This window comes from Aulonocara stuartgranti (assembly GCF_965226115.1).
Source record: "Aulonocara stuartgranti genome assembly, chromosome: 7".
NCBI lineage: Eukaryota > Metazoa > Chordata > Actinopteri > Cichliformes > Cichlidae > Aulonocara > Aulonocara stuartgranti.
This window is the reverse complement of record NC_138945.1, coordinates 35,825,474-35,897,562: the sequence shown is the minus strand read 5'-3', so window position 1 is coordinate 35,897,562 and position 72,089 is coordinate 35,825,474. Positions and strand designations below refer to the sequence as shown.

General features: G+C 40.4%; 1 protein-coding gene and 2 long non-coding RNA genes across 3 annotated transcripts in view; 1 reads left to right on the top strand and 2 right to left on the bottom strand.

Annotated features, from left to right (window-relative positions):
• Positions 1-776, bottom strand: part of LOC309710919 — a 5,355-nt gene extending 4,579 nt beyond the window's left edge. The window contains exon 1 of the long non-coding RNA XR_014277830.1: positions 762-776. This is a non-coding gene — a long non-coding RNA (uncharacterized lncRNA). The remainder of the gene's footprint in view (positions 1-761) is intronic.
• Positions 777-21,216: 20,440 nt separating this feature from the next.
• On the bottom strand, positions 21,217-32,568 carry parm1 (prostate androgen-regulated mucin-like protein 1). The gene is made up of 4 exons (XM_082538350.1): positions 32,430-32,568; positions 28,525-29,145; positions 23,584-23,662; positions 21,217-23,184 (listed from the first exon to the last, which is right to left on the bottom strand). The coding sequence occupies exons 1-4, from the start codon at positions 32,461-32,463 to the stop codon at positions 23,094-23,096; spliced, it is 825 nt and encodes a 274-aa protein (XP_082394476.1). The 5' UTR covers positions 32,464-32,568; the 3' UTR covers positions 21,217-23,093.
• Positions 32,569-32,793: 225 nt separating this feature from the next.
• On the top strand, positions 32,794-52,042 carry LOC309709632. The gene is made up of 3 exons (XR_014277558.1): positions 32,794-33,857; positions 35,740-35,846; positions 51,565-52,042. It is a non-coding gene; the product is annotated as an uncharacterized lncRNA (long non-coding RNA).
• Positions 52,043-72,089: the final 20,047 nt, after the last annotated feature.

The window sequence follows — 72,089 nt, the reverse complement described above, 5'->3', positions numbered from 1 at the left end:
TGTATGCCTCCCATTAACAGTGTATATAAAAGATGGAGAAAGCCACTGTGACAGCACTCGGTGGTTTGTGGGTCATGTTTTGAAGCCTTGGCTTGATTATTTTGGTTTCCTTATTTTTTCCTTTGCTTGAACACAACAATCCAGGGTTAGCTCTCTGAGTAACTGAGGACACACTTACTGGAAACTTATATATATATATATTTTTTTTTTTCTTTTTTGTGTCCCGTTTGGATCTTTAGCCATCAGAATTGTTGTCTTAAGGCCAAGACAGATGCCAAGCGGATTTATTTTACCAAGTGGATCATCATGGCCTTGCCATATTGGTCCATTTGATTGACCTTTATTATAATTATGAATTCATTTTATTTTCAGATGCTACAAACGGGACAGACATGACTGGGGGATAGGACAGGGAGAAAGAATGAAAGAAAGAGAGGGAGGGAGAGAAAGAAAACCAAAGGGGAGAAGAGACAGTGAGAAGGGGGGGAAGAAAGAAAGAAAAAAAGAAAAAGAAAAAAAAACACCTGGATCACCTGTATGGAGAAAAAAAACAGAAGAGAAAGCAAACAACAAAGAGCAACATAATAAAAAAAACAGCACCATCACAATAAACTAGCTAGCAGTAGATATCAGTAGATACTAAATAATAAACGATATTGTGCAGCACGCAAGATAGACAGCGCACAATGTGCTTTGAGGCAGCAGCCAAGAAAGGTGTAGTCCGCGTCTGTGAACACCCGTGTGTACACCTGTGTGCATACCTGTGTGGATCAGCATGCTTGTATTCAAAAGGTTTCTCCATGTAACGATCTGCTAGGGAGTGTGGGGAGCCACAGCCCCGTCCACCAGGGTATGAAGCAGGTATGGAGGAGATCCAGGCCCCAGATATCCAGAGGCCCCAGAGTACAAGGACCCGAGGAGGACCACCAAAGGGGGGGGAACCGTGCCACCCTCCTGGGAAGAGCTGAGTAGAACCCCAAAGGAGAGGTCACCCCGCAGCTACGGAGCAGAGGCCAGAGGGGGTTGCAGTGGCGTGCCCGCGGGCTCTGCTGGCAGCCAGCTGTACCCAGAGAGTCTAAGACCCAACCTGACATATAGACACAGACGAACAGGCACACGTGGACACAGACGTGCATTCCCACCCCATATGCACAACCAAATACTCGGCACTCACCCAACGTGTAGACAGACACAAATAGACACTGCACAGACAGTCGCACTCCCCAAACATACTCTATATCCCAGGTCCAGGTACCCCCGCCCTCAGAGGGGCAAGCCGCACCTAGACCCAGGAGGACCCATGTAACCCTTCTCTCTGGGGTGGAGGCAAGCGGACCACCTCCTTATCTGCAGTAGCAGGGAGGCCCCGCATCCCAGACCCCAGTCTGACGGCCAGCACCTCCTCCCAGCCCCCCAGCCCTGACGGCTAACAGAACCGGGGTGAGTGAAGACCTCAAACCTCCCTACGCCCGCTCATATGTAGTGTTGCTGTGTGCTGTTCTAAAGTGCATTTAAAACTCAGGAGAGCATGGTACTAGCTTCCTCTCAGAGAGCAGCACGGCTCTTCCTGAAAACCCTTAGTGTCTAAATGCATTTAAAATTGAGGGTAGGGCACCAGCGCCAGAGGTGGGTTGGAGTACACCGACCCTCCTCTGGATGCTGTAAAACGTGCCCACCCCCAAGGCCCTATATGTATGTGTTATGTGAGAGTGTGAGTAATGTGGATGTCTAGGTTGCCGAATAAAATTGAGGCACTTATATATTTTTTAAAAATTAATTTAACAATTTAAATTTACATTTTTTATTCTTTATTTTTGATATCTTTTTGTCTTTTATTTTAGTAAATTTGTCTTTTTTTGTGGGCATTTGTGTCCAGGCAATGCGCACCATTCACAGATTTTTCACTTATCTGTTGTTTGCTCTATATAATATCTGATTTTCCTTTGGATGTGATTAATCATGAGACTGTTATAGGTGATTTAGGAGGACGCTGCTTAGTGTTTAATTATCTGATGAAGAGCTGGTATGCAAACAACATCACTAGATGTGATAAATAAGTAATATGGATTTCTGCAGAATGCGAAAACATTATTTCATGGAAAAACTGTTTATTAAATTCACACATTGGTTCAATGTTCCCTCTAAGCTGCGCACATGCGCAATTGCGCACTGCTGGCATGGTCTTTGCGCACAGAGAATCAGAAAAAAAAAAATCTAACCTGAATTGAAATTAAAATTAAAACTTTAACAATTCTGTTTTGCAGTGTTAGTGACTGGCTGCTCCCGTATGGGATTAGAACGATGCCACCTTATCCCATAGTCCAGCCAATAATACGATTCACATTCGTATATAGGCAGCTAGTCAACGTCGTTGACAGGCTATGATAGCGTCCTCGTGTGCCGACACCGGTGTTTTAGCTAGCAAAGCGGCGTGGCTGATGTGGAGTGAAACACGTTAATGACAACGTGTACAACCATTGGAGATGTGAGCAGGACAGACGGAACAATAGACAGAAAAACTGTGGACTTTATATCAGTTTTTAAATTGTGTTGATAGGCCACGTAAAACCAGAGTTACGATAAAAATATCTGCAATGTTTGGTTTTCTTCCTGAATACTGTCGTTGTTTATATTTACTGCGGGAAGAAACGGTAAAAACGCTTGAAAGCACTCTCTGCCTATGAGCAAAACCATCCCCCCCCCCTCCTCCCCCCCCCCCCCGCCTTTCCTATTGGTGGAAAAATGTACCATGTCGACCAATCAAAAAATGATATGGCAGCATGGCATTTAGTTGTTTAGGAAGGGGGGACGTTTTAGGAGTGACGGCAGTGCTTTGAGATGTGAGAGATTTGCGACGTTTAGCGCAAACCTTGTGTAGTTAGTGTGTAGTGTAGTCAATAGTTTTGTTGTGTGTGTCAGAACAATGAGGCGACTGCTGAATGTTACAGGTGTTACAGGAGTGATACATCTCCTGTTGTCAGGCCTGCAGGTATCAGGCTGTTGTTCTCCTTTATCTCATAGTGGACAGAAATAATTTTTTGGACTGGCACAAATATTTGTGTGGCATCAAATTTGATGCAGAACAGCTGATTGTTTTGAAAATAGTTTGAAATATTTATTTTTAAAAAACGCCTTGGCTGCATTTTTAGGTAAACAGCTGCAAAAAATGTTGTTGTTTGCATAACTCAGTTACTTTTTTGAAGAAGTAACTATATAATTAATTGCCCAGCATTGGTCATTATATACTGTATTTTGCAGACAGAGAGTTACAGGACTCTCTCCCAGACCACAGACTCATACTCATAATACAAGTCAGAGCTTTATATTAAAAAAGAAAGAAAGTTGTGTTTTCAAAATTGGAGTTCAAGTTATTTTTACTTCCAATAGTGTTAACATACTACACAGGTCATGAACAACATTTTTTTTTAAATTTTCATTGTAAGTGGGCTAAAGCAGTTAATTAAAAGTAGTCTAACATGAATGCTGTAATTTGATTATTTTAATAAACCATGTAACTTGGATGCTGGCGTGACCACAGTGCACACGTCTGCTGTTGCTCACAGTGGTCCAAGGGACCGCTCAGGGAGTTTGTGTGTTCGCTCAGACACATGAAAAATTAGAGGAAACATTGCATTGGTTTCTTTTACGTTTTCATCTGTTCATACTAGAACAGATGCTCCTGTGCTCTTAACATGGACTTGTACTTGCCGTCATTCAGCTGAAACACTGAAAATTTAATTTTGAAGGATTTTTCAGAAGTGGACAAAATGCTATTAAGACTATCATTTGGGTTTGTTATCATTATTAATGACTGGAGGAAATGTTCCAATGTATTAACAACATACAATATTAAAGGCTTGAGAAATGTAAAAGCAGTCTTCATGAAAATTCTGACTGCAGAAAGAGGATTTCAAAACAATGGTGATAGAAGTTTTGACTAATGTTGTGGTAAAGGTTGGACTTAAACTTGACGCAGCGAGAGCAGATGACAAAAGTCAGGTTGACATGGTGAAAAATGACCCAACACAGAGACAGACTGTTGAGCAGTCAGTGGAATGTTACAGTCGAGACAGAGTGGAGCTGTGCTTTGATCACACCTCTATGTGTGTGTGCGTGTGTGTGTGTGTGAAGTAACACTACTGTGTTACTTCATCACCCTTTCCAAATTTCCTCTTCCTGTCTCTTCTCCTTGCAGAAATCATGCAGAGAACTGCAGATGACACATGAACAAGAAGAATTGTGGAAATCTTCACGTCAGACATTTCAGTAATTCTGAAATAGTTCATACCTTATACATAACCTCTTTTACACTTACAGAGCAAATATATAGAAAACAATTAGTGAAACCTCCAACCCAGTGAAAATTGCAACAGACATTGCAGTCTACTTCTTCTTCTAATGTGCTGAAGAAAAAGTTGTCAAAGTGTAACATTCACTGGCTTTGTGTACACAGCAAAACATAATATTGGCATTACTCACCTGTCTGAGTTGTTAAAACACGTTAATCGTGTAATGATGATGATAATAATATTTCTACCTAGTTAGTCAGCTCTTTTGCAAATTAAATTCAGTTTTTTTCTTTTTTTTTTACATTCAGCTATCCAGTTATGTACGCATGAGCAAGTAGTGTTTGCCAGTGTTATTACATTTTTATTCGGTATTAATTAGTTCTAATTCGTTTTCCAGATTAGATTTTTCATGTTTCAGAAAAGTCTAGTTTTGGTTTAGATTTTAGATAACTAAAAGGTTTTTCTTTTTATATCTTATTTTAGCTTTTAGTTTAGTTTTAGATAATCATAATAATAACTGATGTTTAGCCTGTTCAAGAGTAATCTACAACTCCAACAGAATGCATCTGGTTATTTGGTTCAAGGCAGTCCAGATTAGGGATGGGTATCGAAAACCGGTTCTTGTTGAGAACCGGTTCCCACTGTTTCAATTCCTTGGAATTGTTTGCCATTTTTGCAAACGATTCCCTTATCGATTCCAGTCGCCCCGAATGATGTCACCACGTTGCGGAGCGTCATTTACCTGGCAGGAAACATGGCGCCTAAGCGGCTCAAACGCTCAAAAGTTTGGTCATACTTTACGAGAACGGATGAAAACAGGGCAACTTGCAATACTTGAAAAGTAGATATTTCTACTTAGATTAGAAGTAGATTAGATAAATAGATTAGATAAGTAGATTAGATATAGATCTTTCATTTAAGGGAGGAAACACTATGAATATGCAAACGCATTTGCTCACAAAACACGTGATAACCTTAAAATGAATGCCGTGTTTTTAATTCCGCTCCGGACTCGTGAATCTCAACCCAGCAGCAGCGGTAACATTTGCAGGTTCTCTCCCATTAATGCAACAGGTAAATAATCAACTAACAGTGCATATTATGTTAGCGCAATTTGCCTTATTACAAAACCTGCCATTACTGTGCATTTAGGTGACCATGATGAGAGAGACAGACAGAGTCTGGCTCAGATGCTGGCAGTTCTCGCTGCAGTCTACCGTTAGCGTCTTCTTTCAGGCCAGGATAGACGAACGTCACCGAGCCGGGACTAAGTTTGTGGTCAAAGGCTTGCACCCATTTGCCACAGCAGATGCCCCGATTTTCGGTAAGTGAATGTGTTTAATTGTAGGCAGGGACATTACTGGATATTCTTGTGTAATTGCTACAAATAATTTATGTTATACTTTGTTATTGCTACAGAAGAATGTTTATTTTATTATTTTACATTTATAATTTTTTTTCCTGGGGACCCTGTGACACCTCATTGAAGAGCCGTAGGCTGGATCTCTTAAGATCTCACTGTTGGGTTTGTAAGGCCATGTTACTCCTAAATTTCTATCTTGTTCAAAGAGAAGATATAAAACAAAGTTCTAAGCTCGTCGACCTTAGTGTTCTCCTTTTTTAAAAAGAATCGATAAAGAATCGAATCGTTAAACAGAATCGAAAATGGAATCGGAATCGTGAAAATCTTATCAACACCCATCCCTAGTCCAGATTACTCCATTCAGAAGCTAAAGAACTGGCTGCAGTGAGGCCGAGTGGTTAACCAGACCACACAGTTTATAAAAGGTGGATTTGCAGTTATGTGACAAACAGTTTTCACATGATTCTATGTGGTTGGGTGAAACTCTTGTACAGCCCAGGATTCAGTAGCTTGCAGAACCACTTTTACCAGCAACAACTTGAAATAATTGTTTTCTGTATGACTTTATCAGTCTGTCACATCACCGTTCACTGAGGATTATAGGGATTTGTTTATGAACACCTATGTTATGGTTTCGCCACAGGTGTTGCGATGGACTGTGATTGATGCAACATCTTTTTGTTCTTCTTCTTTTCTGTTTCAGCTGTTCTGTTGTAAATTTGTCCGGTTGCATAAACTCAGTCCACCTTTAGCTGTTGGACGGATGGTCTCACATTTGACTCTGTATACAGAAGAGTTCATAGCTGAGTGAATGACTGTAAGGTGCTCAGGTCCTGTGGCTGTAAAACAAGCTCAAATCCTCAAGCGTGATCCCCATACTTAACTGTAGGTATAAAGATCAATTCTTTAAGGTGTGGGAACCATACTTGAACTATGTGGAACCTGATGTTTCTAATATTATGTTACAAGGATTCTCTTGAGTGTTTAAACTGTAATGGAACTGAGCTGTTTTTTTTTGTTTGTTTGTTTTTTGTTTTTTTTTTGTGTTTAGTTATCAGTTTGTTGTTTGTTTTATGTTTGTTTTATGTTTGTTTATTTTTTTGGTTTTGAATTGTACACTGTATTATGTTATGTAATTATGTACTATTTGTGAAAATAAAAAGTTAAAAGGGGAAAAAAAAACAAAAAAAAAACTGTAGGTATGAGGTATTTGTGTTGAAGCACACAAAAAATGAGACTTCTTAACAGAGGTGTGGACTCGAGTCACATGACTTGGACTCGAGTCAGACTCGAGTCATTAATTTTATGACTTTAGACTTGACTTGAAGAAATGTTCTAAGACTTGTGACTTGACTTGGACTTTTACACCAATGACCTGGGACTTGAATTGGACTTGAACCGGTTTACTTGAAAAGACTTGATATTTTACCCCAAATATAAAATTTAACATGCATATTATATAGAGATTGAAAATGTGACGTCATTCACGGGTAGAACCGCAAAGGATTCTGGGAACTCGTGGCAAGAGGTACTAGCGCACGCAGGCTTTCAATTGAAATCAGTTATACAGTGATAAAAAGAAACACAAAAATGTCAAGAAGCTGTTGTATTATTAACTGCAATAGCCGGTCGCATGACAGCCACGGGAAGCCGACGGGTAAAGAGATCGGTTGTTATCAGATTACGTCGTTGAAGAGAAATTGTTCGAGCCATGTTTCCGAAGTAACAAAGAGGCGACTGGATTGCAGCCATTCAAAGATCAAATATAACGTCCCAGAACACCAGCTCACAGGTTAGTCTGCTCCAAGCATTTCCACGAAGGTCAGTCTGCTGTTGTAGTTAATGCGTCATTTTCATAACATAATTGGTGATATAGGTTACAAGCAAGTCTGGCGCTGAACAGAAATTGTCGCGCTATGCTCCTTTGTTTATTGTGCATAAATAGTGAATTGTCCTGACACAATATTGCGTTTCACTTCTGTTATCATGGTACATTGACAAAAACATATACTTTTATTCACAGGATAAAACAGATTTTTTGTATCACTAATTGCCCAGTACGATTACAGCATACAATATTATTGTCACTGCTACATTTCTGTAATGCGTACCAGAAATTATTTCCACTGCTAATTAATTACCGTTGAGCTCAAAGGTCCTATTAATAAACGGTTAACGTATGTGTATTTATGAAGACACTTTGTGAGACTGGTAAACTTATGATACGTACGATGGTCTTTCGTTCTACACGGTGCATTTCAAGGTCCTGTACCCATCCGTCGGTAAACTGTACCTGGGCTTGTTGCAGTGACCGGAAGTTACTAAACTTCATGAGTGTGTGCACTCACTCCAAGAACCGTATAATTGTAAATATGCATATAAATATGCTACGATGAGATAGCTGACTTCATCTAACTAGCAAATGTTTTCCAGGCTACGTTGGTGATGCAGTTTTTTTTTAATGTGTATGATATTTTTGTCATGCGATTTTAAAGCCGGTCCTACAAGCGCATCCAAGAATAGCATGCAGCTTATCTCAGAACTGTCGGTGAAAATTATTCTTGGAGCTAGGTTTAATTGAGCTGCATTTTAAAGAGGTGCAATTTCACAATTTGTGTATATTTTCTAAGTTCACTATTTTGTCATGTGTTGAGAAAACCACAGATTTAAAAATTACATGGTCTAATATTTACATTTAGCATAACTGCAACATGCTTTTTTCGTTTTTTTTTAAAGACTCGAAAGGACTTGAAATTCAAAATTTCAGACTTGTGACTTTACTCGGACTTTTACACCAGTGACTTGAGACTCGACTCTGACTTGCCTGACATTACTTGAGACTTGACTTGAGACTTGAGGATAAAGACTTGAGACTTACTTGAGACTTGCAAAACAATGACTTGGTCCCACCTCTGCTTCTTACAGATAAAATGAGAGAAACTGCAGTTTTTGGTATTTCTGTTTAAACCATAGCTGTGGCAAGAAAACATTAAACTTCTCTTCACTTTGTCTTTTAGCTTGTGTAACTACTAAAGGAATATTCAAAATCATAAAATTTTACTTTGTAACTTTTGCTTGCTCAGCCCATGTAAGCATTTTGTGACATTTTACAATGTTAAAGGGTCTTAGGGCTTAAAGTAAGAGTCATTATCCTTGTCATGAAATGATGCATGAATTCATACCTGTTTAAATGTTACCACATAGACACAAGCCAGTTAGGAAACCACTAACTAATGGGTGTTATGTGGTCTTTTAGAGCTTATTCATTTTGACTTCCTGACATCAATACAGTTAAATTATTTATCAGGGCATAATCATTACCACAGATAGACAGACACTGGGTACCTTCAGAGTCATGAGACACTAACCAACTACCTAAATACTCACTCATGGACAAATTTAGTGTATTTGTCTGAGTCAGGCAGAGAAAATAACACATTCACATCCTTCTTCTGGCCAATGATTAGGTACCAGAAGCTCTCAATAAAGTTTTGTAATTAGACACTTTTGGGGGTGGGGGTGGGGGAGTAAACAGCTTTCCTATATTAGTAAAGTTAAGCATTTCTTTATTTAAACTGTAAAAGTATTCGCTGAAAAAAACTCCACAAAGACTGTCTCTGCTTTCATAAATGGAGTTTTTACTTGGTCAGTATGTAAAGTAAAATGAAGGTAGTGTTGTGGCCTTTTGTTGTTGTTGCTCATATTCTCCTTGCTCAAGGTCGGTGTTAAACAATTTCCAATATTACATGAAATCCTGTATGAGGTACAGAAAACCTGGTGACAAAATTTCGCAATGAGAAATTTGCTGAGCAAAAGTCTTGAGTCACTCCACTCTTCTCTATATTTTGCTACCGAGGAGCCAGACTTTTGTCTTATTTTTAAAGTGGTCTTGAGCAATATTCCTCCAGCTTTTCTAATGATTTTTCAAAGATTATCTTTAAATCTTTTCTGCTTTTTTCTTGTTGAACCACTTAACACAGACCTACGAATCATTCAAGCATAAAAAGGACACCTTATTCAAGGGTCTTGTTGTTGTGTCTACACAGAAGAAACAACTTCACCAAGAGATACTCTGAAGTTGTATCTTTAGGCACTTTACTAGCACTGTGACATGAAAGCAGACAAGCCAGTTTCTTAACAAAAACATTTCTGCTCTGAACTGGAACAAAAAACCCTTTTTTTTTTTCTTTTTTTTTTTTAGAGTAGACAGGGTAGACAATAGACAATAGCTCCTCAGTTCACAGTAGCATTGCTCTGCTAACATGCTAACAGCACATTTGAGTTACTCACCCCCTCCCTCCTGTGCTGAATCATAGCATGAACGAATCACTCAGGACTCACTCACCCCCTCCCTCCTTGCTCACAGCTTCTTCTTCTTCTTCTTGGTTGGCAACCAATGTTAAGGAGCATCACCGCCCCCTGGCTCACAGCTCAGTGGACATTTAGATGAGAAAATATACATTTGACACATTTGAGGAAAATACTAATAAAATAAAAATAAATAAAATAAATGTTTCCTTTAGAAATATTGCTCTATAAAAATAGTTGTTTTTCTTTTTCAATCATTCATCTTAGCAGTAGGATTTACACGGAAAGAGAAACAAATTAAGTTTGAGTGAAAATGTACATTTTTTGCACTCTCTGGTCAACTGACTCAGTGACTGAAATGACTCAGAAATCTGATTCACTTTGGTGAGTGACTCATTCAAACTTGATTCAGTAAAAAGAATCGAATTTACCATCACTAGTGTGCAGATTGTAACAGAGGAGGTCTCTATTGTAGCAGCTGTAGTGACATTCGATATGTATTCATGTACAGAGTCTTATTATATTCCCTTTGTTGTTTTGGAAAAACATTAGAAAAATTATTTTCTTTCATATTTCTCTTTTTTGTAACGCAAATGTGCTTGCACCTACTATTTTTCACTGTCTGTTGTTAACTCGAGCAAACATAAGTAGTCATTATTAAATACAATGATGCCACTTTGGAAGCCCCGAGTGGTGGGAAAGGGGCGAGACATCCTCAGAGATGTATCACGCCCTGTTCATGTTGCATCTATGTTATCACCATCAGGACAGAAGTACAAGATTGTAAGCACTTTCACAAATGTCTTGCACATGGTTATTTTTTTTATGCCTTGTAGTTTAACTCTGTTGAACACATCCAGGTGAGATATGATATTGATGTCAATTGCAAATAGTTGTAGTCCAGTGCTTTCTGCGGGACAACAAGCAATACAATGATATAATATTATTCTAGGTTTCTGCGTTTTCCCAAGACCCCAATTTTTATTCCTGAAAAATGTATAGTGTAGCCTTTGCACAATTTTGTCTTAAAGCATGTTGAATGTAGAAGCAACAGTTTAGAGTATTGATTCTGACAATTGCTTTATGGTATTTGTTGATGATCGAACTTTATTTAAAATGAATAAAATCAATGTTTGATTGAAAATTCTACTACCAATATCCAGCAGTAATGCATCTATGACAAATTATGACACGTAGAATCTCGTGTTTTAACTTTGCTTATTTCCAAGGTTGTTTTTTCATCTTTACAAACAGTTTAAAATAAAATAGATGTAATAGTCCATGTCAGTCTGGGTTGTAAGATGTGAATAGAAATGCCATTACAAATCCTTTAGTTGGCTGATAACAGGGTACAAATCTGGGTCATAGATCCCTACTGATCGTAGTCTATTATTGTTTATTTTTACAACATAAATAAAAAGGTTTCCTGGGAAACTGTGCTTTATTGTTATAGATAGAACTGTCGTTTTGAAAACAAGTGGTAAGGAGTTGCTCTGTCCATCTATTAAACATTAAACACCAGAATGCCAGCCCAACCTTTACAGCAAATGGGAGTGTGCTTTTCTCATGATATTGTGACTAAAAAAGCATAATGATTCACAGATAATTAGTTTCGTTCAGTCATCACGCTGGAAGGCATTTTAGCAACACAGTCAAGATCCGGCTCGCCAAACAGGACAATGGAAAATCACAAGCATTCCATAAGAGAATGTCATTGTTTACATTATGGAGGGAAAACTGTGGGAAACTGGAAGAAAGGGCTCTGCTGTCTGGATTTTATTCATGTGTTTGGGACCAGGGTGCTCATTCTCCCCACCTCACCTCTCAAACACAAATTCTTGTGACTAACACTCACTGGCCTGGCTGAAGGTTCAGCTAACAGGTTAAACAGGTGGAGGGCTAAATGGAGCGACTCCAACCCGAGGCCCTGTGCCACTATGTTAGGTATACTGTGGTACTACCTGCTTGCTTAGAACTGCCTTATTTCTTCATGGCATAGACTCAACAAGGTACTGGACCATTCCTCAGAGGTTTTAGCATCGACACAATTGCTGCAATTTTGTCAGCTGTACATCCAAATCTGTTCCACCACATCCCAAAGGTGCTCTTTTGTGACTGTGGAGGCCATTTAAGTCCAGTGAACTCACTGTCATGTTTCAGGAAACCGCTTTGAGATGAATTGAGCTTTCATGTTTCTTGCATCAAATTGTGACCCTACCATCCAAACATTACAGGAGAAATCAAGACTCGTAAAACCAGGCATTGTTTTTCCTTTTTTCTTGTCCAGTTTTGGTGAGACCGTGTGAACTTGACCCTAGGTTCGTGTACTCAGTGACAGAAGTGACACCTGGTGTGGTCTTCTGCTACTGCTTTTCTGCATACCTTAGCTGGAGGTTGTGTCTCCACTGCAGATCATCTTCAAGTCATCGGATGCACTCAACCGCTGTTGAAAAGGACCAGTGTGGCCATCCAGTCTTCTCCAGATTATCAGTTTACTCAGTGTGGTATATATGGCAGTCCAGCTAAATTTTTTTACTGTCCATTAACAAATCTTCTCCTTGTTTCCAGTTTTTACCCAGCCCACCTTGGATTTAGTCTCATGTGCACCCACCCACCTCAGACGCCACTAATCTCCTGTCACCTTGGCTCACCATTCACCTGTGGTTCACCTGCTGTTTTCTGGAACTGCCCCTCGTTCGCCTGCTTGCGCACCCACTGTCAAGGTCCTCTTAAATCAAGGTCTCTTCCACTACCTCCTCCCCTGCCGGTGTATCAATAATTGATAATAAGCTAGTGATCAAGTTGCACTGTGGGCAAAGTTGTAAGGCTTCACAAGGAAAAATAATACTTGGATTACAACAGATGATATATCACATTCTGCTCTGATCTGTTCTGATCCTTTTTGCTTAAGTCCTCTGAAATTTTGGACATTGTTTAATTGCTTTTGCACCTTTTAATACGCCAAAAAACAAAGCAAGTGATATGTGAGCCAGCTGAAGCTTCCAGGTTCTATTGTGCACATGGGTTTAAGTCATAGTTTAGGCCATGATTATAATTTATGAATCCATGAACCTACTCGGGTCCAAGTTACATACATTTTGTCATCAGATCACGAGTGCAAGAGTTTGACATTCGGTTACCTGCTTGTCCACAGACTCTTACAAAATGATCCCCAGGCGGTGAACCTGAAGCAGACTTCAAATGAGTATAGCAGGACTCTTTCCTCGACCATAGTGACTCCAGATGTCATGTTACAGCAGGGTATAATTAGCACTTTGCTGGGACATGGTTAATGTGAGCTTAATGCAGCACAGGTGAACTTGTGACCTTCTATTAGATGAAATACTAATCAAGACTTTCAGGTAAGGACCACCTAGGATTGGGGGCCAAATGATCATACTGCTCATGATGTAAGGTGAAAACATTTTCAATTCTTTGAACATTTTTTGTTAAAAAGACAATATTCTTGGGATTGGGTGTGAAGGATAGCCTGTCATTATCTGTCAAACTGTGGATTCAAAAGGAATTGTTTGTACAAAATTCCAATAGTACAGAGAAGTTCTTGTATATACATATCTGTAAGAAACAGTCACGTCCTCCTGTGCAGCTATGCGTTTGATCACCAAATTATAATTTCATCTATTGTAGGCACCACAATGGCTAGAGCTGGCTGTCAGTTCAGATTAAGGAATGATTTAAGGGAAATATTAAACATGTCAGTGTCAGCACCACCCTTCTGTTTGGACCAATAAGCTGGATGTTTGATGTGAGAGTCATTGCTTTACCTGATCAGCACTCACTTGTTTGGATGTGTTGTTTTAGAAGACTGCAAAACAGAAGGTCTTGAATCTAACTAGAACTTGGAGGATGAAGAAACTATGCAGTCGGGACTTGTTGATAAAATTAAAAAACGAGGGAAACGTGTATGAAATATGTCGTAATGGAATGTTCTCATTAAGTGTCATTAGTGGTTTGATGGTTTTTGAACCTGATGTTCTTCTGATCTGTCAGTCTATGTGTGTGATTACTTTAATACTTTATAACACCTTAAAAGATCAACCAAGACATAAAATGTAATGCCTGAGAGGAGCTGTTAAACACAGCAGTGGATGTCTGGTCATAAGAATAAATAAACCTTGCTGGCTCATTCAAGCAGGTTTCCATGACAATCCAAACCTTCTCCTGATTATTTAACTGCTCAGTCCACGAAACTTTCAGTATCTTAAAATAAGGAAATCCCCATTAAAAATGTAACCGGATGTTGTTGTTTTTTTGTTTGTTTTTTTCAAATAAATGCATATATATATTTATGAGGTGTAAATTATTTGACTGCAATATGATGAAACACATTAGAGATAATGCTGAGATTTTATCAGAAATGCAATTTATTAAAAAAAAAATCCCCCCTGAAAATTCACACATCAGGATCATATCTACGGCTTTAAAAAAATCTTGAGCCTGAGAAGGGCAGTTCAGCTCGACACACAGAACAATTGTGAGACTTATCTTCTCATCAGGTCCCTGTGCTGAGCTGCCATCTTTGACTGGAAGCCTCTTACATTTGATTCTGAAAATCTTGGAGTTATTTTTTGAAAACAGTTATTTTGTAGAACAACCACTGGACTTAAATCTTTAAACTGAGACCCTGATATGATTCAGAAATGCTCCCTGGACCTGACTGGCTCCTCTTTAACTTTTGTATTTCCTTAGCCATGAAGACGTCTGTACACCATTGGGCATTACTTGAACTGGCTCCTACAGTTTGAACTGATATGGGTCGAGACCACAGCGGTTCTTTACTGACGTTTGTTTTAGGTGATTGTGGTGTCCAACAGTCCTCAAGTTTAAGAGCTTAAGCACAGTCATAATCTTTCAGAGTGCGGCTGTACTTCAACATGTTTAGAATGATTACATGATTTTTAAGGAAAGAAGCTGCTGCTGCTGCTGATGATGATGATGATGATGATGATGATGATGATGATGATTATTATTATTATTATTATTATTATTATTATTATTAGTTATTTTCTACTCAATGCTGGTAGTTCATTTTTAACCGTTTATTGCAATCTCTTAAATAGTATTTAAAGCATTGCTTTAATTTAAGTAATCATTTCAGCTTGACAAATTACTCTCTGCATGTTTTACATGCCCCTAGTGTAACAGAATGTCCTAATCTTTCGTGTATACTTTAAAACAGGAAATGTTAGGCCTGCTTATAAAGAAAGATATTTAGCAGTTTTCAATCTGTTCCACTCCATCCTTTGTTTTTTCCATTTTACAAAATCTTATGACTACTGACATCTAGTGGTAATAAAAAAAAATTCATGTGCAACTATTATTTGTGACTAGAACTCCAAGAGTTTTGGCTCTGACTTAGATTAGAGTCACCATTTGCACTATAATCGTAATAGAAAACAGACCCAATGTTTGTTTTCCTACCTGATATTCAACTCACCTGATGGTTTTATATGATGTTATCATGAGCTATAACCCATTATTAATTCAAAAACACTTACACTATTCTAATTTACCCTAAGATACTGTGCAGGACCCTCATGCTCCCAGGCCTCTGGGAGAGGCCCACAGGGACAAGAGGGGAATTAAAATATATGTATATATATGTATATATGTACCAACACACGCGCACGCACACACGTACAATCTACATTCAAAGACAAACAAGTAAGCTCATCTCATACAGATGTCACTGAAATTCGATATTAGAAGAAAAGAATATTAAAAATCACCTTATATATTGCAGAGTATTTGTTTGTGTATATGGGGGTAGGAATGCACGTTTGTGTCTGCGTTCGTCTGTGTCTATATGTCAGCTTGGGTCTTAGACTCCACCTCTCTGGGAACATCTCAGGCTCTCTGAGGTATGGAGGCCTATCTCCCCTCACCACACTCCCTGCCAGTGGCTGATGCCCTCAGATGCCCTGTGGCCCAGCTGAGCCCCTTCTGGGGGCTGGGGTGCCCTCAGGCCTCTGGCCTCTGGGCCTGAGGCCCGGTCCTCTCTGGCACAGCTGGCTGCCGGCAGAGCCCGCAGGCACGTCACTGCAACCCCCTCTGGCCTCTGCTCCGTGGCTGCTGGGTGACCTCTCGTCTGGGGCTCTCCTCAGCTCTTCCCAGGAGGGTGGCACGGTTGCTCCACCTGGTGGTCCTCCTTGGGTCCTCGTATTCTGGGGCCTCTGGATGTCTGGGGCCTGGATCTCCTGCTTCATGCCCTGGTGGACAGGGCTATGGCTCCCCACACTCCCTAGCAGATTGTTACATGGAGAAACCTTTTGAATACAAGCGTGCTGATCCACACAGGTGTGCACACAGGTGTACACACGGGTGTTCACAGACACAAACTACACCTTTCTTGGCTGCTACCTCAAAGCACATTGTGCGCTCTCGATCTTGCGTACTGCACAATAACATGTAATATTTAGTATCTACTGTTAGCTAGTTTATTGTGATGGTGTTGTATTTATTATGTTGCTCTTTCTTGTTTGTTTTCTCTTCTGTTTTTACTTATCTCCATACAGGTGATCCAGGTGTTGTGTTTGTTTTTCCTTTTATTTTTCTTCCCCCCTTTCTCACCATCTCTTCTCCCCTCTATTTTTCTCTCTCTCTCTCCCTCTCTTTCTTTCATTCTTTCTCCCTGTCCTATCCCCCAGTCATGTCTGCCCCGTCTGTAACAACCGAAAATCAAATAAATTATAATTTAAAAAAAAAAATCACCACCTTATAAAAGGACACTTAAATTAAAAATACTACATCAACATCCATACTATTCCCACACTTTCCATATAATAACTCAGTTACATTATTTCTTTTATATTATCAATTGCATTACAGCTTCATGTCCTGCACTTTACTCCCAACATCCCGTTAAAAGAATATGAGTATGCATTTTTACATTCACGTAACATACTCTCTGTCCAACAGATGCCATTGTTATACATTATGTGGTGCCACATTACAAATGTTTAAACTGAAATTAATGAGCCACGAGTCCATAAATTAGTGTCACTAAGGTAAACAGTGGACTTCATGACCAAGGGAACTCATAAATATCTGCAACAAATTTTATGGGAATACATGAAATTGTTAACATGTGGCAGACCACCAACAAATATTTCATGACTTTCCATTCACTAGTTACGCTGACAAACACATCACCACACGGCTCACTGTAGTATGTGTGACTGATGTCGCAGTTTAAGAGGTGAAGATGTGAAATGCGTGTCATATGCTCAGTGAGGCATCTGCGTTGAAGTGACATATTATTTTTTTAAACTAAAATTTATACAAGTAATCCCATTGAGACTCTAGATGAAGAACAAAAACCTCACAGTATCTCATGAAGAAATATTTTATAAGATAAGATAAGATGACCTTTATTAGTCTACTGTCTACTGTGCAGGGAAAGGTTTTTTTTTTTAATATATATATTGTTTTATTACAATATCCTTCTAGTGTATTGTTGAATTTCTGGGTTCCAATTTGGACAAAATGCAGCACTATAAATGTACCAATAATGAAGCTTATGTATAAGTTCATTGAGGAAGATCAGCAGTCACACATCTCTCTGCTCCACAGTTCTTTAGTGGCTAATCTAAGTTTTACTTCACTTTCACTTTCCCACGCAGTCAAGCTTATTGCTGACATCACTGCTCTAGTCCAATCATCTTTCTGCCCACCTTCTTCAGGCCAATCAACCTCAACTCTGCGTACTCAAAATCTCACCGCTCATCTGTCATTCTCCCTTGTGCAACCCACCTCTCCCCCATCTCCGCCTCTTCCTTTTTACTCAGGCTCCATTCAAGCCTCCATCTTCTTCTCCACCACCAGCGTCTAGATGTCTCCAAGGGGATCCTGCCCTAATCCCTGTCACTGCTGGGACTGTGATGCGCGATTGGGGTCTAATCTCCAAAGAGTCCTGTATATCAATAAATCGTGCTCAATTCCTTTTAATGATCTCTCCTTATTGAACACCCTTATTCACATTAAGTGAAACGAGCTGAAGTAAAAAAAAGGTACTGAAATAAGATAAAACTACATAAATAAATAAAGTATTTGGTCATTTTCCAATGTCCATTCGAATTATTTCTTACATTTGCTTTTGTTAGCATATTGTGCAAATCTCTGACAGTTTTTTGTTTCTATTTCCTTTTCTGCATAAAATAGCATGATTTATGCCCGTGCATAATTTCCATCCCAACTTGCATAATACTGCAGTGTTCCTTCAAGTGCCACCATGTGGGAGTTTAGAAGACTCATTCAACTGCTGATTAGTTTGGCATGTTATTTTGGAACATATACATATACAACATGTTGTGTATTTTGATATTCAGCTGCCTGCTTTGTATGGTGTTGGCTTTAACCACAGCTGTGACGTTCAGAGAATTTTACTTACATTACTTTGAGGTCAAACAGTTCTGTGTTACACACTGTTGTCCTGTGAGGGGGTGGAACAAACCACCTCTATTAAGTGAATATAGTAGTTAAAAACAATATTAAGTGAATATAGTAGTTAAAAACAAAATTGTTTACATTAACTTAGTTATTCAACTGGATAAATGTGTATTTTGCAGGCTTTATAAGCTGAAATTCAGAGGGCACAGAGCATTCTCAGTTTGCACGTTCGACAGTCACTTACATTGTCCAGTTTTAAAACTAATCTTTTTAATTATGGGCTATTTTTGGGGTGTTTTTTTTTTTTTACTGTTTTTATTGATTATGTGTATAGTTTTATGTACAGCCTAGTAGGAGTGATTTTTTTAAGTACTTTACAAATAAAGATGATATTGATATTATTTGAGTTAGAGACCTTCTGGTTGTGTTTTATTTGATATTTCTAGTAATTCTGTCATGGTCCTGGGCTTTGCCCCAGTGCTTTGTGTTGAATATTTTGACTTCTTCTAAACCCTTTGTTTGTCTGTATTCATTGCTGTGTAACCCTCAGCTTTACGATTCCTTGCTCTGCTCTGACCAGGCTCTGTGCTTATTTTTGTCCTCTCTGTAAGTTGCCAGTACTTCAAGTTAAAGTGCTTTCACATCCTGTCTCCTCCTGCACTTTGGAAGTTGGAAGTTAAAACTATTGAAACCAGATGCCGTGACGCATCAGTGGGCAAAAGTGTCCCAGTTTGGTCAAAAATGAAAGCTCCTCCTGTTTTTCCTCTTAAATGAAACAAAGTTCAAAGTCCAAAACATTCCTACGGTGGTACGTGACAATACTATGAAAAAAGAAAAAAGAAATGATTATGTTTTCTTTTCTTTTCTCAAGTGATTTTTTTTATGAAAACACTAACAATTTAAGGGGCAATAAAATCGGTTTTCATAGAAAAACACAGATTCGCTGCATAGCTTTGTAAATGGAGTTTAGTCAAAACATATGAACTTTTAACATCAAACCAAAGCCAGATTAGAAAAATCCCCAAAGGTATTTTCCACTTCTGCTTTTTTAAATGTCGACAGTTAACCAAATGTTGTAGGTTAAACCTGGGTGTTAATCATTGTCTGGCTCTAGTTTGTCCTGGATAACTGAAATAAACTGATTTACACACAAACAGGTTGTCTTTGTGAGGTTTTCATTTGCCTTTGCAAATGGGGTCAAACAACTATAGGGCACATGTGCACTCATGGCCACATATTATAGTCAGGACATTCCATGCAAAAGATAACTTGCGCACTACATTTGAGTATATCTTGTGTTAAAAGATTATATGGAGACGAAACGTGATAATACGGTTACTTCCATTCAGCAAAGTCAGCTTTACACAGAGAATCTTAAAATCATACAAAGTTAAAACTTTGCACGATTTGCTCCTTTTCTAGCATCACCACAGTTTCGTTTATATGAATGAAACACATTTTTATACACCCACCTGTTTTTCAGACACCAAACTGAGCTCATGGTCCTGAAGTTAAAACTGCTGAAACCAGATGCAGTGAAGCTTCAGTGGGCAAAAGTGCTCCAGTTAGGTCGAAAATGAAACCTCCTCCTGTTTTTCCTCTTAAATGAAACTAAAGTTCAAACCGTGGTTTTCTGTTCTTAGTTGTTAGCGCATCTCTTATGAGTGAGTGGGCGAATGCAGCTTTTTGGTGGTTTTGAAGTTAAAATGTACTGTTTTTCTCAAAAATGATGCCTGCAGGTTCATGTTCCTCATGCTTTTCATTCTGGATTTGGTCCTTTTAAGGACTCAAGTATGTCAGAAATAATAAACAGGTTTTTCTATTCAAAGCTCAATATTGTTACAGGATTTTTTAAATTCCGATCTTTAAATTTCGCCCATTTAATTCTTATTTGTCAAACTTTGTAATGCAGAATTTAATAGGAAGGAAAGACGTAATCTCTGTTTCATCCATAGCCTCCCTGTTATTGTTCATTTTGCAGTTTATCAGCCTGTGGTTTCCAAACTGTTGCAATGAAGCGTGAGAGAGCAAAGGGTTATTTCCTGTTGTCAGAGCCTGGCACTTTCTATGTTTGATGAAAGCGGTAAATGAACCTAAACCATCTTAATATCCAGGACAAATCAACAGCTCAGTATTTGCTGTGTACTGACACTGAACTGCTCAAATTACATGTCTGAATGATTAGTGTGAGTGATACGCTGTGGCTCATATTCAAATGGTAAGTTTAAGTCGTTGTAGTTCTTACTTCTTATCCAGATGTTTCTGATTTCTAATGTAAATAATGGTAATTATAAAGGACACACACATATACACACTGCCTGGAGTATTTAGAGCCTGATAATAACAGTGCAGCACAGGACTCTGCTCCCTCTATTATTACTGCTGCTGCCCGGCAATGATGACAGAGAGGTGGTATAATAAAATACATTTCAAATGCTGTACTTCAGTTTTTTTCTTTTTCCTCTATCTTTACAATATAAAATATCTATATAAGCTTTACTTTCATATACTTTCTAGAACCTCATACATAAATATATCACTTCAAAATATAAATATCCATTTATGATAATACACACATGATCAGGTTGGTGTTGTTATGATCACAACAATGGAGGAGGATGATAATAATAATGATGATTAAAGTTAAAATTATTATTCATTTGAATTCATTTTTCTTTATCACACACATATGTAGCCAATCCAGTTACAAATCACACATCACACACATTCAACTAACCTGTCTTTTGTTTATTTTGCATACACTGTTTTCCCTTCTCTCGTCCTGTTCTATTATTAGTTTCACATTTAAAGAAAAAACGTTAAAAAAATACTTCATGTACTCAAGAATTCCATTTTATGTTGCTTTATTTATTGGGTTGGGAAGAAATATTCCTTCATCTGCAACTACTTGTAACTTTGCAGCTTTAGATTAGAATTGTTTAAAGTAAAATCGGAATGATTTCCCTGCAAAATGCTCCATTACTCGAATTTGTGAATCACAGGCCTTCTTTCCACCAGATTTCCTCCAGTCTTTCCTCTAGACAGCCCTGTACAGCATTTCGGGAAAATGGGTGTCATGTAGCAAAGGAAACAGAATAGTCGCAAGTACTCTATTTTGAGCGAAGAGGCAATCTCTGGGGCTAAAAAATGCGGTCAGTGCTGTGATGCCCAAAACTGCATTTCCTTTAGTGGCCATTTGAATCAATCCCCACAGACTCCTCTCTTAAAATAACTAGATTTACAGCAGAAATAAACATTTATAATGGACAGAATTTGACCTTTTCAGAGCTTCTGTGGAAATTATTAAAGAAGAAGATGGACTAACGAAATGACACAGACAAGCTGTGTGTGGGTGTGGGAGGAGGATTTCATGGGAAACCATGAGAGAAAGAGGAAGCATGGAAGCAGTTTGGATGGGATGGCAGTGATGGCAGGACTATTATTAAAGCTTCCACTAATAAATGCTCTGCAGTCTGCTGGGCAAAGAGATGAAGACATCACACCGAATGTCAGCATTTGTGTGCGTGTGCTACACATGCTGTGTTGTCGTGCCATTTTATTGGTTTCAGATAATTACTGCCATCATGCTTTTGTGTTTAGATAGCTGCAGTACTTCTTCTGTATACTCCACAGCTGAAAAGTCTGAAGCATTAAAGTGCGCTGGGTTTAGCTTCTACATTTTCCACAACATCACTCAGATTGCTGTTGCCATAATGGTGATAACACTGACTTTAATCACCTTTATTCACCAATTTATTCACAAACACACATCTATCGAGCTCATTAAAATATACAAACAGTCAAAACAGCAGCCTGGCTGACGACAGAAATATCCCAGAAATATGAAAACAAACCACATCTCAACACAGAATCTAGTAATTAAAATGTCACTCAAATATGGCAGATGCAGCTGATCAGGTTTGAGAGAGAGGTAACACCTTATTATGTGTTTTACTGAGGGCACACAAGATGTTTAATACAAAAAATGCATCTTTTAGCTTTTTGAATACAATTAAAGAATTAAACCTTGTACCCTCCTTTCAAAGGCTGGTCACTCTCTTCCTTTACATCATTCAGTTTGACACTTTTACACACACAATAAGAAAAACTAATAAAGCTAAAACATTTTATCTAAATGACTATATTTACTTCACTTAACATGGACACCTGGAGTTGTTAAAACGTGTCTCCATCTTAGATTTGCGATATATCTCACTTTTCTATAAATCAAAATTATTATGAAAATTGTATAATGATCAAAAGCTTTTCTCATCACTTCATTGGCACATTGGAAAGGTTTCTCTGCTGGCTCTTTATTATTTGCTACCGTCCGTGTTTTTTCAGTGTCTCTTGTAATGTTACACTGGAGCTGATCTTCACTGAGAAAAGTCATAACACCTGTACAAACACACTAGATAACCTGTGACTTTCCACTCTTAGAAATGTGATCATATATGAGAGTTCATGAAGCTAAAGCTCTTTGAAAAGGTACCTGAGAAAATGCTAGTAGCTGCTATTATTTGAAATAAATACTTTTTTGTCACATTGGAAATACAATAGCAGTTCGAGAAATTCAGTGCATTCGAGCAGTGGCGTGACTGGCTCGATGTCTAGCTAACACTTGAAAAATCTGACCATCGTGAAGTCATCATTCACATACTGTTAGCACATTCTGATCAGACTGGCTCTGCCTGCAGGACTTTGGATTTCTCTGGGATCAGAGGTCAAGCATCATAGGGGTCATACATTGGGTTGTTGAAGTTTCCTGTCATGCCGTAATCTTGGCTGTCCAGGAGACGGCCGTAGTTTGTCCGTCTGAAACAGAAAATACAAAGACGAAACGGAGTGAGAGAAGCAGTGTTCCAAACACTTCAGTGAGGGGTTGACCTTTCTCACTCTTACAGTGATCAGGAATTTCTAAGGGCAGTTATTTTGCTACTTAATGTGACCTGAATCTAATGACTGAGTTCATTTCTCAACCACAGACACACTTCTAGGTTAGCTTTACTATTTAGATCTGGAAGCCATCTTTTATACCATCAATGGAAAAAAAAATAATTTTAGAGCACGACTGACAAAGGATCAATCCCCTGGGAACTATCCTTTTGGTGACACATATGGGGGCTGCTTGGAGAAATGAAATCATCTGACTGGTACAATCAAATTTGGCTATGAACTATGAGCATTCAGCTTCTATAACACAAGTTGACTCACCTGATCTTGTAGTAGTAGAGCCCTCCCAACACAACGAGAACCAATACAATGAATAAAGAAACGATGGCTGCAATACTTCCTGGAGAAAAGAACAAAGAAATAGACAATAAGTCTAAGGGTTCCTCTTATAGTCTGTGGTTTGAGTCCAGGAGTTTGACTTGCCTTCAGGTTTTTATTGTTTCCTGTTTGGTTTCACTTGGGTTTGTCATTTCCTGTTTTGATCATTCTTGTTATTGAGTCTCTTTTTTTCTTTTTTTAATGGTGTTTAACTGTTTGTTTGTTTGTTCTATTTTGTGTTTCTTATTTTATTATCTTAGTACACTCCTGACTCCTGTTTCTAGTTGTGCCTCCATCTGTCTCACTCTGTCCTTAAGCCTCAACCCATTTGTGTTTCCTTGAAATTCTTTTTTGTTCGTCTCTTTCCGTCATTTCCTGTTTTACTTTGAAGGTTAGTTTCTTTAATGTTCTGTGTTAGTTTTTCTTCCTGTCGGCCCTTCCCTGATGTGCATTCACTTTTTGTCACCTGTATCTCTTTCCTCACCTGTTTGTCACTCCCAGTCAATTCTGTGTATAAATAGTCCTGTCTTCCCTTTGTTGAAGTGCATGTGTACTTTAGTGTGTGTTCCTTTGTGAAGTTTGTGGCGGATTTGGGTCCAACACTGTAATCCACAAAGGTCAGTTTCATAAGTCCTCATGTTTTTAAATCAGTACATGTGACATTATGGTTTTTGGTTGTTTTTTATTTTATTTTGTAAAACATGCTTTTAAATTAAACTGAAGTAGACTAACTGTTATTTAAAGGCTGCATGAAAATTCTCTGCAGGTTAGTGGAGGATAAACCGGTTAGTTTGCTCTACTGTGATGGGTTTAAAGTAAAGAACAGTGTGTGACCCAATTAAACCCCTGATTATACACATTTGCCTGTTTAGAGGCAAAGTCACCCTCTACAATGTAGGCAACAGAATATATAGATTTTTTTTTTCCTTCTTTTTCTTTAGATTCAAATTGAGTATAGTTAGAATTTTAAAAAGTTAGACTAAATTTTGTTTTCTCATCTACTGATATTATTTATTCATTATGTTAAATCTAGCTGAAGGTTCAGTTAGCATTGCACAAAAATAAAAATAAAAAACGCTTTTTACTTTCTTGCTTGGAGTAAATTCCAGAGCCTGTACTTTTTTACTTTTACCTGAGAAATAAGTTAGATCAGTACTTCAACTATTACTGGAGTATTTTTAGATGTAGTAGTTGTACTTCTACTTGTACATTTGCTAACTGGTTAGTTCTAGGTGTGTTTCCCCCTGTTTCCCATCCACTCGTTATCCTCAGTCTTCCTCTTCTTATTGTCGCATCGTCCCCATTTGCTGTGTGCGTCCTTGTGTATCATGGTTTGCTTGTAAACTCAAAGTTGTAAATGTTCTTTTTTTCCCCTTCTGCTTTATGGTTCCTAGTAACTAGATTGTGAGTTCCTTCTTTAGTTCACTCCAGTTTATTAGTTTACTTTTTATATTGGTTTGAAAGAGTTCAATGGAGTGGTTAGCAATCACACTACATGTGCACTGTTCTTAAGTCAAACCAAACCCTGCCTGGTTTCAATGGGCCAGGACAAAGTAGGGTTAACCGTGCGCACACATAATATGCAGTAATCACACTAAATTTGAAAAAACTGGTGGTCAGAGTTATGTTTACTGTTCAGATTCTTCAGCTAAGTATAAATTACTTAATGTGAATACAGCCTAAATATATAGGCTTTTTGTGCATGTGTTTGGTCATAAACTAAACAACTGGGCAGCTGTTTTAAAAATAGCAATCAACAAAAGGTTAAAGGACTCTGTAAATTACAGTTGAAATCAACCCGAACTCAATCGACTGATGTATCAGGAAAGCACTAACCAAAGAGCCACACCGCCAACAAGCTAAAATCAATCAGTCTAAAGTGTATTGAAAACTTTATTGAATGATTCTTCATTTGGGATTCATAAAATGTGTTTTTCCCATCAACTGAACACACCTGATGTTTAAGTATGTCAGTGGCCTCAGCTGACTGTACTGACTATGCAGAGATAAGCTAAAAGTCTCGAGAGGTGGTGGCCATTTTGTGGCACAGTGTACTATGAACTTAAGATAATTCTTAAGATAATTCCCAATGTCTAAAGTAACTGATCTTTGAGCTTTAGTTTTGATAAGTAATCTCCATGTGAGAAACTGGATGAAATCAGCCCACCTCAAGGATCTTATGTTTCTATTTGTTGGCGGCACAGCCTAGAAAAATATTCAGCGATAATCAATAAACACTTCCTTGATAAACAAGGCTGCTCTTAATACTCTTACTAGCCTTAATTTCAACATTAAATGACCTGCTTATTGCTGACTATGTGCCTCAGTTTATCAGAAAGCTGTCTGATCTTTGAACTGAGTCTTTAAACCTTTGATAGGTGGCACGCTTTGGAAATAGACACTGAAAATGCATTCTGTTATTTTCCAAAGAATGGACTGTAACTGAGCAGTGAAGATTCTTTGACAACACAAATCACCATTTGGAACTGATCATGACCTGCAAATTTTTATTTATTTATTTATTTTTTAAATACAAACTTTTAGTTTAGGTGTTATTGGTGTTGAAAAATGTGTAACTGCTCATAAATGATCACCATACTTTCTGGGCCTTTTTAAGTAACCAGATGATTCATATGAAATGAACCAAAGGGAATGACATGAAATGACATACATTATCAGGTGCACTAGCCAATGATAATGGGAAATAAGCAGTAGGTTCCCATTTGTGGAAAACTATTCTCTTTGCTATAAATCTCTTAAAGTTATTTTGGCTTTAATGAGATTAGATGGTCCAAATGCCCATGAAGTAACGTAAAGAATGTTTTAGTATACCTTATAATGTGATCTGAAAGTGATGATAATGACTGGATATTGTACACTTAGTGAATAAGCAGAGAAAGAACTAGCATTTATTTAGCTGGTAAGGACTTTACTATGAAGTAAACAAGGAAGCGTGAAAGGAAACTGTTCACATATTAACCACAGACTAAACCACGCTGAAAAGAGGTCAGTCACAGACAGGCAACAGAAGGGCTGGGGTAGTGCATGAGTATTGCATGCTTTCACTTTGCTCATTTAACAAAAGAACTATGAGTACCTGTGCCACTGTGTTTGTAAATCCTATGTTCTGGTTTACATCAGATTCAGGTCAGACACCAGTCATTTTGTTAGAGTACGTGCCCTTTACTGGCAGTATACTGTAACTATTCTTTGATTAAAACCAAAAGTTAATGAGTGACTTGCATACTAGAGATATCTGAAGGAGTACAATAAAGATAAGAAAATAATTTATCATTTCAAGGGAACACACAGTGGGTGTCTTGACAGAGCATCTGCAATAAACACAGAGTTGTCTAGAAAGGGCAGGTACTTGGGTAACAAGTTTTGGTGCAGTGTAATGTGGTACTATCTGATCAAATATGTGGCAGTGTCTCAGGTAAATGTTGTAGCATCCAAACTACAGGTTAGTGTTATCAAAAAAAGAAGAAGAAGTAATAAATTATATATGATAAACATTGAGTATACTTCCTTACTTTACTTTACGTGATATGTCTGATTAATTATCAGCTACTTGGAGACACTTGAATAAGAACAAGTTTTGCAAGAAACAAACAAACAAAAACCCTACACTATAAGTAAATTTCAGAGGTGTGTAAGTAATTTTAAGTGCATAATTTCATGTATTTTACTGGAAAGGAGACATAAATTACATTGTAAGTAGTTTTAAATGCTATGTTTATGGTATTTTGGAGGAAATTTTAAGGAAACAAATAATATTTTCCATCTGTCATCCTTTGCTGTATTTTTGGAGGGGTGCAGGCCTTAATCTTTCCATTTTTTATGCTTATTTTTTAACATCTTTATTTAATATTCATTATTTTATGTGCACAATATATATTCTGTTATCCATTTTTTTAAATTACATTATAATTTTTCCTTGCTTTCCCCCTTATTTGAGTGTAGCTACCTGTATTTTTAGTTAAATATAATTACATAATTTTAAACACAATACATTGAAATTCCATTTAATTATATGAGCATTGAGGCCTTGCTCTTGGGTCATTTTTATAAAGTGTTACCTTTAATCCTACTGAGTTTGACATTTTAGGAGTTATGAGTTTGGGTATACCATTTTTAACACTGGGCACTTATTAGGTAGACCTGTTCAACTGCTCACTAACACAAATCATCTAATCTATCATATGATGGGAGCTCAATGCATTTCAATATGTAGACATGGTCAAGACGACATGCAGAAGTTCAAACTGAGCATAAGCAGGGTGAAGAAAGAGGATTTTAGTGATTTGAATGTAGCATGGTTGTTGGTGGCAGATGGGCTGATCTGAGAATCTCAGAAACTGCTGATCTGTTGGGATTTTCCCACACAACCATCTGTTCAAAGGTTTACAGAGAATGGTCCAAAAATGGCCCAGTGAGCAGTAACTCTAGGTGAAAATACCTTGTTAATCCCAGAGGTCAGAAGAAAATAGCAAGACTGCATCAAGTGAAAAGGAAGGCAACAGTAACTCGACTCAACTAACTGGCAGTTTGTCAGCTTTCATGGTGCCAAGAGGATAAACTATACATTTTTTTTTAGATCAGATTTCTATTTATAACTAATTAGTAATAATGTAATGCTTCTATGCTAAACTATGATAAAAATCTACATGATACTGTCTAGTCAAGCTCTGGTTATTGATACCATTTTTGCATTCAGGCTTTTGATGTTAGATGACATTTTTCAGTCTTGATGTCCTCTTGTCAGTGAAGATACACTGGTTTCTGACTTACTGTCATGTAGCAGAATTGTTGTGGGATCGATCGGGAAAGGAAAGGAAATGCATGAAATAGAAAGGATAACTATATCTGAGCAATACTCCATACCTGAGCTTAGACCTTTGGGCTTGTGTTCATCTTGCCCCACAGTGGTACCCTTCGTGGTGGATCTTGGAGAGGTGGTGAATCCAGGAGTGGTAGTAGTTTCTGGGATTGTTTGAATACTTGCATTTAAAGTGCTTAAGGTGATTGTTGTGTTGGTGGTTTGGGCGATGTCGGTGGTGCTGTATGTTTGGGTGGCGCTCGTGGGAGTAATGGCTGTGCTGGTGTTTTGAGCGATGTCAGTGGTGCTGTTTGTTTGGGTGGCGCTCGTGGGAGTAATGGCTGTGCTGGTGTTTTGAGCGATGTCAGTGGTGCTGTTTGTTTGGGTGGTGCTTGTGGGAGTAATGGCTGTACTGGTGTTTTGGGCGATGTCAGTGGTGCTGTTTGTTTGGGTGGCGCTCGTGGGAGTAATGGTCGTGCTGGTGCTTTGGCCGAGGTCAGTGGTGCTGTATGTTTGGGTGGTGGTGCTTGTGGGAGTAGTGGCTGTGTTGGTGCTTTGGGTGAGGTCAGTGGTGCTGGTGTTTTCAGTGACACCTGCTGTTGATGTCTCGTTAAGGCTTGCAGAAGTTGAAGGTGGTGCTGTGGAGGTTACTATCTGTTTTGTTACTGCACAGAATAACAGCAGACCTGCAATTCAAGACAGGAGATTTTTGTAAGGTGGTGAGAATGTGATATATGACATTCCTCCTGCTTTCGAATGTAGACTTTGGAATTTTCCTGTCCTTTCTTTTCTCTCTTAAAATGATGGTAAACTAGTATTTCGGAGCTTTAGAAATCGATAGTAACGTGGACCCCTTCCATATGTACCAGGTAGGATTGAGAATGTTTTAGCTGATAAGTAGAGTGTCACACTGAAAGTTCTTGGTGTTAAATGAATTTCCAAATAGAAATTAGAGTTAGGTAGTATTAACCCCGATTCTTGTGTCCCCGTGATGGAACAGAGAAAACTGACTCATAGTGTGTTAAAACATTTATATTTCTTTTTATTCAATCATCTTCCGGAAGAGAGAGACCCCTACACAGCCCAAACGCCAGTTGCAGGATCTCTAACATTTAAATTTGCAACATGTGTGCTTCCTGGAAAGTCTTCTGCTTTTGGAATTCATGCAATCTGATTTAGGTTGTATATAGTTTTATAGGTTATTGATTTTATTTACTTCTCTGACTGATATTTAGTTAAAAAAATATAGTGTGCAGCTTTATTTGGAGTTTATTGAACTCGTGCCAATTAAAGGTACATTTTGGAAGCTGTTTTTATTTGTTTACAGGCTCATACTAACAGTACTGGTCCCAACCCTGGCTATATAGTAGGGTTGCATCAGGAAGGGGATCTGGTGTAACATCAGTGACAAATCAAATGTGTAGCTTCATCTTTGGTGACCTCTTGGAAAATTAGAGAGAAGTTGAAAGCATCTATTACTGAAAGTATTGATCTTTTTTGTGAAACAGTTTGGGTGTTTTGGCAAATACAACACTGAGCTGTTTTCAAGGACTAAAGACGGTGAGTTTGCATGCACTAAACTATGTTAATTATATAATAAACCCATTAACTACATATAAAAGATGAATTTAGGCCTCCAGGTCTGAAGCTAAAGGGGGAAGACCTTACATTCTTTCTAATGTCCTGTAGGCTAAAACTGATCGCAAAACTGTCAGACTGCACTTTTTTAAATTTAAGGTAGTTCTAATGTCACTTAGGTATGAACAGTATCTCACTTGCTTAGTCGGATTGAAGTCAATTAATTTTGCACAACTCCAGCTTTTATATATACAGTCCCCATCAAAAGTTTAAGACCACTTGAAAAATGGCACAAAATCATACTTTGCATGGTTGGATCTCAACAAGGTTCCATAGAGAGCTTCAACATGCAAGAAGAAGAAATGGGAGTGAGACAAAATATTTTTCTGAGCATGCAATTTATTGAATACAACGCTTAAACCAAAACAGTCCGTTTTACAGCTGATCAAAAGTTTAGGACCACACCTAAAAAAAAACCTGTTATCCCCAAAGGTTCTCAATTGGATTTAGATCAGGGGAACATGCAGGATGGTCCAAAAGAGCAATGTTATTCTCCTGAATATAGTCCCTTGTTCTGTGTACTGTAGCGTTGTCCTGTTGAAAAACCCCATTCGTTACTGCACAGATGAGGGCCATCAGTCATGAGGAATGCTCTCTGCAACATTTGGACATAGCCAGCAGCCGTTTGATGCCCCTGCACCTCCTGAAGCTCTGTTGTGGCATGTAGAAAACATCTCAGGTGGGATCTGCTTGTCTTGCCAGTAACACTGGAAACCATCAGGGCCATGAAGGTTAAATTTTTCTCATAAGAGAATAAAACTTTCTTCCATCTTTCATTGTCCCATGTTTGGTGCACTCTTGCAAAGTCTAAATGATCGGTTCTGTGGCGTTCAAGGAGACGAGGCCTTTGTAGACGTTTTTTGTTTTTGAAGCCCTTCAGTCTCCGATGCCGTCTGATGGTTATGGGGCTGCAGTCTGCACCAGTAACTGCCTTAATTTGGTTTGGGGATTGTCCAGTGTCTTGACAGACAGCCAGTTGGATCCTCTGGCTCAGTGCTAGTGAAATTTTTTGGGGTCTTCCACTTGACTTTGTTCCATAACCCTCAGGATCATTTAAGAAGTCCCAAATGACTTTCTTATTGCGTCCCACATCAGCAGGGATTGTGCGCTGCGAGAGACCCTGCTTATGCAGTTCAACAATAACACCACATTCAAAAAGGGAAAGTTTTTTTGCCTTTGCCATCAGTACGTCATGACAGTGTGACTACCTGACAGAAAATGACAATGAATCCACATTTGCACAGATTTGGCCTTTTAAAGGGATGTGGTCCTAAACTATTGATCAGCTGTAAAACAGACTGTTTCGGTTTAAGCATTATTTTCAATAAATTGCATGCTCAAAAAATGTTTTGTCTCACTACCATTTCTTCTTGTTGCATGTTGAAGCTCTACTTGGAACCTTGTTAAGATCCAACCATGCAAAATATGATCTTAAACTTTTGACCGGGACTGTATATTTCATACCTCTTTGACCACTACCATTGTGCAATCAGAATGTAGTTGGTCATGGTTAGTCATGATAATTTATCTGGCAGAACCATGAAAAAAAAAGCTCTCCCCATCTTTTGATTTGAAATTTAACATGAATAAAAGACCAGAAAGGCTGAACGTTTACAGTCTGTGTAGTACATATTTCATCACAGACACAGTCTTGCCATCAGCGTTTCTGTCAACGTAAAGGAAGTCAGAGCAGGGATCTAGTATGACGAATGTATTATTTCTTTCCTCCTTCGATTATAGTTGTTTGATCACAATTTTAAAAGTTTAATTTAAAAAAGAGAATCTAATGAAAATAAACTATCTACTTATCACCAGTGGGAGAAAGAAACATTAAAGTGATGATGCAGTACTTTGTGATAAAGATTCAACCCAAAGGTTCCAAAATAGTGTTGAGTCAAAAAAAGAAAAAAAACAACACATTTCCTGTCTGAGAGCTTTAGCACCACATGTCATCATCACTCAGTTTAGACCGGTAGAAATGTGTCATTTACTTCCTTAACAAATCAAACACTGAAAAAGCATTGTGTTGTGTAACTTCTAGCAGGTCTGAGTTTAACCTTCTTACACTGAAAGTTCACTTCTAACAAGCTATTTGAACCAGTGAAAAGAGGCATTTTAAAAACACTGCAAAGGCTGATTTCACCAAAGAACCTTCAGTTCAAATAATTTACAGATCAGCTACTGAAGGGAGTAATTTCTGCACTTATAATCTAAAAAAATACTAACAATAAACATGATAGTTCACATGGCTCTTCAATCACTTACTAAAGACCTTTATCTTAAAAACAGATCTAGGTAAATCAGAAAGGAGCCTGTTTTGATGTTTACTTACATGTTATCAGAGTTTGACGACTGACCCTCGTCATAGTTTTCCTTTAGCTGTATGTCTTCACAAACACTTTTGTGGCTGTAGCTTTGTGCTCTCTGCTCCCTGTAGAAAGCTGTAGTGTGTACGGCTGCTTGTGACTGTAGGTGACTAATTATAAAAGCCTGGGGGGGCGAGGCTTCGTGATGTCACTTCACTTTTCAAACCTCATGAGGCTGTGTTCATCAAAATATGAACAAACGAAGACAGGAAGTCTGACTAGAAATTGCAAAATTCATCTGTATTTGATTTTTTATAATGACTTCATCTTCATTTTTGATCTAAGATACGCCTGTAACAATTCGGAGATGAAGTTTTGTCACTTTAGTATATTACAAAATAAGCCTTAGCTGTAATCTTGTGTTTTGAATATCTGTGTCATTTATTCTATCTTATTTGGGGCTAGTGTATATGTAAATAATTAATCAAACCTTAAACCATTGATAATTGTAATTATTATTTTGTACCAGCAGAGAGCAGCACAAACATTTAAAACATGGCTCAGGCCTTCTCAACCAGCAGATAAGCTTATAATATACAACAGCGTTGATATACTTATAGACTCAAAGGTGTGAAATAACAGTGAAAACAAATAAATACTGTGTGAAAGTCTTCGTCCACCTCTCAATGCTTCCAAGGAGTCAGACTTATAATGTTTTTTAAAAAGTGGTCCTGAGTAATAGTTCTCCAGGTTTGGACGTTGGCTGATTTTGTTTTTGTTCAGCCACTTAATAAGACTGAACCAGTTTTTAATTGTATCTTCAGGATGTTGTTACTATAGGACATCATTTGTTCCAATCCGGTTGTTCAGTCTGATGTCACTAGCCGTGTCTGGGTCTAAACTCCGCTGCAGGTCCATATATCAAACGATCACTGTGGCATTACTGAGAGTTGAAAAACTGTCTAAAGTCTTTCATCTTTAATAAAATGATCAGCGTTCTGCTCTACCAGGTGTAACAATTGAGTTTAACATCCAGGCATCCATGAAAACGGAATTTATGACATTTAACGGAGTTAGAAGTTAGCAGGGAGTTAGCTCGCTAGCTTCTATCTAAATACAATATAGCATGTCCTGACTGCGGGGTTTTGGAAACAAATTAAAACGTACAGCTCTGTTATCACTTCCAGCATAAATGAAGACAGAAAACTAAACAGCAGTAACGTTTGTAGGGTTACTGAAGTTGGGCTAGCTGGTATATAATGATGTGCTGCGTGACCGCTAGCGACACAGCTACGTTAGCATAATATAAACAAGCTAACTTTTTTTTCCACTCGATAAAAGTTACCGTGAGTGTTCTCGGTGGTCAGGAACAAATGTAATCGCATGGCAGGATGCTGTAAAAGGACCAAACTTCAGCCAGGAGAACAACTGAGATAATCCATCCACAATACGAGGTTAGTCATTCATATACTGCTGCATGGGCTGGGCTGTAGTTACATCCTAAGGTTTTAAAAACTGAGCTTAAATAAATGATTAGCGGTAATAAAAGCCGAGGGAGGTCAACAGTGATCACTGGTTCCATCTGTGCTGGGATAAGTGGGTCCAATACGTTAATACCTATAAACCGAATTTTCTCTTTAAAGCTTGAAACCACCAATTTAGTTAATTGTTTACTCCCGACAGAGCTTTCTCCTTTTATTTTATATATATATATTTTTTTTTTTCCTTTTTTTTTTTCCTTTCTCTTTCTTTCTATCTGTTTTTCTTCTCGTTTTGTTTCGTTTTTCTCTTGTAAACTGTGTTAATTAATGCCTGTAATCATCTTTATGAGGTAATATTGTAGAAATAAAGAATATAAAAAAAAAAAAAAAAAAAACAGTGATCACTGACTGTTTTAGGAGCTTTTTGAGATCAAATAGAAGAAAATACATAACATTAAACATGTTAACAACACAAAAGCCATATTAAACGCAGACTACTTTAGACCCGGAAGTAGGATTCGTCGCGTCATCACTGAACAACCGGATATCTGTAGCTTAAAACTATTTATTGTATCATGGTCTCTCCTAAAGTGTTTTTGTGGATAATTGACTCCGTTTACATATAGGGGCTTTTCCCATACTTCACTGAACAGGTATGTGCCACCCTGCCTAGACCTCTTGCCCCTCCTTCACCCCTCCCCCATCTAAAATTTTCTACATCTGCCACTGGTTGAATCTATGAAAAACAGATAAAGATATCACAGTCTGAAGAACATACATTTATAATTTTGTACTAACAAGGTGAGTCTCAAAGAGATGTTTGCTGAAAATTTGGCATGCCTTGCATAATGTGCAACGTGGGTCAAAAGACGAAGTGGCAGGCCTAAAAAATAACCTATCTACTATCTATGAAAGATGCATCTGGGCCTTCAGGTGATACAGTTCTGTATCGATGGAAGGAAGGCACCGTCAAGAAGACAGAAAAGAAATTTTGAGGTACGCCAGATTAAACAAGAACTGGACTGAAAATCCAGTGGGCACAAGTCAGATGGACTTGTGGCCACTCCCCCTTGTAAACTGTTATTCCACATTGTTATTTATTGATTTTTACATTTCAATAAATCACTGCACATGTTTCCTATTTTCCCAGCAAAATGTAAAGAAATGAAGGGTGACTCAATACTTTTTTATAGTACTGCATTGCTCTACACAAAAGAGGTAAAGTTGTGCAACTGTTAATTATCCTGTTGTCTGTAATTTTTATACTGCCCAGCTATGCTGTCAGCCTTTTGTCTTTTTTATCAGCATCATTCTTGCAAGTATGTCTAGGATTGCATACTATTGTTTGCATAATACTGTATGTCTTACTGAATTCCACACTTCAATATCCGAGCATCAGTCTAAAAGGTCACCATAAGCTGAGCCATCTGTGATGTTCAATATAAAGGCCTGTAGAATTTTAGATGACTGACACATTAGATTTAGATATAATCTGTCAGAGAACTAGTATGACTCAGAACTTCCCCTATGGTTTCATAATATGTGCATGTGAGATAGTCAAGAAAAGAAATGTTTAAATTTCAAGTCCAAGTCTCCCACTGAATTTATTAACAAGTTTTCTAATGCTTTGTATCTTGTTTTGTTTAATATAAACAAGACCTTAAACATAATTTGTGATCACTGTAGGCCTCTCTGGATTTTTATTAACACTGTTAATGGGCCGTGCATCTTTAATCTCAGTTTTTAAAACCTCATGGTCTAACTACAGCCCACAGGCTCATGGATTGCCAGGCACTAAATATTTATGATGTTTTGAATAATCAAGATTTGGATTCAATAATATTTGTATGGGTAGGTGACGCTGAGAATCAGGATTTTTTCATAGCCAGTCATCCAGACCATGCAGCAGGATATTACTGACTAACCTCATGCTGGGAACGGATCATCTCAGGTCAGTGTTGGGTAAGTTACTTTTAAAAAGTAATTAATTACTAATTACTAATCAATATTGTATTTAAAATACTTATCTAATTAGTGTGTCTGAAAAGCAACTTAATTACTCAATAAGTAATTTAACTAAATACTTTTTAAAATCCCTATAAACCTTGAGTGGACAAACAATAGAAATTAAACTCTTCGAATAATAAATATATTTTTTTAAAAGACGGAGACTCTACAGCAGCGGTCCCTAACCTTTTTTGTATGCAGCGGTAGCATCTCTTCCATAACGTAGCATGCAATCATTTTTTTAAGCTCACCTTCAGACTCTTTCTGTGCTGCTGAAGTAAAATCTAGTTTTGCCTGCTTAGCAGGAGTTGCCGCGGTGTTATCCATGGATGATGAACAAGGATCAAGTGTTCGTCTATGCTCTTGTGTCAGGCGCTTCAGTAGATTACTCGTGCTATTAACAACGGCCGATAGTTTTTTCTCCCCAAGAGATAGCTTACATATTACTGTAATATTCTTGTCTGCTTGTTTCAGAAAAGTGAAGAGTATGTCCATTTCATAAAACAGCCACTCGCTTCAGCCGAGTCCGACATCTTAGAAGATAAATTATTGAAATTAAATAATGATCTTCAGCGAGTTTAATTATTTTACAATGTAACGCAAGTACATTGTAAGTAACTGTAATTAAAATGCCTAAAAATGAACAGTAATCAGTTACTCTACTTTTTCAGTGGAAAAGTAATTACAGTAATGCGTTACTTAGTAACGCGTTACACCCAACACTGTCTCAGGTGTTCTCTTAACTGAACTTTGGTCCATTCTTTTCCCTGCCATATGATTGCATTTGTCTCTGTCCATTGGGGACTCTCAAATTAACTTTTTTTTGACAGGAAGAAAGCTAACATTCACCCCCCACTTATAATAATAATAATGGATTGCATTTATATAGCGCTTTTCAAGGAACCCAAAGCGCTTTCCTTAGCTCTGTAGCTAGCCATCAGGTAGCACACCATTATATGCTAGCTACCCCAACTAATGTAACCATAGTAACATTACTGCTGTTTAGTTTTCTGCCTTCATTTACGTCTGAAATGATAGAGCTGCATGTTTTAATTTTTAGTGTTTTAACAATCCCTCAGTCAGAGTGTATAGATTACAACGAGCAAGCTAACTTTCCATTCCAAGCTAACTCGTTAAATTTCATAAATCCTCTTTTTTATTACTTTATTGTAACATGTGGGAGATCAGACACACTGAACATTTTATTGAAGTTGAAAGAATTTGGGCCATTTTTAACTCTCAGTGATACCACAGTGTTTGAATTTGGGAATCAAAGAAGAGTTGAACCTTTTGGTCTTATGTGTATTGTGGTAGTATTGCTGGTAGTCAGTGTTGGGGAGTAACGGAGTACATGTACCGCCGTTACGTATTTAAAATACAAAATATGAGTAAATGTATTCCGTTACAGTTACAGTTTAAAAAGGTGGTATTTAGAATACAGTTACTTTGTTGAAATAAATGGATTACACGGCGGTATTTTCTTGTTTCATATTGTGGCGGGTCAGGACTGTTTGGGTTTTGTTCTGTTGTTCCAGGCGGCAGCGTTACAGTTGCCATGATTACAGGGTGACGCGCGCCCTCTCTGCGACTGTGTGTTTCCTGGGTGAGAGAGCGCCTTTTTGTTGTGCTAAGCTAATAGGCAGAATGTCATGGGACCAGGTCATTGTGCTGTTTAGTTATTACTTGGCCTCATTTATTTGTCAATAATATTGAGCAAAAAACCCAATATCAGCAGCGAGGACAGGTATACCCACTTGTCGTCCTTCAACCTCTGCCTGACTAGGTAGTGTCCCGAAAATAATAAAGGATTTATTGATAATTTGAAAATTTTCTGTGGAGAATATTGTCTTGTTGCATCTCTCATTTCTACAACTTTGGCCAAATTTATCAAACTCCCAAACCATGACTATCCAGAGCTGAGACCAGGAAGCAGAAATGCAATCTTATAGGGAAATTATGTACCCCGCCTACCTAAAGTGAGCGTCTGTTATCAGATGTTGACAGTATCAAAAATGTGTGGTACAACCAGTTAACATTTTACATGCTGGTGTTTGTCCATCAGCTAGTCTTGGAGAAGAGTGAAGTTGTAACACACTAAGTGTGAAACCAAGCATTATAAACAATGAAAAATGTCTGCATCAGCCACTGTCTGTGCTTTTCATGGTCTATTTTTAATATAGAAACCATTTATATGTTTCTACATTCCTTTAGTTTGGCATATCTAGTCAGTAATATACTACCTAGTAATATGGTATTATAGGAAATTTATATTTATGTTTTTTATTTTAGAAAAAACTATCTGAGGCATAAAACCAGATATGGGCTGTACACATTGTTCCCCACATGTACCTTTATTTCAGCATTTCAAGGTGATGTGGAGGGTGGAGGAGAGTAAATCAATGACAGGTTTAGAGCTGTAACATCAGAACATTGTGGACACTTAGCAAAAACTGATTGGACAGGTTTTGAGTCACGTTCCAGTCATTGAGAAATAAAGATATAAGATATATGACAAAGAGCTTGCCATGAGCCTTTGAGAGCCAACTAATATATTAGCAGTGTTGGGGAGTAACGGAATACATGTACCGCCGTTACGTATTTAAAATACAAAATATGAGTAACTGTATTCCGTTACAGTTACCGTTTAAAAAGGTGGTATTTAGAATACAGTTACTTTGTTGAAATAAATGGATTACACTGCGGTACTTTCCTGTTTCATTTTGTCGCGGGTCAGGACTGTTTGGGTTTTGTTTGACAGCTACGTTCTGTTGTTCCAGGCGGCAGCGTTACGGTTGCCAGGGTTACAGGGCGACGCTCTCTCTCTCTCTCTGTGACTGTGTGTTTCCTGGGTGAGAGAGCGCATTTTCGTTGTTGTTGTTGTTGTTGTGCTAAGCTAACAGGCAGAATGCTACAAGAATGTAGCATCATGGGCAGTGTAGTCCGTGTTGCAGGGAGAATGGACTGCCATACACGTTATGGGTCTGTGAGCGCGAGGAGGGAGAAAAAGGGGAGTGGAAAGGTATGAGTTGTCATCGAGGAAAAACAGGAGCTGGAAGCATGTAAATATAATAATAACCACTTCAGCCAAGAAGAGTGCCTGACGAGCCCAGCTGTAAGTAAGCTATTAAGACTCGACTGCACACCGTGTTCATGTTTTCCTCCGAAAACAATAAGTTCCGTTGGAGCAGCCTTTCAACGCCTCTCTCTGTCTCTCGCTAGCAAACTTGACCCACACAACAAAGTAAAGCTATTTTTCGGCTACGAGCTGACAGGGACCCCGCCGTATTAGTCAGAGGTCCCTTTACTACAGTTCGGAGTCGCGGACCTTCAGTAATAGTAATAAATCACACAGCAATAGTACATTCACGTTGTTGTAAAAAGCATGATAATATATTAAGTAATCCAAAGTATTCAGAATACGTTACTGTCATTGAGTAACGTAACGGAATACGTTACAGAATACATTTTGGGGCATGTATTCTGTATTCTGTAATGGAATACATTTTAAAAGTAACCTTCCCAACACTGTATATTAGTTACTATTTGTCACGGCTGGGCAGCAGTCGTGTGGTGAATTGAGAAAAGGATCCAAAATGCAGGCACTGGCTGGGGTGCAAGTGAGTGTTTATTTACAGAGGTGATAAGGTGACAAAAACAGGAGGAGCAGAGCGGGGAGTAAACAAACCTAAACTGGGGAAAACTAAAGAACTCAACTTAAACCAAACACGCACGGGAGGAGGAACAAAATGCACAAAGAAAGATGGCAGAGAGACGCAGACTGAACACCGGGTTACACAGAGTAATGCAGCCGGACATGGCATTAACCAGACGACACAATAGAGAGCGCAGGGAAACACAGGGCTTAAATACACAGGGAGTAATCAGGGAATGGGCCACAGGAGGGAGACACAGCTGGGAGCAATTAGGCTAACGAGACAGGGGAGAGGTAAAACTGAACACACTGACATGAGACATGAACTTTCAGAATAAAACAGGAAACTAACAGACACAGAGAACCAGACAGGACACTGAACTTGACAGGCAGACTCATGACCAGACACAATAACACCATGGACAGACAGAGAGAACACGGGCAGGCATGAAACAAAAACACTAACACATAGCAAACCTAAACAAAAGACAAAACAGAATAAACGAGAACAAAGAATAATATAAAGAAACACAATACACCGAGTCCTCAGACTCAGGACCATGACACTATTAGTTTGATGTAGACACAGCGTAAGAAAAATGTAATTCCATGAATAGTAAATCGAGTGAATGCTCAGGCAAATTAGAGACCCATCAGATGTTCCCAGTAACTCAAATTAAGACCGAGCCAGCTGTGTAAATGAGCTAACATTAATGCAAATGTTAGCTGCAGGGTTTTTTGTGTGCATAAAATAGTAGCATGTGGGTTACATGTTATCACTAACATGCAATTTGACATGAAATAACAATTTTCAATTTCGTTTTTCTTCTGACTGTTTAACCTAATAAAGCAAAGGAGACTTCCTCCTTAAAGAGACTTCCTTTGATTTTTATATTCTTTGCCTCCCAGAAATATATCAGATACAGTTATCTTGGAAAGTCAAAGAACATTTTATTTAAAACAAACAAACAAACAAACAAAGAAAAAACCCTATCAGAAAAATGTAACATTTTCTGAGGAAGTCTAATTAATTTGTTCTTTTGAACTAATGAACACATACCGCTTCTGTATCTTCGAGCCCCAGAAAGTGAATCAATTTGAATTTAAATCTTTGTAGTCCAAACACAACACTGGAAAAGATCTGAATATACATAATCACCTTTAGTTCATATATGCCTTCACTTGGCACGAAAGCTGCTCCTGCAGTTTCTTTGACAGCTGAGTAACAATTACATGGGTAGCCTACTTCTGTCTCAGCAATCATTTGTGTAAACTTAGCACTTGACTTATGTTGAATTAAATTGAAATGGCATGAAAGACAGTTTGGGTGGAGAAAGGCATCCATGAGCAATTTGTTTTTGTAAAGATGTGGGAGATAGGTGTTGGGCACTCTAAAGTGGGTACTACACTAGCTGCAGTACCACAGTTGATAGGTTTGTAGCTTGTACCTATCCGCTGGAACGTTGAAGACAATATAATTACACTGCAAAGCAAGACACAAGCAGGCTGGTTTACTCATGCATGAGGGAAATCTGGCTGGGGCCAAGTGTCGTCCCACCACCTAGCCTCCATCAGACTCTCAGCTAGGCTCCCCATAGCACTCCTTTTATTGTGGTTACATGAATATGCATAGGGTCATTAACATATAACATCTTACATAGGTATACATGTGAACAAAGAATACTGTGTGTGTGTGTGTGTGTGTGTGTGTGTGTGTGTGTGTGTGTGAGTTCAAGGTGTGACCCTGTGAAGACTCTGGTGCTAGCTGGTGCCAGGCGTCTAGCAGATCTATCTGAACAAAGGCTCTTATACTTAAACAGATATACGTGTGTTTGCTATACCATATATCAGCAAGAGAAGATACGACCTCTCCTAGGAGGTGTGTGATCTATGCCAGAACACTCTGTAGAGGGAGTGAACGCCCTCCCCCTTCATGCTACACAGAGCTGTTACAGACCTCCTAGGATGAGACATTCTTTCAATCTACAAATGATTATACACTTCTAAGCATATATGGTTAAATATTTCTAAGCATAAATGACAATCAACAATACAAATCTAACAACAGTAGCTGTACTAGAATAGCTGAAATGTAGTACAAGTCTGATATCAAGTTAAAAATAAAATTAGCAATCATAAATGTAGCTCACTAAGGGTTTGTAATGTGAAATATTTAGTGTGGAGTTTAAAAGTATTCAGATATAATTAAAATCAAATACAATCATAAACATAGAATATTTTCACATTAAAAGTGCCACTAAGGCGGTATCTGATTAGATGTGCAGTTATCTAAATCAATCTCTCTTGAACCAGCTTACTCAGGTTCAAAGGTTTGGCTGTGCGATTCTCTGGAAAAGGTTTCGGTTTCCCTGAAAATGGTTCAAAAACTTGAACTGAAACTGTTGATTGACTGCCTGTGTCTACACCGGCGTGCCAATTTCATTTTTTAGTAGTGTTGGTGAAACAAGATAATGCAGATCCAGCATTACTTGTTCATTTAAAAGGATGATAATTTGAACTAGTAACTGATTATACTGACCATGAAGAAAATGATTCTTAAAAGATCTGTATGATTTTATACTTACAAATACTTACTAGTAATACCATCTACTACTCTATCTACTGTGGAGTGTAATTGTATTTTAGTGGGGTTTTTTATTTTAAAGCTTATAATTAAATCATTGTTTAACATAGTGTGTCATAGGTTTCCAGCATTTTCTTCATTTACATTCATGTTGATATATCAAAGGGGATCAGTTGCATTATAGCACAAAATATTCTCCCAACATTATTTCCACCAGTTATAAAGACTCTTCGTAGTAAATATCATTCATTCTCACATTTCTCCTCTTGTTCTGAGCATTTAAAATTTTTTCTTTGGTTTTTTTAACATTTAAATTTAGACTGGGCACCAACTCAAACATTCTAATGCGGTGATGAAAAACTTCACTTTCATGTGTTCAAAGTGTGCTGGCTTATCCTCATCACAGTGAGCCAGTACATCTCCCTAGACTGTAGACATCTTGTGCCGTGCGCAGCGCTGTGGATAGACGTGTGTGCCTGGAGTGTGACTGTAGGTGACTGATAAGATTAGTATGGGTGAGGCCACAGAGAAAGAGAACTGGATGTGTTTCTCAGGAATTAAGGATGTGTTGCTTTGCCAGGGGCTGGCAAGTTTAACAGCACTTTTGCAAAGTGAAGATAGTGAAGTCAAAACTAAAACACAAAGACAGAAGATGAGAACAACTCTGTATGAGTACTTGCCTTATTCCTAATTTTTTTGTGTTATTTTTTTTTTAATATTTGTCACATTTACACATTTCAGAACATCTAACAAATTTTAATATTTGTCAAAAGTAACATAAGTAAATACAAAATGCTGTTTTTTTTAAAAAAATGATGAGTTCATGTTTTTCTATGAAGAGAAAAAAGATATCTAAATGTACCTGGCCTTAAGTCGTGTACTTGACCACTTTTTTTGGAAAGCTTCAAAGATCAGTTTCAGTATTCACACCCAGGTCTGATTACTGCCATATGCTTGAATAAATAAACCACCTAAATACAACCTGTCTGACAAAGTGAAGTAGACTAAGAGAGGTCAAAAAGCAACACATCAAAACAGGATCTAAAGAAGCAGTTGAAAAACAACATCTATCAGTCTGGGAAGAGTTACAAGGCCATTTCCAAGGATTTATGACTCCGGTGACCCACAGTGAAAATCAATATCCACAAAAGGCGAAAACTTGGAACAGTGGTGAACTTTCTCAGGAGTGGCTGGCCACCCAAACCTTCTACAACAGTGCATCAATGACTAAACCATTAGGTCACAACAAAACCCAGAACAACAGCTACAGAACTTAAGGCTTATCTCGTTTCCGTTATGGTTAGACTTCATGAGTCGACAAGAAGAAAGAGAATCAGAATCAGAAGACTTTATTTATCCCCAAGGAGCAATTAACAAACAACCGAGCAGCATAAGTTGAAGATAAAGACAATAAGAACAGGCAATAGGAGTGAAATAATAAATACACAGAATATACAGTATGTACAGTTTTAAAATTACACAGACTGGCCTAAAACAGCATCCATGGGAGAGCTTCAAAGCAAAAACCACAGACGTACAAGACAAACGCTGAACTATGTGGAAGTTTTGATTCCCATTACATTTGGCATAAAACTAACACAGTATTTCATAAAATGAACATCATGAGAATATTCAAAAATAGCAGTGGTAGTAACATAGTGTGGGGCTGCTTTGCTGCTTCAGGGCCTGGAGGCCTCACTGTAATTGATATATTCTGCTCTCTAATAAAAAATCCTGAAGACGAATGTCCAACCATCAGTTCAGGCTCAGTGCAGTGGTTGAAAGGACATCAGTTTCAGCTTTCCTTAAAGGGGAGAAATTACTCCACTGTAGTTCTGAAAGGAAGAAAGAAATGAATTAAGCTTGTTAGGTGAAGTCAGAGTGGCTTTAATGTTGTGAATTACACATTCAAGCGACAGATTAAGCGACAGACTCCTGGTTTGATTTTGGAAGGACATACAAATCCTTTGTTGTTGTGTAAGGGAGATCATTTGATGTAAAAATTTGCCAAATCAAACGTGGAGCTACCTCCTGTGGTGACCCCGACTAAATAAAGGAGCAGCTGAAAGTAGCTTTGTAGGTAAATTCAGAGTGCATGTATAATAAGCTGTGTGTTGGCTTTACACAAAGACAGTCAGCTATTCTGTTATGGAAGAAGTAACAGAGAAGGGTTGTTCAGCTTTTGGCATCGCATAAATGATGAAGATCTTACTGCCATGAATGTGAACTGAAAATAAAATGGACAGAGAAGAATAAGTTGGTCCTTGAATAATTTCTTTCTTTCCAGGCCGTTTTTAAAGTTTGGCATGAGCTGATCAAACCATGTGGAGCTGGATAGCACTGTCCCAGTTCAAATTTCTGGGAGTGATCATCAGTAAGGTCTTTTCTTCGACTTCCACTGTCACCAGTAACATGACACAACAACCCCTTTGAGAAGGCTGAGGAGAATCAGACATCAACTTCTACCAAATGCACAGGGGAGAGTGTGCTGACAGCACCTGATGGCATGGCTTTTTATCAGAACTGCAGAGAACATCATAGGCACACAGCTTTTCTAGAGAGAAGGGCCAGTGAAGGGCCTCTAATATTATTGGAGACCGCAACCCTCTTTGAACTGCTGCCCTATGGCACACATTGCAAGACTTAAAGGATGTTGAACAGCTTCTTTTCCCACAGTACTTTGAAGATGCACCACACCTTAAATACCTCTTTGTGATCTCATTAGTACCTAATTTTGAATCTTTGCAAACAGAGGACTTTCCCTCTGGTGGCCTTTACAGAGAAGATACATTTAAACCTCACTGTCAGGTATAGCAGGTGTGGCAGTGAGGTTTACAAAAAAAAAGAAAATAACTGCAGATTTCACATTTCAGCTCTACGCAGTGGGCTGCAGGCGAACCTTTGGCGAGCTGGGCTGCATGTGTCACACCTTTGCTTTAATGACTCAAAATAAAACTGAAATTTGTCTGCAACCCAAAAAGGGGGAAGTGAAAATGGAAGCGACACTCAAGCATAAACACAAGTAATTTAAGTAATTTGAAAAAAGTAAACGGACCTAAAGCTCTGAATCTGTTATTTTGAGAAGTGTCATGAACCGAAGTTCCGAGCGCAGGCAGGACCCAGGAGCAGAACACACACACTAGGGAATGAGCGAATAAAGAAAGTAATCTTTTTATTGAAACTAAAGGTGTCCCGTGAGGGTAGCCAGAAAAACAACGGGTGAAACCAGATGAAACCGAGGGACCGCACAGGGAACGCCGAGAGCGGGGCTGTGAGAGGCTGTAAAACAAAAAGAGAGACAGATTACTGGGGTGCGGAAAAAAGGCAGCATACGAGGGAAGGTGGAGTGTGCGTCTCACGGTGATAGCCGGGCCGAGAGAACCAGAGGGGGGGTGGAGCTCCAAAAGGGGTCGAGACGGCGAAGCTGAATGTGAACCGAATCTCAGGCGGACAGGTGGACAGGCAGGTGGCTCAAAAAAACACGCCGAGTTGTGATCTGGGTACACAGGGAAAGAAAAACAGTGTTAGGTCCGATGGAGAGTTTGTCATACGAGTTCTTTTCCGCAGGCGTACGTTACCGCTGAGAGGCGACTACGGACTGGCGTGGAGCAGCAGGTAGGGCAGGATTAAATAGTCCACCTGGTGATCGCCTGGGATGGGATGCAGGTGTGGGGTTAGCAGCCACGCTCGTGGGCGTGGACATCCCAGCAGCACCCCGGACGCCGGGCCGCGGACCATGACAGTACCCCCCCCTCAAGGGTCGCCCCCAGGCGGCCGGCCGGGACCCCGCCTGCGGAGAGAAGCACGGAAAGCAGAGATGAGACGAGGGTCCAGAACGAAGGAGCGCGGGACCCAGAGGCGGTCCTCGGGGCCGTATCCCTCCCAATCCACAAGATACTGCCAGCCGCGCCCGCGCCGGCGCGCATCCAGGATCCGCCGGACCGCATAGGCCGGATGGCCGCCGACGAGCCGGGCGGGAGGAGGGGGCTCGGAAGGAGGGCACAGGGGGCTGAGGCGGACCGGCTTAAGTTGAGACACATGGAACGTGGGATGCACACGCCGAGAGGCCGGAAGCCGGAGCCTGACTGCCACCGGGTTGATGACTCGGTCCACTTCGTACGGCCCGATGAAACGGGGAGCCAGTTTGCGGGACGTGCCCCGGAGCGGGATGTTCCCAGCAGCCAACCAAACCTTCTGTCCCGGCTGGTAGTCAGGGGCTGGGGTGCGGCGACGATCGGCGTAGTGCGCCTGTCGTTCCTTTGCGCGCAGGAGGGCGCGGCGAGCGCAGCGCCACACACGTTGGCAGCGCCGGAGGTGATGAGGGGCCGACGGGACGGAGAGGGACAGGTCCTCTTCCGGGAAGAGCGGAGGCTGATACCCGAGGGACGCTTCGAAAGGAGAGAAGCCGGTGGAGGACGAGGTGTGAGTATTGTGGGCGTACTCCACCCAGGGCAGGTAAGTAACCCAGGAGGAGGGGTTTTGACTGGCTACGCATCTCAGCATAGTCTCCAGCTCCTGATTAAGGCGTTCAGTTTGCCCATTGGATTGCGGGTGGAAACCGGAACTCAAACTGACCTTGGCGCCGAGAATGGAGCAGAAGGTCCTCCACACTTGTGAGGTGAACTGGGGACCGCGATCGGAGACAATGTCCAGGGGAATTCCGTGGAGCCTGAAGACTTCCGTGACTAACGCTTGGGCAGTCTCAGCAGCCGAGGGCAGCTTGGCTAGCGGGACGAAGTGGGCGGCCTTAGAAAACCGATCCACAACGGTGAGGATGACACATTTTCCAGAAGAGGTGGGGAGACCGGTAACAAAGTCGAGCGAGATGTGAGACCAGGGCCGGTGGGGAGTAGTGAGTGGGTGGAGCTGGCCCATGGGATGTTTCGTGGATGGTTTATTACGAGCGCAGACGGCACAGGCAGACACGTAGTCCCTCACGTCCCGTAGTAGCGATTTCCACCAGAAGTGTCTGCTGAGGAGGCGCGCCATTCTGCTCACGCCCGGGTGGCACGCGAATCGTGCTGTGTGGATCCAGTGGATGACCGCTCCCCGGGCGGCGGCGGGAACGAAGCGCCGTCCCGGCGGTCCGGTCCCTGGGTCAGGGTCCCCTGGGAGCGCTTGACGAATGGTCTCCTCAATCTCCCAGGTGAGAGCACCCACCACGCAGGAGGCAGGCAGGATGGTGGCGGGGGGGGGGCGCCTCGCTGTCGGGGGAATACAGACGGGAGAGCGCATCGGGTTTGATGTTTCGTGACCCGGGACGATAGGAGAGTGTGAAGTTGAAACGGGCGAAGAATAGGGACCAGCGAGCTTGACGGGGATTTAACCTCTTGGCGGTTCTAAGGTACAGTAGATTTTTATGATCCGTCCATATAACGAAGGGCTGTTCGGTCCCCTCAAGCCAGTGACGCCATTCCTCCAATGCGAGTTTTACCGCTAGGAGTTCCCTGTCGCCGATGTCGTAATTCCTTTCTGCGGGGGTGAGTCGGCGTGAGAAAAAGGCGCACGGCCGGAGTTTGTTCAGGGGCCCAGACCGCTGGGAAAGAACCGCCCCGACTCCCGCGTCAGATGCGTCGACCTCAACAACAAACTGTTTAGAAGAGTCAGGATGGGTTAGAATGGGTGTGGACGTGAATAATCGCTTCAATTTAGCGAAGGCTGCGTGGGCCTCAGGGGACCATGTGAAAGACGCCTTGGGTGAGGTGAGTTGGGTGAGAGGCGCGGCCACCTGGCTGTAGTTTCGAATGAAACGGCGATAAAAATTCGCAAACCCCAAGAAGCTCTGAAGCTTCTTTCGTGTCTCCGGAACCGGCCATTCCAATATGGCTTTGATCTTCACCGGGTCGGTCTTCACCTGCCCACCAGCGAGGATGTAGCCCAAGAAGGAAATGGATGAGGCGTGGAACTCACACTTTTCCGCTTTTACGTACAGTCTATTTTCGAGCAGCCGTTGTAGCACGCTCCTCACATGGATGCGATGGTCCTCGAGCGTCTTGGAGAAAATCAAAATATCATCCAGGTAAACAAAAACAAACACGTTCAGGAAATCCCGTAACACGTCGTTGACTAGGGCTTGAAAAACCGCCGGGGCGTTCGTTAACCCGAACGGCATCACTAGATATTCAAAATGCCCTAGTGGGGTATTGAAGGCGGTCTTCCACTCGTCGCCTTCACGTATCCGTACCAGGTGGTAGGCGTTCCGCAGATCTAGTTTGGTGAAGACCGTAGCTCCCTGGAGTGAGCTAAAAATAGAACTAATGAGTGGGAGGGGATATTTGTTTTTGACGGTGACGTCATTCAGCCCCCTGTAATCGATGCACGGGCGGAGCGTCCCGTCTTTCTTTCCCACGAAGAAAAAACCTGCAGCCACGGGAGAGGATGACGGCCTAATACGTCCTGCAGTTAGCGACTCCTGGATGTAATTCTCCATGGTTTCTCTTTCGGGGCGAGACAGGTTGTATAATCTGCTAGAGGGCAGCGAAGCTCCCGGGAGCAGATCGATAGCACAGTCATATGGACGGTGAGGCGGGAGTGAGAGCGCCTCATCTTTACTGAACACCTGCTGGAGATCGTGATAATCGGGGGGCACGGAAGAGAGGTCCGGCGCGGGTGGCGGGGCGGGCCTCCGTTCCGTTGAGGCGGAGGGAACGGCTGACCTCAGGCAGTTCGCCAGACAAAACACACTCCAGCTCGCGATACTTTTTCCGGCCCAATCTATGTGTGGGTTATGTCTCTGTAACCAGGGGTAGCCTAGGATAAGCGGGGTGTCAGGAGCAGGAAAAGTGAAAAAGGACAGCTGCTCTTGGTGGTTACCTGATGTGATTAACCGTACGGGCGCGGTTTGGTGAGTTATGTATGCAAACACTTGGTTGTTTAATGTAGACGCAGGGATGGGCGGTTCGAGTGGAGTAAGAGACACAGCTAGCCTCTTAGCCAGCTTCTCATCCATAAGGTTCTGTTCCGCCCCGGAGTCCACTAACGCGGGGCATGTAAAAGTCTGATTAGAAGTCACGATAGTAACGGACAGTAACAATCGGGGTCTAGTAGTGCTTAGAGTGCTGCCCACCCGTATCCCCGGACTCACCGGTGGGCCGGGTCGTTTGGGCGGACCGGGCAAACAGCGATGCGGTGACCGGGCCTCCCACAGTACAGACATTCTCCAGCCCGAAATCGGCGTTCCCTCTCCTCCGGAGAAAGCCGAGAGCGTCCGATCTGCATGGGTTCAGGCGGGGGCGGCGACGGAGAGCGCGCACACGCAGCTGGGGGCGGGGGCGGAGAAACGCGAAACCCGGGGCGCAATACGGAGCCCATAGGCTTAGACCGCCGCTCGGCATCCCTCTCCCGCAAGCGTCTGTCAATCCTACGGGAAAGGGAGGCCAATTCATCAAAGGATCTGGTCTCCTCGTGAAAAGCCAGTTGGTCCTTCATCTGGTCATTTAACGACCGTAAAAAAACCCCACGAAGAGCCGAATCGGGCCAACCCACAGCGACCGCTCGAGTACGGAATTCAACGAGGTACTCCGCAATACTGCGCCGCCCTTGACGGAGCCCCAGCAACTTCTGCGCGGCATCGTCCTCCGATACCGGAGGGGAAAACGTAGCCTGGAACTCCTCCAGGAAGTCATCGTACTCGCAATCACGAATGGGGTGAGAACTTAAGTAGGCTTCAGCCCATGCTAGAGCACGCCCCCGTAACAATCCCACGAAGTGGGAGATCTTAGCAGTATCCGTGGGGAACGCATCAGGCGTGCGACTGAAAAACAAGGAGCACTGGAAAAGGAACCCCCCACACAGGTCTAGCTCCCCGTGGAAGGGTTCCAGCGGCGGAGGCGACACGCCGCGGTGCACGGGGTCGGACGGCCTAGTTTGTAATTTATTCTGAGTGTCACTGAGCTCTTGACAACGGTCTTGGAGAGACTGGAGCTGCTGATCGTGGCGACCGAGGATAGCGCCCTGTTTATTAATAGCGGAGCGGAGTGGATCTGCTGGGTCCATACTGGCCAGTCCGTACTGTCATGAACCGAAGTTCCGAGCGCAGGCAGGACCCAGGAGCAGAACACACACACTAGGGAATGAGCGAATAAAGAAAGTAATCTTTTTATTGAAACTAAAGGTGTCCCGTGAGGGTAGCCAGAAAAACAACGGGTGAAACCAGATGAAACCGAGGGACCGCACAGGGAACGCCGAGAGCGGGGCTGTGAGAGGCTGTAAAACAAAAAGAGAGACAGATTACTGGGGTGCGGAAAAAAGGCAGCATACGAGGGAAGGTGGAGTGTGCGTCTCACGGTGATAGCCGGGCCGAGAGAACCAGAGGGGGGGTGGAGCTCCAAAAGGGGTCGAGACGGCGAAGCTGAATGTGAACCGAATCTCAGGCGGACAGGTGGACAGGCAGGTGGCTCAAAAAAACACGCCGAGTTGTGATCTGGGTACACAGGGAAAGAAAAACAGTGTTAGGTCCGATGGAGAGTTTGTCATACGAGTTCTTTTCCGCAGGCGTACGTTACCGCTGAGAGGCGACTACGGACTGGCGTGGAGCAGCAGGTAGGGCAGGATTAAATAGTCCACCTGGTGATCGCCTGGGATGGGATGCAGGTGTGGGGTTAGCAGCCACGCTCGTGGGCGTGGACATCCCAGCAGCACCCCGGACGCCGGGCCGCGGACCATGACAAGAAGGGGATTAACAGGAAATGTAATTTCTACATTTTTCCATCATGTATTCTGAGCAGTAACACATTGCCTAATCATATGTTGCATCAGTCTGTGACTTCTATTATGTGCAGTATTAGTAGTCGTAGAAACAGTAGTAGCAAAAATCAGTATAATAGCACCACCCACACATTGGTGTTATGTTTAAGTGTGCAAACTCTGGGACTTGGAGTTTGGTTTCCTTGTGCATATTTCAGTTTCAGAAGATTGTTAACAGAATTTTAAGGATTTGTGGTTATCCTTGCGGATACTTATTTGCCAAGTTCATAGATTACACTTTCAAGCTGTTTTTAAAATATATTGGCAGTTAAATCATACACCAGTAGAGAGCAGTATAGTTATTTATAACAAGGCCTGTGTTTTCTTTAATTCTTTAAAAATTATAGCAGATTCTGGATTATCACAAAGGAAAACATGATCATTGTGATCATATGTCCGTATCCATGCTGCAGCCTCATTATCACACAGAAACACACAGAATCTAATAAACAATGAACTATAACTTGGAAATCTAGGAGCTTAAGATAACTAAATGAACTTAAACATAAACCATAAACCATCAAAACATTTAAAAACTCAAAATGATGGGTCAAATGACACAGGATCATGAAAAAGCCAGATTCCTGGGGCTTCAGGGTATGTTTACAAATGGTATAATGTCCACTGTGGAATGAATCAAGTTGTTTGATAAATCTTTTTTTATTTTATTTTTTTATTTTAATAATGTATAGCAATTGTGGCTCCAGCAGATCCCAGGAACAACATCTGAGATCTATGTCCAGAAGAACACAGTCCTAGGAACTGGACAGATTCTGTGCAGGACCCTCAAGCTCCCAAGCCACCAGTAGAGGACCTGAACTTGAAGGATAAAGATCTCCTGCAGGAAATTTTTAAAAAAAATATAATATCTCTAAGGAAGTCTGTGGGCATCATTTTATAATAGACACAGAATAATATATGCACATGTTATTCACACTAAATAATAATTTTGCAGCACATCTCCCCAGTTTTTGATGCACTCATGTGCTACGGGCCACCATGACTTTTCAGTCTGAGCGCTGTTAACTGCTAACATGCAATCATGACAACACAGGCTGAAGCAGCCAGGAAATTGAATCTAATAATTTGTGTTCAGTTTTTATAAGGTGCATGGGTTTTTGACATAGTCCAGAAACTCAAATTATTCAATCATGGATACAAATTGTAGAAACAAACCACTGTACACCACTGTGTGCATTTGCAAATATGCAAAGGTATGCTTGGCTCAGAGTGATGCAAAATTGATCATTAGAGGCTGGACTCTTTGCAGACATCTACGTCCCCTCTAGTTTATTGTGACTGCTTCAGCTTGTCTCCATAGTCTTGTCTGTACATGCATCCTTCAAACTGATTAGAATGTGGCATTAAAGGAGCTACTCGTACATGTCTGCAACTTTCTGTGTTCACAGTGGCTAGAGAGTACAAGGCCAGGATTATCCTCAATCTCATGGATGGACATCATGAACAAGAAGCTGTTCCATTTTTAGTGTTTCTAAAAGATATATAGATACAGCACCAGCTTTATTCTCCCAGCATAATAAAAATGAAAATTCTGTATTTGGTGTGCCACCCCAATATTTTTAGTGGCACCCATATGGCCACTCCTGTGTAAACAATTCTGGAGGCACCCTGCATTTAAGCAAGCAGGACTTGCCATCAGATTGGACTGATCAGTTAACAAACAAGACCTAACCTCCTTTGGATTTAAAAAAAAAATCAATCTATTTTTGTTTCTTCCCAAAACTAATGAAGTAACTGTAGCCAATGTAAATACGATCTGCATTAAAATCCTAGATTACATAGACCTCAGAGGGAGATGAGAATAACGGACGCCTCACCCAATGACCTTGCTGGGAAAAACTCCCTCTGCTCTCCGACCAATTGCCTAATTAATGGGCCTGGCGGCTGATAGCTCTGAATTAGTTTGCAAAACAAATGAGGGTGGCTGCTGCACCACTGAAACCTCTGTGGGGATGGGCAGTGAAGGAGGTGCTGTCATGAATGAACAACAAGACCCATACTTCTTTCACATTTGAGGAATAATTTCTATTTCGTTGTGTTTTATACCGATAGTCCAGGGGCTTTATTCCACTGATAAAAGAACAACGATTTACAAGCACAAAGGAGCAACAGGAGGGGTTTAATGTTCCTCCACCACAGTTCAACACAGGTGGACATTTGGTTTATCTGGAGGTTGAACCGGTGCCCACAGAGCCATTTTAGCCCTTTTTGAAAAAGAACTTTTTGCTTATACATCACAGGAGGTGTGTTGCTGCTGCTAAATACAAAGCGGGTAAGACATTAAAGGGATTTTCAGGTGCCACTTGATCAATAGAATAATGGGGGTAATTATCCCTCGAGTGGAGAAAGGTCTGCAATTTAAATGGACTGTTTGAGGCTGGAGTTTAGCCATCACTAGATTAAGTCCAGTGCGGAGGTGTCTGTTGTCTCTGTGCATGTAACAGAACCAACACAGCATCCTCCAATCATATTTGCTGATCATGCTTCTCATGAAGTTTGAAATAGAGGTACATGGTCATTTTACTGGAAAGCAGTCATCCTCCAGATAGAACTGAATGTGCTTAGTTAATGTCATGTGGAATCTACCTACTAGATTTTTACTATCATTTCACTAGAAGGGACAACAACGTCATATACAATTAGACAATGTTTGAAGCAGTTTGGGGAAGGTCTTAGTGAGGATCTCCCTCGTACCAGCAAAAGTAGGCAAGAAAATGAGAAAGAGGAAGGGGCAGTAGGGCACAGACATGGGAGCAAACAGGCTTATAGGGCAGCCAGAAATTCAAAAAAAGCTATCCCCAAACATGTTGTTCATGTGGTAACAGAGGAAGCTTATTTGTCCCAGTCCATGCAGTTAAGGCTGTAAGTTTTTGGACAAAGACACATCATTTTTATCATTTTCCTTGTGGTGTCCACCTCAGGGTAGCAATCAGGATGTGACTGAAGTGATGAAGGCAAAAGGCAAATCTAGTACTAGTGAGGTGGACTACTGTCCATTGACTGGTGGCAACCAGTGAATTTAGGGCAGAATGCTTTTGCAGTTTTCACCATCTTAATTTCCTGTGTTGTCATGTCGATATCTTTTAATAAGCTCTAAATTTTGAAAAACAAACAGCAGTGACTAAAATGTAAAAGTTATTTCATTTCATCCACAAGGGGAAAATAAATGCACAAAGTTTCAAGGAAGTGCATCCAGCAGTTGATGGATATTTCTTGCCTAAAGTAGAAATGTTTGTGCAAAATAAATTTTTTCAGAGTGCAGATTGATCACTTTGCAATGCTGTAGGATGAATACCGACTTTTTTTCCATTAAAAATAAAATATAATTTCCATTGGTGTCATCATTTTGTGCCCTTTTGTGTGTCGCTTTATCACCAAGAAGCCAGTCCAAAGCACGTTCGTGTCATGAGACAGTAATTTGTTGCTCTGGCCAGTGAGGATTTTCACGTATTAGCCATTTAAATCACGTGTTACTTAAAATCCACACAGAAATTCGACCCTGGTTTAACTCAACTCTCAACATTTTGGCCTCTATCTAAATTTTACAATTATTTCAAAGGTAATAAATCATCTCTTGTCAACTTGAGAAGAAGAAGGAAGTTCAGCAACAGGAAAAAAAAGATGGAAAAATATATGAAATTTCCAGTGGGCATAAACATAGCGTCAAATGACAAAAGGTCACATGGATATCCAGGGCAGGTTTACCTTTCTGAAAATGATTTGAAACATCATACAGCTGCTGCCAAATACAGCAGTCCCAGCTCTGCATATCTTAAATCAGCAATACTGTTGCTCTTTACAGTGTACAGAAGAATCAGCTCATCCCCTTCTACTCTGTGTACCGGTCTTGGAGATCACCCGAACTTAATGAGCTGGTGACCTTTCTCAGCATCATTTTGCAGACAGTCTATTGCAAAGTCATAATCTACACAGCAATACCAGATTGTGTGATTTGCATTTATATTGATGGGTTGGGAGTGTGATGTGATTGATGCATTGGCGGTTGCAGCGGCTGCAGTCTGGACAGGGGCTGATAAATGACATACTGTATCATCTAGGGGCCTTTTGGTCTCTCCAGCCAACTCAAAACATATTATTTCTGTTTCACATGCTGTCCTGATGAGGGTCCCAGAGGTCGCAGTGTAGACTGAGGTCAGTGTTGATGATCAATCAGCAGCTGCTGGGAGGCGATATCAACATAAGACATAGAGGGACATTGCTGCTCATTCTAACTGCTAATGACAATAACAAACATGTTATTAATGGGTGGCACAGCAACCAATGAAAGCAGTGTCACACATACATAATTATCCTTAACAGAATACTTTTTAAAGGGTGTCACAGTATGAACATAAGTAAAACTTTCAATTCTCTAACAGCACAAAATAGTTTTTAAACAACTATAAAAAACAAGTAATTCTTATATCAAAAGGCAGCATGACAGTAGAGAAACGGGTTTCTCATTAGCACCCAAATCTGCAGATCTCAGAGCCTAATAGAAAGTTTCAGCTCATCGTTAACAGTCAAACTATACAACGTACCCTATGTGCAGCTACACGCAATTAGCAACAAATTGTTTAAATATAGCTGTATTTTCCTCAGAGACTGATAAAGACCAAAAACTGAGCTAAAAGAGACTCAAACATTGATGGCATAGGGACCCCAGTGCCTCTGTCCCAAAGACTCGTCAATGATGCCCTGGCAACCATCACTTACTAGGAAAAGGTGTGTATTCAGGTTAGCAAGCATTTGCTGGTAGTTGCTAATGTGAAATTGTTTGCAAAGAGGTATATGGTCATTTGGCTCTCGGCGAAGGCAGTCGCACTTTTCTCCTCTCCTCCTTCCCCTTATCTTCCCTGCTTAGCCTCTTGTGTCCTTGTCTTGTTTCGTGTGTATTACTTTCCCTGGAACACTCTCTCACAGTCTGTTCTCTAAAACCTAAAAGAGAATTATGGATTTGATCAACTGGTCCACTGCATGTGGCGAATAAAATTTGAACTTGAACTTAGTGCTGAACCAAAAATCGTGCAATTTTAGACTTTTTTTTCTTGTGAAACAATATTTATAGGGGTTTGCTAACCTGTCTCTAGGCCTGTGTGAGTGAAGCCTTAGTCTTCATCACATTTGGCTTGCCTTTGAGGTTTTCACTTTGAGAATTTTCTCACATAAAAGTGAGAATTGGAAGATGTAAATCTCACCTATGTTTAGCTTGTCCACATTTGTTTTAAGTGCATCTAAAGCTTCAGCCTCATGCTCACACACTCTCCTGTCAGGAAATGGTTAAACTGATTTTCTCTGGCAGTTAGCGTCTGTCAAAGAATGAACACTTTGTGACACCTCTAATTCTCATCTGAGTGACACATGATTTCATCTCCTATCTTTTTGACTTTTATCAATTTTCACTTGTTGGCATTTTTGTCTTGTGTGACAGCAAAATTCCACATAAAGCATGCTGCTTCAGGCTTCTGTTTCTTGTTTATGTATTGCTGCATCAAGTGTGTCATTTTGCAGTGTAAAATAACATCTAAAAACCTCAAACTGCTTAAATAAAACAATCAATATTGGCCCAGCATGAACATTTACTGTGTTTTGTATCATTTGGCTTTAGACTATTAGACCTTGGAATCAAACCATTAAATCAAACAGATCTTAATAAACCTGAAGCGTCCCAGTAGCTATGCTAAATATATGCACAGTGCATATATTTAAGCTCCAGTTTGAACACATTCTCAATATAGAGTTATGTGAGAATGAAAATGCACCATCTATAAGTTTTTACATATCAGGACATAATAAAAAAATAATCTGGTCTTGAGCAGATCTTAAAATTAGGTACATACAAGGCTACGACAAAATACAGAATCAGTGTGTCAAAGACTAGCTTACCCTTACTGCTAGGTAATAAAAGGGTAAGAAGCAGCCAGTCATGTGCTTGACTAATTGATCACGAGCAAGTGTTGGCACCTCTGTAAGAGCAGATCTTTGAGCTGTCATGAGCTGTGTGCAGGCAGGAACGGTGGACCAAATGTGCAGACACTCAGAGGCAGAAATGTGAACTCAAAACAGCTTTAATGCTCAACTCAAATGTAACACAACTGAAAATACCAAAACAAACTTTCACAGGCAGCCAGACAGAACACACAGCATAGGATAAGGACAATCATGACACAGACCAAAGAAAACACAGGGCTTCAAAACACAAAGGGAGCAATCAGGGAATGGGAGACAGGAGGGAAACACAGCTAAGACAAATCAGGGAAAACGAGACAAGGGAAGCAAAACCAGATACATTAACAAGACACATGGACTTTCAAAGTAAAACAGGAAACATAGCACAGACACATGGACCTGACAAGGGGATACAGCTGACAGGGGAGGCAGAGCAACTGTGGAACACAGAGACATAAACCATAAGACAGAGAACTCTAAGAAACCAAAAGACTAGAAATGATAAATAATATAAAAAAATCAAAGTTCAATAATAATGTAAAACTGAAAACTCTGGGTCGATTACCCAGGGACCCTAACATTAGCAGTGTGCAGTCTTGGAGCATCCAGGCATGTTAACACAATCCCAAGGAGAAAAGACATCATCAAAGATATTTGCTGCCCATCAATCTGGGAAGGCTCATAAAACCCTTTCCAAACTATGTGCCTCATACTTGCATAACTGCCGCAGTCACAGGAACTGTCTGACAACTAAAATTTGTCCAAACTGAGTCATGTGACAGGACAATGTCACATGCCCTCAGTCTGATGGAAATTATGTGGGGGACCTTAAAAGAGCTGTGCATAAACGAATACCTGTGAATTTCAATGGATTAAAACAACAACATAAAGAAGAGCGGGCCAAAATTCCTCCACAACGATGTGAGAGACTGAGGCTTGAAATTGTTTTGCTGCTAGAGGTGGTGCAACAAGCTACTGAATCTCAGGGTGTACTTTTCACGTGCTGCTTCTGCAGTTTGAATTTTTGTTAAATAAATAATCACATGGTCTGATAAATTGTCTGCTCTTCATCCCAGGTTTAATTTAAATAATTTTAGAACCTGGTAAGGACCAGGTGAGATTTTTTCATCATGTTCTGATACATAAAACCTTAGAATTCAAAGTTCAAAGTTTTAGTTCCTTTCGTACATGGGTGCATATATTGGAAATGTTTGTTTCTGGTTACTTTTACAAACAGCCCCCAAAGCTGTCCTTGAATTTCTGTGTTCAGGTTTGGTGCAGCATATTAATTAAGGTAATGGCAATCTGTTTTATCTGTAGTAATGGAATTACATATGAATATCATTATCTTTATCAGAGATGTCAGATATTTAATTGAGATACCATACTGTCATCAGTCTAAACCAATTACCTGTAGTGACTTTGTTTTAATTGACAGACATTTTCTTTCCCAAAGATCTGAACACAGCATAACCACACACACCCTCACACACAGGCACATGCTGTGATCATGCCTCATGATAAGTTTTGTGAATGACTTGGAGAAAAACTTTTTCTCCTTTTATTCATAGAAGTTTTGTCTATGAAAACTGCCAAAGGTAGTTTCAGTTGATCACCCAAGTAATTTATCCTGTTTGATTTTTTTCCTATTTAGAAGCAGATGAGTCTTGCGAGCTTCTTCATAATGTGAAAACCTGCTAACCCGTGTCAGGCCAGTGCAGACTGGCAGATGGTAGCAGTGGGTGCTGCAGTCTGTTTCCCACTGTAGCAATGCCTAGAAGGGAAATATGTGCAGGGATCTGTGAAATACAGGAACTGTGGCATTTTGAGATTATGACGAGGTCACTTTTTCTTTCTTACACTCAGTACTTTGTGGTAGGTAATAACTTTTTGTTTCTTTAGAGGCACTTAAAAATGCTAGAGAAAATAGGGCTTTGGTGATATTTGAAGATGCCTGTACATGGGTTTGAGCTACATGTTCATGCTATAGTTCTTTAGTTTACAAGGGTGGAAAGTACAGCGCACTTAGAGTATGTTTCTGGGTATGGCTGCCTTCTTTGTAGGTGGCAAGGACTTTACAGGATATTATGCTTGTCAGATGTCATGTTGATCCAACATTTTCCCTCAGTGATGGAAAAATTTTGTAGTGCTGATGGACAGGTTGGCAGACGAGGTCAAGCTAGAGTTTCCAATAATAATAATGTTTGCAGACAACATGTGTTAATCTGTAGTAATGGTAGGGGGCAGGTAAAAGAGAGCCTGAAAAGGTGGAATCTTTGGAGAGAAGAGGAATGGAGGTCAGTAGGGGCGAGACAGAATACATGTGTCACGGTACCTGGTCTGTGACCCAGTATGTGTAATTTTGTTTTATTGTTTTCTGCTTGTGTTATATTTATAGGTCCTAGTTTCGAGGTTTCTGTTCTGTTTCTGTGCCTCCCCTGTGTTCCTGGTGTCATGTCTCTTGTGAAGGTTTAGTTCTGTATTCTTGTTCTCCTTATTTGTCTCTGTGTGTTGCATGCTTAGTTCTGAGTGTTAGTTCTCTGTCACTACGTCTTCCCTGTGTTCCACGTCTAGTTACTTTTGTCTCTGTGTACTCTGAATATGAGTCGTGTGTTTGGGTCCTGCATCCTGCCTGCCACACAGCAAAACATGTGTAAATGAGAGGGAGACAGGTGTAACAGCGAAGCTGGAAGGAGAAAAGGTGGTGGCTGTGAAAGAGTTTAAATATAGCTGGGGTCAACCATTCAAAGAAACATTTTGCAGGCAGGATGGAGTGGGATGGACACGAGTGTCAGGGGCACTTCAGATGGAAGAATAGCAGCAAGAGGGAAAGAGCTTAACAAGATCTTATTGAGACCTGCTGTGATGCATGTTTTGAGATGGTGGCACTAATGGGGGGACAAGAGGCAGAGCTCGTAGTGTTCAAGATGCTGAGATTTTCAATGTTGTGACCAGGATGGACAGAATTAGATATTTGTACATCAAAAATATGGCAGTGTAGATTCTCAGTCATCCAGTTCATGGTAAAAAAAAAAAAAAAAAAGAAGGAAAAAAAAAAGAAGACGTTCAGTCACTTTTCTTTACAAGCTCCTTAGATTACATGAGAGATAACATCAAACATATATCATGGAATCCTCCATCAAGGTCTTAGACCAGGGGTCCCCAATCTCAGTCCACGAGGGCCGGTGTCCCTGCAGGTTTTAGATCTCACCCTGGGTCAACACACCTGAATCACATGATTAGTTCATTACCAGGCCTCTGGAGAACTTCAGGACATGTTGAGAAGGTAATTTATCCATTTAAATCAGCTGTGATGGATCAAGGACACATCTAAAACCTGCAGGGACACCGGCCCTCGTGGACTGGGATTGGGGACCCCTGTCTTAGACCATCTTTGTCCAGCCACAGGTACAGCAGCTTCACCTAAATAAAAGATTTCTGCAAAGATTTTAGCATCAGAAAGTCAAACGCTTAGAGGCTTTTGGTGACTACTGTATATTTGCCTGGAAGAAATGTTCCCACACTCATTTTCAAAATAAAAATTAGAGTTAAAATGATAGGTGTGGAGTCAGTGCCAGACAGCAAGACAATCCTCAGTTTGAATTCACCAGTTCACTGGGCTTGATGTCACTGGTGATTCTAAATTGGCTGCAGGTGTGAAAGTGTTAATGGTTGGTGGTCTGTGTTAGACTTGTAACAGACTGGCCACCTCTTAACCTATGGCAGCTGGGATATTATCCAGTCCCCTGCAACCCTGGACAAGTAAAATTACATTATGACAGAAAAAAGGGGCAGAGTTGCCTCTTTTTGTCAAGAAAACTAAGATTTCTTGACATTTGCAGTGACATGTTGATGTTCAATCAGTCTGTGGTGGTAAGTGTTCTTTTCTATGCTGCAGTTCGCTGGGGAGGCAGCAACAGAAACAAGGATGCAAGAAAACGGCACAACCACAAACAGATCACAAGTTGGGTGTTATTGTGAAGCAGGCATGAAATATTCAATGTCTCGCCTTTGACACAACAAGGAGCCAAGATGAGCAGCTATAACAGTCAGCAACCAGTTGAGTCCTCTGTTACTCTACTGCCAAGAGCTGACAAACAGACAGATGCTTATTGATTGCAATGCCTTGGTCATTTGTTTATGTTTATAAATGAGATTGGCAGTTATTTGCAAAGTTTTGCCAATATGCCCAAGAGAGTTTGCAGTCTGTCCAAGCTTGACTGTGATTGCTTGGAGACAGGTTGCCCCCTAAAATGCGACCTCTATTGTCACCTTTTCAGTTGAAAGTGGTCACCCAGAGATTCAGATTATTGTACATGCAACCTTTTGGGAGACCAGTTGGTCGATGCAACTACTTTCTCTTCAATCGGTTCCTGAATGCAAAATAAAAAATAAAAATTGCACAATCACTGGTCATCCGCGGATTTTTCTTCGTTACGAGGAGTTTGTGATTCCTTGTGACTCTGACGTGACTGAGCCAAAAAGTAACCAGAATGAGCCCCGTGTTCCTTATGTAGGAGTAAACAGCTGAAACGCTTTGTCAACTATCACTTCACTTGGTGACTTGATTATGCACAAAATTGGGGTGTCAAATTTATTAAAAATAACAGTGAACAGGTTTACAACCAGCATGTTAAATGTTAAAGTTCATGACGATGGTCACTCACAGTGTCCATCTTTGAACAGAGGCGGTGGTTACGACACCAACTCTCTGCCATCTATAATCCAGTTTTGAGATCCCTCCCCAGACGCCTTAACGCCCACTCACATCCTGGGCCATCTGACCTCAGGAAATCGCATGATAAGGTGGGGCCAGGTTTCACAATGAACTCACCCGAAACCCTGGCTGATTGGGACCAACAGCCGTTTTCACACCTTGGCTCATGTGATTAGAGGATCATCAGGGGGTCCTTTTGTCCCTCTTTGGGGGGATGCTCCCACTGGGTTTAAATCTGGGACTCTCCACCATTTGACCTTAGAATTGAAGAAGCTTCTCTGATGAGAGGTGAAACGTTTTCAAGCAACTTAAAGAAGTCCAGACGCTTTTCTTTGCAAGCTCCTTTGACTACGATGACCTGGATAACTGAGAACCTTCACTGACATACTTCATGACAGTACAATTGTTTTGGAAGTGTTTCTGGAAGAAAGCCTCTTCTCTATAAAGGAACATGGCAGCTCAGCTTAGGTTTGCAAAGTTGCATCTGAACAAACCACAAGGCCACTGGACCAGTGTCCTTTGGCCAGACGAACCCAAAGTAGAGCTGCATGGCTACAACACACAGTGCTAAATTTGATGAATACCAAACACAGCATATCAGTACAAACGCCGTATACCGAGTATCAATCACTGTAGTGGAGGGTGGTGATTTGTAGGGCTGCTCGATTATGGCAAAAATGATAATCACGATTATTTTCACTGAAATTGAGATCTTGATTATTTGACGATATTTATTTAACCCTTTAAGACCTACCATAGAACCAAGTCCGCCAGAGCTTATATTATTTTTTTACATGTTGTAGTGCCATTTTTGGGAGCATTTCAAGTTGCTATACATCAATACAACTGTTATAGCCCATATTTTAATAATATGTATGCATTAAGTCCATAGTAATTACATTAATTACAAAAAAGTGCAATAAACTACAAAAAAATTGAAAATCATTTTTGTTTTTTTACATATATATTTCTACTTGGAGAAATTTAAGAGGTTTATCCCTCAAAACTTTAAATACAAAAAGGTTGCAAAAATAGTTTCCCACCACAGGAAATTTATTTTGAGTGTCTTCATAGTTTTATTTTGGAGATACAGCAATTTTTATATACTGCAGGAAAAACAAAAAACAATCCTATGATGCAAATTTGCAAAGAAAACAGCATGTGCGTCAAAATAAACTATTTCCAGCAGTGCAATTCGAGTTCTAAGCATCCCAGAAACTATTCAGAAAAGCATAGGGTCAAACATGACTTATAAAAACACCAGTATAGGCTTTTAAGGCCTACAAGTACAAAACTACATTTTCCGCGAAAATTACGTCACTTCCGGTTTCGGACAGGAAATGGTGGACATGCGATAGTTTGCGTTGACCAATGTGGGAAGTGTTACGGACAGCTGATCGGATTGGCAAAGCGTGTTTCTGGAATATTATGTTTTTGTTCCTGCAAGCGCTTTTTATGCAATTTTTGCAAAGCTATATGTGAAAGGAAACCGTGACCGAGGACAAGCTGATGGCATAAGATGTAAGTACAATTCCTCTGGTTTCATATGCAAAACAAATTATTGCACTAGCTTACGCGGTTCCGGTTCTACAGGGATTTAAAGAGTTAACAATAACAATGTATTGAATAATGACTTTAAAAAATAATATAAAATAGTGTGCAAATACTGATAACAGTGCAAATGTTTGCAATATAAAAAATAAATGAAAAATGTAAACATCTATGTTTAGTGAACTTTGCAGTGTTGCTCTGTGGTGCAGCTACGACACCGTAGCAAAGTTTACACACTGTGTCTACTTGATCCACGTCTGACTCCACGAACCCATAATATTTCCACACCACTGAAGTTTTTTTACCTCTCTTTTCAACCAACGGCAGTCACTCTCCTCTCCAAATAACTTCTGCTTAGCTTTCCGAGCTTCCCTCGGGTCCTCTTAATTGTTGTGATGCATGTTCGAAATGCAGATAGGTGCGCTCGATTTGCCACATGGAGCAGCGCGAGAGTAAAGCACGAGGGAGGGGCTAATAATCGGCTCAGTCATTTTTAATGATCGTTGAAAGCCCAGATCGTAATCGTGATTAAAATTCGATTAATTGAGCAGCCCTAGTGATTTGGGTTCTTTTTTTAGCCACAGGACACGGGCACCTTGCGGTCATTGAATGTCTCTGTGTACCAAAGCATTCCAGAGTCAAAAGTGAGGCCCTGCCTGACAGCTAAAGCTTGGTTGAAAATGGATCGTGCAGCAAGACAATGATCCCAGTCTGGCCCAGTCCAAGTGCAATCCTGAACTTAAGCAATATTGTAAAAAAAAAAAGTGTGGACCATAATTTCTCCACAACCATGTGAGAAACTGATGGAGTCATCCAGAAAACAATTAATTCAAGTTATTGCTGCTAAAAGTGGCTTTACATGACTCATGCGCTGTGCTTTTTTTTTTTTTTTATAGGACAACAAAAAGTCATCTGAAGCCTTTTTCTAACGTCACCGTGCTTACCACCCAAAAATAGTAAATTTTTTTTAGTAATTTTAGTAATTTCTGCATTTCTTCCCTCTTTTTAGCCCCACTTTTCTATCAATTTGCACTGCTTCACTATCCAATAAAGGCAAAAATGCCAGAAGTAATTATATTAAAATAATAGTAACACTTTTGGTGCTGTAAATGGACTGAGCTTTTCTTTGTTTGAGAAGTCAAAGGTGCTTCTGTTTAAGGTGGTGATGGTTTACCTAATTTTTCACAGAATAATTATTAATTTTCTGTGGAAATTCAATTATTTTTAAATATCAGTCTTTCAAGGATTTCTACTTCATCTGTTCGACTTCTCATCTATTTCAATAAGAATTAAGTAAAAAGAAAAAAGAAACTATTTCCATGGAATCTAATCTTTCGATACTATTTCATCGGGCACTGCTCACAGAGCAGATTATCTGTTTTTCTCTGCAGTGCTATTAAGCTTGAAAGAGTACTTTCATAAGTACAATGAGCATGGAAACCTTATAGTGCAGGTAATGTTGCTAAAGGCTTTTTCTGCCTTCACTGAATTTCAGAGACCTGTGAATTTCAAATAATGCCACACTTCTCTCCGTATGTATTCTGCACAGGATTGAACCTTTGAGGGACAAGCATAGGCTTTCCGTGCTGTCCCCACAGGTTTATAATCCAAGGGCAAAATAAGCTACAGGCTTTCCCCCCTCCCCCTTCTCCACCCCCGAGCACAGCCTCATGATCAGCAGCTGGGTTCTGACTTAAAAATGGGAGAAAATGGCTCATATATACATGTGTGGGCAGGGAGGGAGATGTAAACTCAGTTGACACAGTGAAACATCCATTTAGTCTATCTTGTCCTTGTCACATTTTCCACCTTCACCTACTTAACCCAAGGAACTAGGTATGATCCTACCTGTGTCCTCCATATGTTGTGTTCCTAATTTGTTTCCAATTCAAGACTGACAACAAAAAAATCCCACTCTGGGTAGACATAACAAAAATGTTGAACATATTTGGCGTGATCTGGAACTCTTCACACATCAGCTTGCTGTGACAACATCAGCTAATATTAGGGAGGTTTTAGCCATCTGTGGGTATGACTGCTCGCAGCATGGGTCTGACCTTCTCCTTTCTGACAGCTCCATGATGCCAAAGAGCTTTTTGGGAAACCAACAACATGCTGCAAGTCAGAAAGTTCAGCCCTCCACTCCCAGCAACTATCGCAAAAATGCACCCCGGCAAACGGTAGTACTTGAAATAGATCGAAGTAGTTTGCCTGAACATTACAGCTAAAACAGTTCAAGTATCTTTTTTTCTACTTATGGCCTAAAGTAGCTGGGCGCATATAAGGCTTCTGGTGACTTGGACTAAAAGGCAAATCCTTATGCAATCTTCAAACAATTATATGCTTTCAACTGTATAACAGTGCTCCACTTAATAAACCCAGTATGATGATTGATCTGTATACAGTAATGATCGCGAGCTGCAGTCCAACACCCCTGGAACCTTTGGAAGCAATATGTCTGTGAAGGTTCTCAGTCATCCAGGTCATCGTAGTCAAAGGAGCTTGCAAAGAAAAGCGTCCAGACGCTTTTCTTTGCAAGCTCCTTTGGCCTTTGGAAGCAACTTTAATGTGTAAGCTAAGCTCACCCATTAAAAGTACTAGATGTAACAAAGGCATGCCTAACCCATTTCACACCTGAACTTTTTAAAAAGGATGGCGATTGATTCCGAGCTACAAGAAACTGTTCTTGACCACAGTGTTAATTTGTTTCATATTTGCTTCATTGACTTTATCCTTCAAGGTCCCAATTAACAGTGGAGGGGGGAAACTGTAGTTTCACTCTAAGAAACTCTGGGATATCCAGTTTTTTATATCCAAGATCCACAATGCTTTTTATGGATGTTCTCATGGAACTGCGATTTCCAAGATCCAATGCAATAAATACAGAATAATGAAAAAAGGTGTTATATTAACCTAGGAAGACCATGTAGAACTCAATATAGAGGAAACAAATGCAACTCCACTTCACCCGGTAGCCCTCAGGAAGTTAAATAAGCCAGTCTGTGGGGCACAGATCTGTGAATAACCTCTGATCACTGGTTTGCAGTCAGGTTTTTACTAAAAATAAGGAGAAGTAAAAGCTACTTCTCAGCTTCTGAGAACTAAAAAAGATTCATTAAATATGATTGCCCCAGCTTATAGAATCAAGCTCAAACTTGGCCAAAATTAGGTCATGCAACGAGACAAAGATCCCAAGCACGGCACTAAGTCTACACCAGGATGTCTTATGATGAAAACAATCAAGGTGGGGAGAGTGGTGCAGAGGCGAATGACTGCAAACCTGAATGAACTGAAGAAACACTGTAAAAACGAATGTGCCAGAATTCCTGACACTGATAAAGTCATACGGAAGACCATTACTTCCAGTTATTACTGCTCAAAGTGCTTCAAGGAGCTATTGAATCATGGGATGTACCTGGGCTGTAATTACCTTGTTTTAAGACCTGCTAACTACTGGATAGTTTTCTGTTATATTCTGATATGTACAGCCTTACAACTGTCAGAGGGTATACTTTCTTTTCAGCAGGACTTATATAACATTCCTTCATTTTCATATGGACACACACAGGATGCCTCATCCAACTGGATGAAGATTAACCTGAAGATTAATCTGGCGAATGTACATCTTCCACATTTGCCAGTGTTTGGCAATAATATTAAAAGGAAAATCAATGTGACAATATTAACCTCAAAAGCAATTTATAGAAAACTCAAACTCTCCAGCTTCAGAGCAACAAACAAGAGGCTCTGGATCAAACAACATTAGAACAATAAACCTTACATAAAGGCCAAAGATGTCTAAAAAAAACATTCATTCAAGGTCATATGCTGATGCAGTTGATGGTTTTTGAAGTTATCATTTAACATATTGGAGGCCAGTTTTATTAGTTATTGATATTAAACACATATTAATTCTACAGACGATTTTGCTGTTTAATCTTTGAGTCTATATGGTTGTGAATGTAACTCATGTTACCCAGTGATATTTTAGTTTCTGCTTTGTGCACAGTATAGATAGAATCGCTTGGTGATTCTTATATAGAAAACTGACTTATATAGGAAATATTTAAACAGATTTTTTTGCCACATTTAAAAACATAATAATTTCAGTGTTTCATTAGAATCACTCCAGATGTCGCTTTAGTCGCCTTATTGATTAACATAATTTTTTTTGCACTGGAAGTATTTCAAGTAGTAATTATTAGTGGGGGAAATGGAGAAGAACGTGCACCATGTTTGGGGTAAAATTACTTGTCGGCTGTAAATGTGGAAATCACTCTACTGTCCCTGCTGAGAAGCATCTTTTTTCCATTTATTGGCTTCAACAACAGAGATATTCATCACTTAAGGTTCCCAGGTAATTTCCCAGTAACTGTCAGTAGAAGACAGCCAGAGAACTACATTTACTGCACAAATGGAGTTACTGTCATGCTCAATATTAGTTTATTTAGTGAAATGTTCTCACTGTAAGTGTCTTTATATTGCATTCACATTTTATCCAACATGACATCAGATTGAATTTCTTGATGGAGGACGACGGGCCTGGTCGTGTTTACATTTTCCCACTCGAGCTCTTGACTTACACAAACGCCCCTGCATCTTCACTTTCTCTCCCTCGCTCTTTACGAGCACGTATGAATATAAAATGGCTTCAGATCTTCAGACAACACGCCCGCACAGGCACTAGCCGAGATGACTGTCATTACAGTGCATCTTCTAAGTATTCCAACTCAATCAGAGGTGATACAAAAGGCCTTATCAGAGCTGACGAGCTGCCCTCTCGAGTCCCCTTCTTCCTTCTTCTGCTGATTGCAGCTATCAGTGGCCGTGTGGGTGCGATGCTGCCTGATAACTATCTTCTCTTCAATGAGCCTGTCTTTCATGTTTATGCTCACAGAGATGATGTCGCCCGAACGTGTCACTGCACAACACCACATGATGTGCACGCGCAAAAGGTTGAATGTTAAATGCAGTGCTCTTAATGAATGGATGTCATTAGCTAAGTGCAGAGAAGTTGGTTTGTTTTCTTTATCTTCTTGCATCACCATATGCAACACTTTAAAAGACTGTTTGTATTACGGATGTTATTTAGCCTTATACATTTATGGTGTTTGGTGGTAAAAAGCAAGAAGTTACATTAATGATCAAAAGTATTGAGTCATTTTGCTTCCAAGTAGTCAGCCTTTCTTATTATTTCTAAAGTGATCTTGAGCAATAGTTCTCCAGGCTTTCTTCAGACATGTTTGTTAAGTCCCTGTTCTATGAATCAATCAGCATGAAAAGGTTTGAAATCAAAGGATGAACCAGTGTTGGGTCTGCACACATCAGACAATATAGCAAAGAACTCATTTTACATTGTATCTAGGGGCTCTTTGTTAGTAGCAGCCTGTCAGAAAACCCCATAATCTCTCTTTCACTGAATCTATGAAAAAAATCACAAAAATGATAAAGTTTTACAAACATGAAAGAATATTTTTGTACCAGCAAGGTGATTCTTAAAGAGCTGTGAGCTAAAAATCAGGCATGTATTGACATGGTTTGCAAAGTCTCCTTAAAAACATTTCAGGAAACTGAACAAGTGGCAGGCCTAAAAAATAATCTACAGCAGATGAACAGTATCTGAAAGTCATATCTTTAAAAATCTCTTAAGGAAGGGAAACAGAGAAAAAGGATGGGGTGTTCCAAATTACACAAGGGTTGGACTGAAAATCGGTGGAACAAGTCATGAATCAGCTGAAAAGTTTGCTTCACCTTTATCAGTGTGTACAGAGGAGCTTGGGAGAGATGTACGACAGTGAGCCGATTACAACAGCTTCATTTTTCAGCATGGCAGTGGGATCATCATGGCAGAAAACAGAATAAAAGGCAGCCAACATCCAAAGAATAGCTTTAAATGTCCTTCACGAAGCCTGGAGAACTATTCCTGAAGACTACTTAAAGAAGCCATGCATGAGCGAGTTCAGGCTGTGTTAAAGAAAAATAGAATAGAAGTTCTCAAATGTTGAGCTCAGTAAAATTCTTTTCATTGCTTTTTGCTCTTGCTCAGCGACAGGTTGTAACAGTGAGTTGAAACTAGAGTGACCAGAACCCAACAAACTAAATATGGAACACAGAGCATGTTTGTGTTACTAATGAAGAGAGGCATTTATTATGTAAAGGACATGTTTTATTTGAATGTGACCTTCCTAATTCCCTGACTAACTGAATACAATGAGAATTAAAGGAAGCTAGATATAAATCTCATGGGGCAGGCTTCTTAATGTAATTACAAAAATCTCATTCACCTCCATATTAGGATATATGCCAGCCTAACCTGCCCCTCCCTTCCTTCCCTCCCCATCTCCAGCTGCCTCCCTCTTCCCGCTCCTCCACAACCACCCACACATGCAGGGCCTTGGAGTGGGGGTATGTCACCCCTGTCCCCTTCTGGCTGCCTCTGCCTCAATTTTATCCCACAACTTAGACATTCACATTATTCACACTCTCATTACACATACATATAGGATCTTGGGGGTGGGCACAATCACGGAGTCCAAATCACCATCAGGGTGTATACCTCACCCCTGACGTCGTTGCCCACCTCTCAATTTTAAATACACTTAGTCATTGAGGGTTAGCAGGAGGGACTATGCGCTTACCTGCTGCTCCTTGGCAGGTAGCTCCATGCCCTCCTGGGTTTTAATTGCACCTTAGAACACATATGCATCAACACTACAATGAGCGGGTGGAGGGAGGTTTGGAGTCTTCTCCCACCCCCATTCTCTGCGGCCTGCTGGAGCGGGAGGGCTAGTAGGAGGAGTTGGCCGTCCGACTGCGGTCTGGGGTGTGGGGCCTCCCTGCTGCTGCGGAGTCGGGGTGGTCTGCCTCTCCCCACCGCAGGGAAAAGGGTAACACCACCTGGGTCTGGGTGCAATTCCCCCCTCCAGGGGCAAGGGTACCTAGACCCGGTTTGTAGAGTACGCTTGGGGAGTGTGATTGTGTGTACAGCGTCTCTTTATGTCTGTCTCCACGTTGGTTAAGTGTGGAGTGAGTGCATATGAGAGCATGAGGGTGGGAATGGATGTTTGTGTCTGTGTGTGCCTGTATGTCTGTGTCTATATGTCAGGTTGGGTATCAGACGCCACCTCTCTGGGGACACCTCAGGCCCTCCAAGGTTTGGAGGCCTATCTCCACCCACCACCACTTCCCCTGCCGGTGGCGGACTCCCTCAGGTGTCGGTGTGTTGGTGGTTCTTTGTGTCTGGGGGTGGGCGTCCGGGTGCACACCGGCTCACTCCTTGGCGGCCGCTTGTCGGGGCCTGGGGCCTGGGGCTCGCTCGGGCCCCTTTGGAGGTGGGGTGCCCCCGGCCTCTCGGCCTAGGGCTCGGTCACTCAGGCGCAGCTGGGGGCCGGCGGAGCTCACGGGCGCGTCACTGCAACTCCCCCTGACTTCTGCTCCGCGGCTGCTGGGCGAGCCCTCATCTGGGACTCTCCTCAGCTCTTACTGGGACAGTGGCGCGGCTGCCCCTCTGTTGGTCTTCCATGGTCTCTTGTGTTCTGGGGGCCTCTGGATGTCTGGAGTTTTGATCTCCTCCATACCCGCTTCACACCCTGGAGGACGGGGCTGTGGCCCCCCCACACTCCCTAGCAGATCATTACATGGAGAAACCTTTGGAATGCAAGCATGCTGATCCACACAGGTATGCACACATGGGTATTCACAGACGCGGACTAAAGCTTTCTTGGCTGCTGCCTCAAAGCACACTGTGCGCTGTCTATCTTGCGTGCTGCACAATATCGTTTATTACTTAGTAAATACTGATATCTATGACTAGCTAGTTTATTGTGATGGTGCTTTGTTTTCTCTATTATTATGTTGCTCTTTGTTGTTTGCTGTCTCCTCTGTTTGTTTTTTTTTTTTTTTTTCTCCATACAGGTGACCCAGGAGGTTTTTTTTTTCTCTCTCTTCCCCCCCCCTTCTCACCGTCTCTTCTCCCCTTTGGTTTTCTTTCTTTCTCTCCCCCTCTCTCTCTCATTCATTCCCCCTGTCCTATTTATTAAAAAAAAAAAAAAAAAAAAAAATGACAAAGGATGAACTGAAGCTCTGCCATCACGTAATGTCGCATACTGCTGTTTCTGATGTCATTTAGACAAAAAAAAAAAAAAAAAAAAGGATATATGCCAGCCTCAAAAACTAGTGACTCTGATCTTCGCGCGCTTTCATCCTGTGCATAATAGGCTATGCACAGGATACACTGCAGATACATTATGAACATTCAACAACATGTTTTGTCGGTGGGTTTAAAAAAATATTCTGTACATGGAGAATTAGCAATATTCAAATTATTAAAGTGAAATTCCGCTTGTGCTGGTTATGGCCTCGTTTTGGTATATTATGTGTTGGAGTCTCTTTATAATTATCATTAATTAACTTCAGAAAAAAGTCTTAAAAAAAGGAAGGGTTTATCAGGAAGAGAAATGATCTTCTGTTTCCGGTCTTCTGAGGGATATTTTTCAGTAGATTCTCCATGTTTATGCAGCCTGCATGAAGTCAAGCATGATCAGAGCACACAGGCCAAAGTGTCAGAGATCTGCTTTTTGTAGTCCATTGTTGACTTATAGTTTAAACTTTGCAGACTCACTGTATTCCATCGTATTATTATGCAGTGATCCTCTCAGCACTGCAGTTCCATTTCAAATGTTATTATGAAACCTCTCTGACCCTTTCTTGACCTCATGATGTTTTCTTTCAAGGTCAAGAAAAAGTGACTCAGAAAAGATCTAACCCCCTTTTGACTGCTCAGCTGCAGCTCTAGTAACTTGAATACTTGCACTCTAATAATTATTTGCTTCTTCATTTTTAAATTATTCACCTTTTTATAATAATCCGTGTGTGTTTTACCAGCCCGGTAGGCCTCCTGAAGTTTGTTTTATTGGTGTGTTGTCCTTTTATAGGGCTGGAGTAAATCAGCCGAGACAGAAGACTGATGAGTCGTTTGTC

Excerpts from the sequence above, each read along its gene's own strand:
- parm1 (XM_082538350.1), bottom strand. The coding sequence starts at position 32,463 with ATGACGAGGGTCAGTCGTCAAACTCTGATAACAT. Across the intron at positions 29,146-32,429 it reads TCGTCAAACTCTGATAACAT|GTCTGCTGTTATTCTGTGCA; the intron begins GTAAGTAAACAT and ends CTTGAATTGCAG. Across the intron at positions 23,663-28,524 it reads GCCCAAAGGTCTAAGCTCAG|GAAGTATTGCAGCCATCGTT; the intron begins GTATGGAGTATT and ends TCTTTTCTCCAG.